The 69,942-nt window shown below is 40.1% G+C and overlaps 7 protein-coding genes and 1 long non-coding RNA gene across 9 annotated transcripts in view; 7 read left to right on the top strand and 1 right to left on the bottom strand.

Moving 5' to 3' along the window:
• Positions 1-1,017, top strand: part of LOC148200018 (uncharacterized) — a 4,191-nt gene extending 3,174 nt beyond the window's left edge. Inside the window, exons 4-5 of the mRNA XM_088112820.1 lie at positions 1-342; positions 697-1,017. The exon at positions 1-342 is cut by the window's left edge and continues 628 nt beyond it. Coding sequence (XP_087968946.1) covers positions 1-342; positions 697-1,017 — 663 coding nt within the window. The remainder of the gene's footprint in view (positions 343-696) is intronic.
• A 10,603-nt stretch (positions 1,018-11,620) lies between these two features.
• On the top strand, positions 11,621-21,628 carry SNL2 (SIN3-like 2). Its single transcript, XM_047294730.2, has 23 exons — positions 11,621-11,962; positions 12,088-12,172; positions 12,715-12,918; positions 13,028-13,208; positions 13,283-13,381; positions 13,489-13,665; positions 13,747-14,029; positions 14,762-14,898; positions 15,645-15,720; positions 15,821-15,850; positions 16,092-16,285; positions 16,377-16,531; positions 16,743-16,870; positions 17,045-17,299; positions 17,979-18,647; positions 18,750-18,832; positions 19,009-19,629; positions 19,712-19,809; positions 19,893-20,031; positions 20,108-20,260; positions 20,376-20,539; positions 20,709-20,820; positions 21,163-21,628. The coding sequence occupies exons 2-23, from the start codon at positions 12,090-12,092 to the stop codon at positions 21,295-21,297; spliced, it is 4,176 nt and encodes a 1,391-aa protein (XP_047150686.1). The 5' UTR covers positions 11,621-11,962; positions 12,088-12,089; the 3' UTR covers positions 21,298-21,628.
• A 3,603-nt stretch (positions 21,629-25,231) lies between these two features.
• Positions 25,232-28,520, top strand: LOC124824700 (uncharacterized). 2 transcript variants are annotated; one of them, XM_088111704.1, is made up of 2 exons: positions 25,232-27,034; positions 27,893-28,520. In XM_088111704.1, the coding sequence occupies exon 1, from the start codon at positions 25,284-25,286 to the stop codon at positions 26,973-26,975; it is 1,692 nt and encodes a 563-aa protein (XP_087967830.1). In that variant the 5' UTR covers positions 25,232-25,283; the 3' UTR covers positions 26,976-27,034; positions 27,893-28,520. The 2 variants fall into 2 exon arrangements, with proteins under 2 accessions (XP_087967830.1, XP_087967829.1); XM_088111703.1 differs by having other exon boundaries at positions 25,232-27,421.
• A 1,016-nt stretch (positions 28,521-29,536) lies between these two features.
• LOC148200017 (uncharacterized) lies at positions 29,537-30,954 on the top strand. The gene is made up of 4 exons (XR_015786281.1): positions 29,537-29,560; positions 29,709-29,775; positions 30,451-30,645; positions 30,722-30,954. It is a non-coding gene; the product is annotated as an uncharacterized LOC148200017 (long non-coding RNA).
• A 759-nt stretch (positions 30,955-31,713) lies between these two features.
• Positions 31,714-40,960, top strand: LOC148200016 (uncharacterized; the record flags this gene model as incomplete). Its single annotated transcript, XM_088112819.1, has 4 exons — positions 31,714-31,945; positions 32,029-32,071; positions 40,390-40,460; positions 40,683-40,960. Coding segments are annotated over 4 exons (624 nt in total), but the record flags the coding sequence as incomplete, so codon positions are not given.
• A 634-nt stretch (positions 40,961-41,594) lies between these two features.
• LOC148200015 (uncharacterized) lies at positions 41,595-44,217 on the bottom strand. The gene is made up of 5 exons (XM_088112818.1): positions 44,174-44,217; positions 42,906-43,092; positions 42,661-42,855; positions 42,242-42,581; positions 41,595-41,803 (listed from the first exon to the last, which is right to left on the bottom strand). Exons 1-5 carry the CDS (start codon positions 44,215-44,217, stop codon positions 41,595-41,597), a joined length of 975 nt encoding a protein of 324 aa, XP_087968944.1.
• Positions 44,218-48,086: 3,869 nt separating this feature from the next.
• On the top strand, positions 48,087-51,163 carry LOC124846223 (uncharacterized). Its single transcript, XM_088112014.1, has 3 exons — positions 48,087-48,601; positions 49,023-49,089; positions 50,071-51,163. Exons 1-3 carry the CDS (start codon positions 48,551-48,553, stop codon positions 50,892-50,894), a joined length of 942 nt encoding a protein of 313 aa, XP_087968140.1. The 5' UTR covers positions 48,087-48,550; the 3' UTR covers positions 50,895-51,163.
• Positions 51,164-51,525: 362 nt separating this feature from the next.
• On the top strand, positions 51,526-62,306 carry LOC148200014 (uncharacterized). The gene is made up of 4 exons (XM_088111173.1): positions 51,526-51,966; positions 52,109-52,374; positions 54,211-55,886; positions 62,046-62,306. The coding sequence occupies exons 3-4, from the start codon at positions 54,728-54,730 to the stop codon at positions 62,132-62,134; spliced, it is 1,248 nt and encodes a 415-aa protein (XP_087967299.1). The 5' UTR covers positions 51,526-51,966; positions 52,109-52,374; positions 54,211-54,727; the 3' UTR covers positions 62,135-62,306.
• The last annotated feature ends 7,636 nt before the right edge of the window (positions 62,307-69,942 follow it).

The raw sequence follows: 69,942 nt of genomic DNA, 5'->3' as shown, positions 1-69,942 counted from the left end.
CGCACAGTCAGAAACCATGACTCGATTTGGGTGATCATAGATAGGTTAACTAAGAGCGCTCACTTCCTAGCAGTTAACTTGAAAATGTCAATGACGAATCTGGCAAAGTTGTACGTGAAGGAGATCGTTCGCTTGCATGGAGTTCCTTCGAGTATCATTTCAGACCGAGACACGAGATTCACGTCTCGTTTTTGGCAATCGTTGCAAGGCGAGTTGGGAAGTCAACTACGAATGAGTTCTGCATATCACCCACAGACGGATGGCCAATCTGAGCGAACCATCCAGACACTTGAGGATTTATTGAGGACGTGCGTCCTAGATCATGTGGGAGTTTGGGATGAAGTTCTGCCGCTCGTTGAATTCACGTACAACAACAGCTTTCAAGCAAGCATAGGGATGGCTCCGTTTGAAGCTCTTTATGGAAGGAAGTGTCGAACACCTTTGTGTTGGTTCCAAGAAGGCGAGAACGTTTTCACTGGACCAGAGTTAATTCAGCAAACAACCGAGAAGGTGAAACTAATTCAAGAACGACTGAAGACGTCTCAAAGCAGGCAGAAATCCTATGCTGATAAGAGGAGAAGACCCTTGGAGTTCGCTGCTGGAGATCACGTGTTTCTCAGATTAAATCCAATCACTGGAGTGGGAAGAGTTCTCCGTCCAAAGAAGCTTTCACCCAAGTTCGTAGGGCCTTATCAGATTCTGAAGAAGATTGGATCAGTTGCGTATGAACTAGCCCTACCACCTCAACTGTCCAACCTGCATCCAGTCTTTCACGTTTCTCAGCTCCGCAGATACATATCTGATCCATCACACGTACTGGAGTTGGAAGACGTTCAGCTTCGTCCAAACCGAACCCTGGAAATGCAACCAGTCCGAGTGGAAGATAGTCGTATCCAGCTCTACAAGGGAAAACAAGTTAATCTGGTGAAGGTGGTGTGGGATGCGAGGACTGGAGACTCAACATGGGAGGTTGAAGAGGCCATGAAGGAGCTGTACCCTCAATTGTTTAACTGGTAAGTTTTAGAATTTTCGAGGACGAAAATTTTTGTAGTTAGGGAGATTGTGAAGCCCTAAATAATTAACGCACCAAAATCCACTCTTTAATCACCATTAAACACGTTTTGACACGTCAAAACCAATCTGCATGCGCCTGCCATGTGTCACTGAGGGAGCGTTCCGGAAAGCTTGGTGGGAAACAAGTGGCATGCAGTGGATTGGACGTTGGTTCTGCGTAGAGGAAGGAAATTTTTACCCTCTGCATGCGCTGTCACTCTACTGTCACGACAGAAGCTTCTAAAACGTTAGTGGAAAACCATGTGGCAGTGCGTGAATGCATGGCTGGCTGGCGAGGAAGAGAAAATAATTTCTCTGATACGCTTCACTTCAATTCAAGCTTTCATCTTCTTCCTCACGAAACCCTAACCATTTTTTTCTCCAACTTCTCTCTAAACCCTTTCCATCTTCTCTCTACGATCACTCACCACCAGCACCTCTGTTTCCATTTCAGAAACCGTAGGATCATTCTCGGAGCTGTAAGCTTTCAGTTGAACCGATCAAGTTTGCATTCTGTGACTGGTGAGTTCTCTTCCCTGGAACGTTCTTCTCTTCTGTTCCTGCAAACCAAAATTCTGGTTGCATGCGTGGGTTAGGGGTCTGATCTGTCTATGGTTTCGTGATATTAGGTTAAGTGGATTTGGTTGTGTAAGTTGCTAGGATAGAAATCTGTGAGAGCAAGAGCGAAACCTTAGCATTTGGAAGTCACTGCTGAACCAGGTAAGGGAAGCTTGAGTAATTTGATTTAATACTTGGTTGATGTTTATGACAGTAAGGAAGTGTGTTGGATGTGAATTGTATGAAATATATGAATTTTGAAGTATGCATGTACGTGTATGTTGTACTGGTTGTATATGATGGTAAATGCTTTGAACTGTATGTTTATGATGTTATTGGTTGAACTGTACGCAGAGAAGTAGAAGCATGATTTAGGATATGATTAAATTTTCTGTATGATTTGGAATGTTAATGTTTTGAACTGGATGTTGATGATGATATGTTAGAACTGGAAAATTTTATATTGATGAGATGATAATATGAATTCTGGAATGTATGAGAATTATGGTGGAGAGAAATCGTAAGTTATGAAAATCTGTAAAGTCATTGTAAAACGAGAAGTCTGGAAAAATATTCTGTCTCTGATTGATCAATTACGCTCGTCCTTGTGCGGTCATTTACCGTTCGTCTTCTCTAAATTTGAATTAGAGTTAAATTCTTTCGTTTTGGAAAGGATGCTGTCTTAGAACGAGCGTCCCCATTTGAAATCCTAAATTTAGTGTCAGTACTAAGTGGCGTTCGGTCTTAGACCGAACGTTCGTTCACAAGAATAAATGATTTGCTAGCGTTCGACCTTATGTCGAGCGTGCGTCTTTGCTAGCGTTCGACCTTATGTCGAGCGTACGTCTTTGCTAGCGTTCGACCTTTTGTCGAGCGTTCGTTGTTGATAGCGTTCGACTTTATAATGAGCGTACGTTCTAAATCACGCAAGGTCTCCTATTCAGCACGCGTATAAATAGCGTTCGTCCTGCTTTCTAAATAGCTTTCGTCCTGCTTTCTAAATAGCGTTCGTCCTGCTTTCTAAATAGCTTTCATCCTGCTTTCTAAATAGCGTTCGTCCTGCTTTCTAAATAGCTTTCGTCCTACTTTCGAAATAGCGTTCGTCCTGTTATCCAAATAGCGTCCGTCTATACAGTGAATTAACGTTCGTATTTTAAAGAAGTGTAACTAAGAATGAAAGTATGATGTTGAGGGAATTGTGAAGTATGCGAACCATATTTGAGATGAAGTTGTGAAATTGGAATTTGAACGAGCGTTCCAAGGAGGAACGTCTCTATGAATGATTATGTTGAATGGTAAAGTGTGACCAAGGAAAAATCGCTGATGGCTGATCATCCTGATATTCCGTGAGTGCTCTCCTCATGTAGAGGGAGTAGGTCATGCGTGGGAATGGCAGGAGGCCATTAGGGTTAACCTCGGTTGGCAGCTGATGGGAATGCCAGTTACTACACCAACCGGGTGCATGAACGCCTGCGGTTACTTGGATTCACACAGTCCGGACGGTCTGTCTTAGGGTAGTTGGATGATTTATATTTTGCTTATACGTATTGGTGCATGTCTTGTGTGTTAAATGCTTGTGTTAAAAATTGTATGTGATATGTATGAATTAAATTACCTAAGCTTACCCTTGCACTCTCCTTGTGTTGTCTACTGTTGATGTATGTCCGTCTTGTCAATGCAATGATCATCCGTTGTGGATGTGAGCAGATGGGGAGGCGCCACTTGATGCTATGTTGGAAGAAGAAAATTTGGAGGACGCCAACCTGGTCGAAGTGGAAGTTAAAGCCGAGCAGTAGCTCGCTCGTTCTTAGTAGCTGTTAGTAGTTTTATTAGCGTTTTGGACGTTCGGTTATTGTATTGTAAAACCGTTCGTTTTTAGCTTTCGTTGTTTACTTTGGGGCTCGACTTTGTAATCGCTGGAACTTATAGCCGTTCGGTTTCTGTCTCTTGTTTAGTTGTAAAGACTGATGACTGATTACTGTTAATTGTAATTAATTCTAATTAATGGTAGTTACTATTTATTGGGATGTTACATTTATTGGTATCAGAGCAGTTTTGTTCTATCAAAGGACATGTAGGGTTATGAGCATACTTTGCTTTCGTTGTGTGCTTGTTATGTACTGGATGAGTTATTGCTCATTTAACTTTTGAACAATTCTGACGCTAGTTTTCTGATGAATCAGAGGACGAATGGCGCCTAGACTCCCTCCACCTCCCCAACCGAGTGAGTCCGATACGTCCAGCAGCACTAGGTTGTTGGAAACCGTAGTTGAACGGCTGCATCAACAGAACACCACGTTGCTGGAACAGAACGCCACCCTGATGCAGCAAAACCAAGCTGCTATGCAAGGTTTGGAGGCCTCGCGTGTCAACTCTGAAAACACGCAAAGGCAGTTGATGGAGATCTTGGCTGCAACTAGAGGTGCGCCTGGAGCATCCTCTTCAAACGTTGCCCAACCGAATGCTGAATGGAGTTTGGAGAGTTTCCTTCAGCATCACCCTGCCAAGTTTAGTGGAAAGTGTCTTCCGGACGAAGCTGACCAGTGGCTGAGGGATATGGAAAGGATATTCAATGCCAAGAGGTGTCCAGATGAGAACCGCTTGGCCTACACTGAATACTTGTTAACTGGAGAGGCGAGCCATTGGTGGGCGAGTGCCAGAGCCATTCTGATGGACGCTCAACAGCAGATTACTTGGGAAGTATTTAGAAACAAGTTCTATGAGGAATATTTCCCTGACAGTGTCCGTTTTGCCAAGGAGGTTGAGTTTCTACAGCTCGTCCAAGGAGGAATGTCAGTTTCGGAATATACGAACAAGTTTAAACACTTGATTCCGCTTCAATACAATGGCCACTAGTGAGGAGTGGCAGTGCAGAAAATTTGAGAACGGTCTACGCAGTGACCTGAAGGTGGTAATTTCCAGTTTGTGTATCCGAACATTCCCTGCCATGGTTGAGAGGGCTAAGGTGTTGGAGAAGAATTTGGCAGAGGCGGAACGTTTGAAGAAACAACAAACAGTAAGGGGGCCGATTGTCTCGAAGGGGAATGTAAATCAGAGAGGATCCCCTTACGCTCGTCCAGCAGGCAACGCGAGTGGATCCCAAGCCTTGACTACTGTCGGACAGTCTGGACAGTCAAGGAATGTAGCATGTTTTCAGTGTGGAGGACCACATCTTCGGTGGGCTTGTCCTCAACTGAATGGGGGAAAATACTGTACTAAGTGCAGAAGGAATGGGCACTTGGAGAACGAGTGCAGTGTGGGAGGACGTGCGGCAATGAGACCGCCGAACGCTGGGAGAGCTCAACAAGGCAGAGGTGGACGTGCACAAGCTACGGGGAGAGTGTATGCGATTACTGGTGCTGAGGCCGCTCGTTCAGGTACGCTCATCACCAGCACTTGCTTGTTGTTTGGAAAGCCTTGTGGTGTGTTGTATGATTCGGGTGCAACTCATTCCTTCATCTCGAAGGCATGTGTTGAGAAGCTTGGGTTAGTGGAGAGTGAATTACAGTTCGACCTGGTGGTGTCAACCCCAGCGGCTGGTGGGATTAAGACGTCCACAGTTTGTGTGAGATGTCCAATAGAAGTTGAGGGGCGTAGATATAAGGTCAACCTCATTTGCTTACCCCTTCAAGACTTAGAAGTAATTCTGGGGATGGATTGGTTGGCCACCAATCGGATCATCATTGATTGTGGAAATAAGGAGTTGGTCTTTCCAGGAGAGGAGGAGGAAGAATTATCTGTTGATCGTGGTCAGTTGAAGGAGGACATCATGGAAGGAGCGAGCTGTTTTCTGATCCTGACGTATGAAGACAGCGAAATTGAGCGTTCGTCCAATAACGAGAGCAGTGGAGGACGAACGGTAGTAGATGAATTCCCGGATGTCTTTCCGGATGAAGTTCCTGGTCTACCTCCTATCCGTGAGGTCGAGTTCACGATCGACTTGGTGACCACTGCTGCACCCATCTCGGTTCAACCTTATAGGATGGCACCAGCAGAATTGGCTGAGTTAAAAATGCAGATTGAAGAATTGATGGATAAGAAGTTCATCAGGCCAAGTGCTTCACCATGGGGAGCGCCTGTGTTGTTAGTTAAGAAGAAGGATGGCAGCTCTCGACTCTGCATTGATTATAGGCAACTGAATAAGCTGACCATCAAGAACAAGTATCCCCTTCCAAGGATAGACGACCTGCTGGATCAGTTGCAAGGTGCGTGCATATTTTCGAAGATTGATCTACGTTCGGGCTACCACCAGATTAGAGTGAAGGAGGGAGATATTCATAAGACAGCGTTTCGGTCTCGTTATGGTCATTATGAATATGTGGTGATGCCCTTTGGAGTGACGAACGCACCTGCAATCTTCATGGACTACATGAACAGGATTTTCAGACCGTATCTGGACAAATTTGTAGTGGTGTTTATTGATGACATCCTGATCTATTCTAAGAACGTTGAGGAGCATGAAGACCACTTGAGAATTGTCTTGGGCGTGTTGAGGGAGAAAGAATTGTATGCCAAGCGTTCAAAGTGTGAATTCTGGATGAAGGAAATCCAGTTCTTGGGGCACGTCGTTTCTGCAGGAGGGATTGCAGTGGATCCAGCCAAGGTGAAAGCAGTGCTGGATTGGGAGCGCCCACGTTCGGTCACAGAGGTTAGAAGCTTCGTGGGGCTCGCGGGCTACTATAGACGGTTCATTGAGGGATTTTCTAAGATAGCAGCCCCTCTGACTTATCTCACCAGGAAAGATCAGCCGTTTGCATGGACTGATCGTTGTGAGGAGAGTTTCCAGGAATTGAAGAGGAGATTAACGAGCGCCCCAGTGTTGGTCATTCCAGACACGACCAAACCTTTTGAAGTATATTGTGATGCGTCGTTTCAAGGTTTGGGCTGTGTACTGATGCAGGAAAGGAAGGTAGTAGCGTACGCTTCTAGGCAGTTGAAGATCCACGAGAAGAATTACCCCACCCACGACTTGGAGCTGGCAGCAGTCGTGTTTGCATTGAAAATATGGAGACATCATCTGTATGGAGCAACGTTTCAAGTATTTAGTGATCACAAGAGTCTCAAGTATCTCTTTGATCAAAAGGAATTGAATATGAGGCAAAGGAGGTGGCTGGAGTTCTTGAAAGATTATGAGTTCGAGCTGTTATATCATCCTGGAAAAGCAAACGTGGTGGCTGATGCCTTGAGTAGGAAGGCTGTGAGAGTCTCGGCAATGATGGTGAAGGAGCTGAGTTTGGTAGAAAGTTTTAGAGATCTAAGGTTACGGTTCGATTTGGGAGCGAACGTGATTAGATGCTGTAACCTGGTACTTTCCAGTGATGTGTTTGAGCAGATCAGAGTGAAGCAGCGTGAAGATGAGGAATTGACTAAGATATTGAGTGCGCTCGGCACAGATCAGGCTAAAGAATTCAATATTGGTACGGATGGCTTACTGCGCTATATGGATAGAACTTGCGTTCCAAACGATGGTGAGCTGAAGAGGATTATAATGGAGGAAGGACATCATAGCCGTCTTAGCATGCATCCAGGCATGACTAAGATGTATCAGGATCTCCGTTCATCATTCTGGTGGCCTGGAATGAAAAGTGACATTGCACGTTTTGTAGCTTCTTGTTTAACCTGTCAACGTGCAAAGGCGGAACACCAAAGACCAGGTGGATTGCTGCAGCCATTGGAGATTCCAGAATGGAAGTGGGACAGTATTTCTATGGATTTTGTGACCCATCTACCGCGCACAGTCAGAAACCATGACTCGATTTGGGTGATCATAGATAGGTTAACTAAGAGCGCTCACTTCCTAGCAGTTAACTTGAAAATGTCAATGACGAATCTGGCAAAGTTGTACGTGAAGGAGATCGTTCGCTTGCATGGAGTTCCTTCGAGTATCATTTCAGACCGAGACACGAGATTCACGTCTCGTTTTTGGCAATCGTTGCAAGGCGAGTTGGGAAGTCAACTACGAATGAGTTCTGCATATCACCCACAGACGGATGGCCAATCTGAGCGAACCATCCAGACACTTGAGGATTTATTGAGGACGTGCGTCCTAGATCATGTGGGAGTTTGGGATGAAGTTCTGCCGCTCGTTGAATTCACGTACAACAACAGCTTTCAAGCAAGCATAGGGATGGCTCCGTTTGAAGCTCTTTATGGAAGGAAGTGTCGAACACCTTTGTGTTGGTTCCAAGAAGGCGAGAACGTTTTCACTGGACCAGAGTTAATTCAGCAAACAACCGAGAAGGTGAAACTAATTCAAGAACGACTGAAGACGTCTCAAAGCAGGCAGAAATCCTATGCTGATAAGAGGAGAAGACCCTTGGAGTTCGCTGCTGGAGATCACGTGTTTCTCAGATTAAATCCAATCACTGGAGTGGGAAGAGTTCTCCGTCCAAAGAAGCTTTCACCCAAGTTCGTAGGGCCTTATCAGATTCTGAAGAAGATTGGATCAGTTGCGTATGAACTAGCCCTACCACCTCAACTGTCCAACCTGCATCCAGTCTTTCACGTTTCTCAGCTCCGCAGATACATATCTGATCCATCACACGTACTGGAGTTGGAAGACGTTCAGCTTCGTCCAAACCGAACCCTGGAAATGCAACCAGTCCGAGTGGAAGATAGTCGTATCCAGCTCTACAAGGGAAAACAAGTTAATCTGGTGAAGGTGGTGTGGGATGCGAGGACTGGAGACTCAACATGGGAGGTTGAAGAGGCCATGAAGGAGCTGTACCCTCAATTGTTTAACTGGTAAGTTTTAGAATTTTCGAGGACGAAAATTTTTGTAGTTAGGGAGATTGTGAAGCCCTAAATAATTAACGCACCAAAATCCACTCTTTAATCACCATTAAACACGTTTTGACACGTCAAAACCAATCTGCATGCGCCTGCCATGTGTCACTGAGGGAGCGTTCCGGAAAGCTTGGTGGGAAACAAGTGGCATGCAGTGGATTGGACGTTGGTTCTGCGTAGAGGAAGGAAATTTTTACCCTCTGCATGCGCTGTCACTCTACTGTCACGACAGAAGCTTCTAAAACGTTAGTGGAAAACCATGTGGCAGTGCGTGAATGCATGGCTGGCTGGCGAGGAAGAGAAAATAATTTCTCTGATACGCTTCACTTCAATTCAAGCTTTCATCTTCTTCCTCACGAAACCCTAACCATTTTTTTCTCCAACTTCTCTCTAAACCCTTTCCATCTTCTCTCTACGATCACTCACCACCAGCACCTCTGTTTCCATTTCAGAAACCGTAGGATCATTCTCGGAGCTGTAAGCTTTCAGTTGAACCGATCAAGTTTGCATTCTGTGACTGGTGAGTTCTCTTCCCTGGAACGTTCTTCTCTTCTGTTCCTGCAAACCAAAATTCTGGTTGCATGCGTGGGTTAGGGGTCTGATCTGTCTATGGTTTCGTGATATTAGGTTAAGTGGATTTGGTTGTGTAAGTTGCTAGATAGAAATCTGTGAGAGCAAGAGCGAAACCTTAGCATTTGGAAGTCACTGCTGAACCAGGTAAGGGAAGCTTGAGTAATTTGATTTAATACTTGGTTGATGTTTATGACAGTAAGGAAGTGTGTTGGATGTGAATTGTATGAAATATATGAATTTTGAAGTATGCATGTACGTGTATGTTGTACTGGTTGTATATGATGGTAAATGCTTTGAACTGTATGTTTATGATGTTATTGGTTGAACTGTACGCAGAGAAGTAGAAGCATGATTTAGGATATGATTAAATTTTCTGTATGATTTGGAATGTTAATGTTTTGAACTGGATGTTGATGATGATATGTTAGAACTGGAAAATTTTATATTGATGAGATGATAATATGAATTCTGGAATGTATGAGAATTATGGTGGAGAGAAATCGTAAGTTATGAAAATCTGTAAAGTCATTGTAAAACGAGAAGTCTGGAAAAATATTCTGTCTCTGATTGATCAATTACGCTCGTCCTTGTGCGGTCATTTACCGTTCGTCTTCTCTAAATTTGAATTAGAGTTAAATTCTTTCGTTTTGGAAAGGATGCTGTCTTAGAACGAGCGTCCCCATTTGAAATCCTAAATTTAGTGTCAGTACTAAGTGGCGTTCGGTCTTAGACCGAACGTTCGTTCACAAGAATAAATGATTTGCTAGCGTTCGACCTTATGTCGAGCGTGCGTCTTTGCTAGCGTTCGACCTTATGTCGAGCGTACGTCTTTGCTAGCGTTCGACCTTTTGTCGAGCGTTCGTTGTTGATAGCGTTCGACTTTATAATGAGCGTACGTTCTAAATCACGCAAGGTCTCCTATTCAGCACGCGTATAAATAGCGTTCGTCCTGCTTTCTAAATAGCTTTCGTCCTGCTTTCTAAATAGCGTTCGTCCTGCTTTCTAAATAGCTTTCATCCTGCTTTCTAAATAGCGTTCGTCCTGCTTTCTAAATAGCTTTCGTCCTACTTTCGAAATAGCGTTCGTCCTGTTATCCAAATAGCGTCCGTCTATACAGTGAATTAACGTTCGTATTTTAAAGAAGTGTAACTAAGAATGAAAGTATGATGTTGAGGGAATTGTGAAGTATGCGAACCATATTTGAGATGAAGTTGTGAAATTGGAATTTGAACGAGCGTTCCAAGGAGGAACGTCTCTATGAATGATTATGTTGAATGGTAAAGTGTGACCAAGGAAAAATCGCTGATGGCTGATCATCCTGATATTCCGTGAGTGCTCTCCTCATGTAGAGGGAGTAGGTCATGCGTGGGAATGGCAGGAGGCCATTAGGGTTAACCTCGGTTGGCAGCTGATGGGAATGCCAGTTACTACACCAACCGGGTGCATGAACGCCTGCGGTTACTTGGATTCACACAGTCCGGACGGTCTGTCTTAGGGTAGTTGGATGATTTATATTTTGCTTATACGTATTGGTGCATGTCTTGTGTGTTAAATGCTTGTGTTAAAAATTGTATGTGATATGTATGAATTAAATTACCTAAGCTTACCCTTGCACTCTCCTTGTGTTGTCTACTGTTGATGTATGTCCGTCTTGTCAATGCAATGATCATCCGTTGTGGATGTGAGCAGATGGGGAGGCGCCACTTGATGCTATGTTGGAAGAAGAAAATTTGGAGGACGCCAACCTGGTCGAAGTGGAAGTTAAAGCCGAGCAGTAGCTCGCTCGTTCTTAGTAGCTGTTAGTAGTTTTATTAGCGTTTTGGACGTTCGGTTATTGTATTGTAAAACCGTTCGTTTTTAGCTTTCGTTGTTTACTTTGGGGCTCGACTTTGTAATCGCTGGAACTTATAGCCGTTCGGTTTCTGTCTCTTGTTTAGTTGTAAAGACTGATGACTGATTACTGTTAATTGTAATTAATTCTAATTAATGGTAGTTACTATTTATTGGGATGTTACAATATACATAAGTGACTGTGCATATAGAATAATGAAATTATAATTATAAAGATAAAAATAAATAATTTTTACCATTTAAATTTAAATGTAGGAACTTTTATTTATTTTGTAAATGATTTTTTGAAAATATATTAAATTTAGAAAGAACAATTGAATAAACAAAGTCTTGAAAGATAAAATTGAACAAAAATGTGAATATAAATTTAGTGAAAAGACGTTTTCAAATTTTTATATGATAAAAATAATAAAATTATTATTAAAATTATAAAAACAAATATAAAATAATAAAAATATAAATAAATTTTATAATTTTATTGTAAATATTTTTTATTTTTCAGATAATTTTTTATCATAGATAGTTATTTTAATTTAAAAAATATTAAATTTAGTAATATAAATTTGTATATTGATTTATGAATAAATTACAATAAAAATATTTCACAGACTAAAATATAAAAACTTTAAAACCAAAAAGTAAAACCCATAAACTAGAGAACCAAAAAGATGAAGAAGAAAAAACTATGGGCTTGGATCAACCCACAATAAAGTCCAAAAAAAAAAAAACTTAAACACTGAAGGAGCCTCCAACAATTGGAATAATAACATAAAAACACGAACACTTCCCTGGGTCTTAACATAAATCACCATTTTCTTTCATATATTTTCTCTTCAGCATGTTATTTTAATTTTTGCCTTCTGACTCACAAATTTTGAGTTTGAGTTTTGAGTATTCAGAGTCTGCTTCTTCTCTTTACCCAAATTCTCTCTTTCTCATTCTCTATGTGTATTTTTGTTTCAATTCTTGTTCCAACTTAACTCAAGAGAGGAGCACAAACACACCCAACCGAACCTATTGTTTTGTTTTGTTTTGTCTGATCAAACTCCTTCAGTGGTTTTCTTTCTCCTGGTCCTCGGAGATCTAGTCAACTTGTTTTCCAGCAACTTTCAGAGGAAAACAATCTGGGAAACTCCGTAAGGTTCAATTTTTTTCCCTTTTCACTTTCTGGGTCATCTTTGTTTTTGCTCAATTCAAATGGTTTTATGCCAAGAACCATGCTTTATTTCTGTTCTTCTTTTAATTGGATTGGTTTTGATTTTGCAGGGATGAAGAGGGCAAGGGATGATATGTACTCTGCCTCTGCCTCTCAATTCAAACGCCCCCCTTTTTCTTCCTCGCGTGCTGATTCGTATGTTTGTTTTTTCTTTTTCCAAGTTTTTGCCCTACTTTTTGTGTGTGTCAATTTTGTGTTTATCCATCTGTAATTGATAGTTTGCCCTATTTTGTGCTGCCCAAATGGACCCTGGACTTGTTGTTAAGTTTGTGTTTCACTTGTTGGGTTGAATTGTTGCAGAATTTACTTAGGGTTGTGTTCAATTTAACCTGAATTGACTTTGGAATGGGTTATCTTGTGGGATCATGGGTTACAAGAAATGGGTGTGGTAGTTAGGTTATTTCTGAAACAAATTGATTTGTTAAAGCTGGATGCGAGAATCTTATCAGACAAGAAGTATGAGTAGTGTTGCAATTGTAAATTACCTCATTTTTAATTTAGAAGAGGGATAGATATGTGGGTTCTCTTGTTTCAACATGAGGACTGAGATATAATAACTCTGGTTAGATAGTTTGTATGTTGAATATGTGGAATGCTTGATATCTTGTAGAGATTAGCATGCCGTGATTATTAGCATTATGGGTATCTGAAAGTGAGTTTGTGTTCTGTGCATGAAGCTATGCACAAGTCCCTGGAAGTGGAGGGGGAGGGGGTGGAGGAGGTAGCAATGGAGGTGGTGTTGGTGGGGGAGCAACTACATCCCAGAAGCTGACTACCAATGATGCCTTATCCTATTTGAAGGAAGTCAAAGACATGTTTCAGGACCAAAGAGAGAAGTATGACATGTTCCTTGAGGTCATGAAAGATTTCAAGGCTCAAAGGTAGATTCTTGCCCCCCTCTTTGGCCTTTGCACTGTATGATGATTTTGAATTGCAGAGTTTTACAGATAAAAAACTATTTATCTCAATCTTTCTTTTGGTTATTTCCAGGACTGACACAGCTGGTGTCATAGCAAGGGTGAAAGAATTGTTTAAAGGGCACAACAATTTGATTTTTGGATTTAACACATTCCTGCCTAAAGGTTATGAGATAACACTGGATGAGGATGAGGCTCCTCCCAAGAAAACAGTTGAATTTGAAGAAGCAATCAGTTTTGTGAACAAGATAAAGGTGAATGAGTTTTTCTGGTGGTTTTGCTGATATAGTTTATTCCTATCTATAATCAATATGTTTTTCTTTTACAGAAACGGTTCCAAAGTGATGAGCATGTTTACAAATCATTCTTGGACATTTTAAACATGTATCGCAAAGAGCACAAGGACATTGGCGAGGTTTATAGTGAGGTAATACGTTTTATCTTTATTCAGGGGCACATTGATGTTTTCTGTGTTCTCTTTAATAGAATATTTGGTTGGAAATTTACACTCTTTCTTTTAAACAAAATTTCTAGGTTGCTACCCTCTTCAAGGACCATCGAGATTTGCTTGAGGAGTTCACTAGATTCTTACCGGATACTTCTGCTGCACCTTCCACACAGCATGCTCCATATAGTCGAAATTCATTGCAGCGCTTTAATGAGCGGAGTTCTACGGCCCCAATGATGCGCCAAATGCCACCAGACAAGGCAGTAAGATTGTTCCTATCCCACTATATATGAATCTTGTATACTGTCTTTTTTAATGATTGGGTTGTGAACATTTTTGTACAGCAACGTTATCGAAGAGAAAGACTTCCTTCTCATGATCATGATATGAGTGCTGAACGCCCTGAGATGGATGATGACAAAACAATGTTGAACATACACAAGGAGAGGAAGCGAGACAATAGGGATAGGAGAATGCGTGATCAGGATGAGAGAGAACAAGATCTTGATAATAGCAGGGATTTGAACTTGCAACGCTTTCCTGACAAAAAGAAAGCTGTCAAGAAGGCTGAAGGTTTTGGAATGGCTTCCGAATTTCCTTCTTATGAAGACAAAGATACCTTAAAGAGTAAGTAAGCTTCTGCCTTTCCTACTTAGGGTGACAAAGATACCTTAAAGAGTAAGCAATAATGTTATGCTTTGCGCAAATGCATACGTTTCTTGGTTTTAGATTCATATCTTATTTTAACTTGGCAGTAAGATATGGGTTTCAATATGGTGCAGACTTTTATCTATTTAACTAGTGTGATAATATGCACAATATTGAAGCAAACTTCCACTTAAGAAAACCAAAGCGGATAGGAAACTGTAATAACTTTTCTCTGGTGCCAAACATTCAACTGTAAATACAGAGTAAATCAGTGTAATTATTTAAAATTGGTTGTATAAGCATCACTAAAAAAATTGGAATTTAGAGTTGACCAGTGTGTGCAGTGTTGTAATATAACATTTAGTGCTTATTTGGAAACCAGTCTGGGAAAATAACTGCTTATTTTTCAAAAGTTCTCGCAGGAAGCTAACGAAAAATAAGTGATTGTTTCTTCAAATCAGGCTAAACCTATCATACACACAGTTCAAAAAATTCTTAAGCATGTTAAATTTGATCTTCAGGAATTGGTTGGGGTTCATATAGTTCCTTTCTTAGAATTTATATGTCCTGATGGCATCTTTCTTGCTTACAAGTTCTTCTTCCCTCTGATTTTAAATAGATTTGGGGGGATGAATAGCACTGGGATGATCATATTGACCTGTAGTTTCCTAACCTATTATTATTTATTTGTTTATTTTCTATTCATGCCAGGCATGTATAGTCAAGCATTCAGTTTCTGTGAGAAAGTTAAGGAGAAGCTGAGCAGTTCTGATGATTACCAGACATTCTTGAAATGCCTTCATATTTTCAGCAATGGAATAATTAAAAGGAATGATTTGCAAAATTTGGTATGTGCCTGCTTCTGTGAGTCACATACTTAAAAAGTCATGCAAGAAGGCATCTGTCTGCTTTTACACGTATACTTCAATTTGGGTATTCTTGCTGACATTGAGTTATTTTAGTTGTTACTTTCACTATTTATTTAGGAATTTCATAATGTTCCATTAATTGAAGTATGAAGGTTAGTTGGTGTTAGTTTTACTGAGAATTCTAGAAGATGGTTTAAAACATGCATATCAATTCTCATGATAAACTGTTCAATGCTTTGACTGATGGTATATGGTGTTTCAGACAGTTAGTTGTTATTCATATTTTGACTGATGTATATGCTTATTCTTCGGACCATGTTGGTATTTTTTTGTTGCCAGTATTGACATGAAGGATTTAGCTGAAAATTAAATGAAAGGGCTTTACTAGGAAGGCTTTTGGTCCCAGAAAAATGCAGGTTTCATGATAAACATTTAGAGATGACAGAATACAAAATGATTGTATCCAAAACTGTTAGGACAATGGAAAAAACGGGGATTAGTTGATACATTTAGGATATTGATTATTTAGTCACACAATATGCAGAAATCATTTTCATATTCTAAGCTTTTGACCCTTTCACACCTTCCTTAGTTTTTGTTCACTTAACTAAAAGATGAGGAGATCTAGGTGGCAAAATTTTTTCACAGGCTCTCAAATGCTTTCTTATAAGTTTTTGTTGCCTCTTCTTGTCTTAATGTATATCATTTCAAAATTTACATTTTAGGTAACTGATTTACTTGGAAAGCATTCAGATCTTATGGACGAATTCAATGATTTCCTGGAGCGTTGTGAAAATATTGGTAGTTGTTTTTTAAATTTTTTTCTTTTCTTTTTCTTCTCTTAATATTATTATTTTTTATTTATTTTCTCAACCCTTGAGATAATATTTTTTTTTTGCAGATGGATTCCTTGCTGGTGTCATGAGTAAAAGTATGTTTATATACAATATATATATATATATATATATCTTATCCTCCTTGTGTTTATGCATTTTTTTCATTTCTTGTTTTGAGGAGGACGGAATTACCATTATCTTCTTTTAAGAAACCTTTCAAATTTGAAACCTAATGCTGAATCATGCTGAGTATTTTAAAGAGTTGGGGGAGGGGGAGTGTTGTTTCTTCCTATATATTACTGGTCAATGTTGATGTTGCGAGTATGTTGATTTCAGAATCACTATCTACTGATGCTCATTTGGCAAGACCGTCAAAGTTGGAGGACAAAGACAGAGAGCACAAGCGTGATATGGATGGAGCCAAAGAGAAGGAAAGATACAAGGAGAAATACATGGGAAAATCCATTCAAGAACTTGACCTTAGTGACTGCAAACGTTGTACTCCCAGCTACCGGCTTTTGCCTGCAGATGTATGTAACTTCTATTTGATTCCTTTACTTGTTGGCTTTGTCAATAATGTATAATGTTCTATAACTTGGTTTCTTCCCTCGCATTTTGCAGTATCCAATTCCTACAGCTAGTCAGAGATCTGAGCTTGGTGCTCAAGTATTGAATGACCACTGGGTATCTGTGACTTCTGGAAGTGAGGATTACTCTTTCAAACATATGCGGAGAAATCAGTATGAAGAAAGCTTGTTCAGATGTGAAGATGACAGGTAAAACTTATGCAGGTTTTTTGTGTGTTTATCTCTTACTTTGGTTACCGCATTAACTTTTTATCTTCCTTTTCTGGGATCCAACTAATTTTATTTGTTTCTGTCATCTCTCCTGCCTCCTGGTTTCAGTGTTCCTTTTGGAGTTATTACTATGTCAAAGATTTGTGTATTGAATCATAGGATGATGATATATTTTTTATTTCTGATGCAGATATGAGCTGGACATGTTACTAGAGTCTGTGAGTTCAGCTGCTAAACGAGCAGAGGAATTGTATAATAACATTAATGAAAATAAAATCAGTGTGGAGACTCTGAACCGTATTGAAGAGCACTTTACTGGTATGTGTGAGAATAGTGTCAATCTAAAGTATTATAGAATTTTAATATATATATATATATATATATATATATATATATATATATATATGTATGTATGTATGTATGTATGTAAATAATTACTGGTATGTTATTAGATCTTTATGAATTGATTTTGTGTGAGGTTACCAATTGCAGTTCTAAATTTAAGGTGCATTGAACGTCTCTATGGTGATCATGGTCTTGACGTAATAGACATACTGCGGAAAAACCCAACCCATGCCCTTCCTGTAATATTGACTCGACTGAAGCAGAAGCAAGAGGAGTGGAGTAGGTGTCGTTCAGATTTCAATAAAGTATGGGCTGAAATTTATGCTAAAAATCACTACAAATCACTGGATCATCGCAGCTTCTATTTCAAACAACAAGATTCTAAGAATTTGAGCACAAAATGTAAGTTTATTTGCTTTTCTTTCTGTTTATATTTCATGTTGAAAAAGTGCTTATGAAATAGTACGTGCTTATAGCTATGGCATATGCGTGTCAGAAAGTGCATGTACTTCTTAAATCATAATTACCTACACATACTTCAACAATTTCCAATATTGTGACACTGGCTGCTTTAAATAAATGATAAATATTTTGAAGCTAACCATTGGCATTGGCATAAGCATGAATTAAGTGTTTATGCGCACGAAGTGCAAAATTGATTCTAAAATGGTCATTTATATCATCTACTCTTCAACTTTGGCTTAGTCTTACCCAAGTGTTATTTAGAAAGTTTGAGATTGGAATATCCTTAGCGCCTTCTGCTTAATGTTCTTTGAAACTGTGTTAAATTAGAAATACTAAATCATAGGCTGGGTTTGAAAAAGTAAGAGATAGATAGAGAGTGCATATACCTGTGACTCATGGTTGTATTAGGCGGCAAACATTCTTCATGAAAAACGTCTAATTACCTCCAGGTATATCTAGCAGTTGCTATTTTTGTTGCAGATCTCACAGGATTTTTAAATAAACGAGTTATAAATTGTTCTTGTCAGGCAGCTTTTTTTAAATACTCACACATCATTTCATGTTTCAGTGTTATCTTTTTAGTCAGTTCTAAGATTCTGTGTTTGACATTATACAGCTTTGGTTGCTGAGATTAAAGAAATTAAAGAAAAACAGCAGAAAGAAGATGATATTATTCAGTCTATCGCTGCTGGAAATAAACAGCCTCTAATTCCTCATTTGGAATTTGAATATCCTGATGCTGCTGGGATTCATGAAGACCTGTATAAACTTGTTCGATATTCATGTGAGGAGTTATTCTCAAGTAAAGAGTTGTTAAATAAAATTATGAGGCTGTGGAGTACCTTTTTGGAGCCAATGCTTGGTGTTCCTACCCAGTCTCATGCAACAGAAAGGACAGAGGATAGAAAAACTGGGCATAATGTTCGAAATTTTGGTGTACCAAGCATAGGGGATGACAGAAGCCCTCACGGAGACTCTCTTTCAATGAATTCAAGGTTACCAAAATCTGATAAGAATGAAGCTGATGGTAGACTAACTGACGCAAAAAATGTTCACCGGGCTAATATGGCAACCGACGATAAAGAAAATGGATCTGTTGGTGGTGAACATGGTTGTAGGGATGATCCATTGATGGAGAAAGGACTGAAAAATGTAGAATGCAATGACAAAGCCTCCGGGTTTAGCAAACCATTTACCTCTGATGATCAAGGAGCTAAAAACAGTGTGTCAATTGCAATTAGAGGAGAAAACAGCCTGAACAGGACCAACTTAGCTGCATCACCAGGTAATAAACTTGTTAAATCAATGCACTCAATTCAATTCTTTGACATTTCTGTTTTAATTAATGTTATTATTGTAAGAATCCTAAACTTGTTTATTTTTCTAGCGCGTGCCCTTACTCCATCACAACCAACTGATGTTGATGATTCTGTAGCCAAGTCTCAGGTTGCTAATGTACCATTGGTGGAGGTATGGGTTCTCAATTGAGGCAGATTTAACATGCTTTAGATGAAACGCGCTTAGACAGTTTTTGATCTATTTGCTTTCTATTTATTTTTTTCTTCTTCTTTCTACCTTTTCTGAACCCAAGGTTTTTTTTTTTCTCTAATTGATAATTCATGTCTCTGTTTATCTTCGTATTTCAGGGATGTGACATGGCAACTCCAGTACCTGTGGCCAATGGTGTTTTAAGTGAAAGCAGTAAAGTTAAAAATCACGATGAATCTGCTGGGCCTTGCAAAATTGAAAAGGAAGAGGGAGAATTATCACCAAATGGTGACTCGGAGGAGGATAACTTTGTTGCCTACAGAGATTCAAATGTGCAGTCAATGGCTAAAGCAAAACACAACACTGAAAGAAGAAAGTATCAGTCTAGAAACGGAGAGGATGAATGTTGTCCTGAGGCTGGAGGTGACAATGATGCAGATGCTGACGATGAGGACAGTGAAAATGTTTCTGAAGCTGGTGAAGATGTCTCAGGCAGTGAATCTGCTGGTGATGAATGCTTTCGGGAAGATCATGAAGAGGAGGAAGATATCGAACAAGATGATGTTGATGGTAAGGCTGAGAGTGAAGGTGAAGCTGAGGGGATCTGTGATGCACAAGCTGGAGGAGACGGCACATCTTTGCCATTGTCAGAAAGGTTCCTTTCATCTGTGAAACCTCTCACAAAGCATGTATCAGCAGTTTCATTTGTTGAAGAAATGAAGGACTCAAGGGTGTTCTATGGAAATGATGACTTCTATGTGCTTTTTAGACTTCATCAAGTAAGGATAATGTTTTTTCCTGGTGTTTGCTATTGAAATATCTTCCTTGGTTCATGTCATAAGCTCTTTTTGAACTTGGCAGACTCTTTATGAGAGGATCTTATCAGCAAAAAAAAATTCAATGAACGCGGAATTAAAATGGAAAGCAAAAGATGCTAGCTTACCGGATCCTTATTCAAGGTAAATTTTAACAACTTATTGGAAGTTCTCCCACCAAATCAGTGTTCATTGCCCGTTTGGATTAATTGTTCGTACTCTTTTAGATTTATGAACGCATTGTACAATTTGTTGGATGGATCTGCTGAAAATGCAAAGTTTGAGGATGAATGCCGAGCAATTATAGGGAACCAATCATACGTGTTATTCACCTTGGACAAGTTAATATACAAATTGGTTAGACAGGTATATTGCCTTATCTTATTTTCTACTTGCTTTTTACTTGTTTTCCTTTGAAGGTTCTAATTTACCTTTTCTGCAGCTTCAAACTGTTGCAACTGACGAGGTCGACAGTAAGCTTCTCCAATTATATGAATATGAAAGGTCTCGGAAGCCTGGAAAGTTAAATGATTCTGTATATCATGCAAATGCTCATGTCATCCTTCACGAGGATAATATATATCGGATACAATGTGTAGGTCCTTTGTGCCAAGTCTGAAACCAAAAAAAGATAAAACGAAAAGTCAGCTTTCTTAACAGGAGCTTGAGTTCTCGAGGTTATTATTAATTTTCTTGTCATCTTATTGCAGTCCTCTAGCCCCTCACGACTATCCATCCAGTTTATGGACAATATGAATGAAAAGCCTGAATTGTTTGCCGTTTCTATTGATCCAAATTTCTCCTTTTATCTGCACAATGATTTTCTATCTGTCTTTCCCGGCAAAAAGGAACCCCATGGCATCATACTGCACAGGTACAGATTCACCAAGATTAATCTTTTTGGTTTATAACTTCTCTTTTCTGTAATGATAATTGGGGTATTTGTTATAGTAAGCATGAGTAATCTTTAGCCACATGAAAATATTGCCTACCTTTTCAATTAGGTAACACTGACTTTCTGCTTCTAATTTTGTTATGTTCAGAAACAAACGCAAATATGGAAACTTAGATGAGCTTTCTGCAATATGCTCTGCCATGGAAGGTGTTAAAGTAATTAATGGATTGGAATGCAAGATATCTTGCAACTCATCCAAGGTATGCTGTCTTTTAATACTTTTTGGTTTTCCCTTTTTGGCAAATTACTGCTATATTTACAATATCATGGACATAATCTTTCCTCCTTTATGCTCATCTCTCTCTTGATAATGATATAGTCCCACCAAGGGTTTAAGTTGTAGTTAGTGGTGCAGTGTGGTTGTGCTGCAATCAGAAAAACAATGGTGTGGATTTAAGAATTTTGTCTGTCTATCTAGTGTGCCATTCAAAGCACCAAACATTGACAAGGCTATTGAATTTATTCTTCTGCTTTGTAATTTCTGTGAAACCAATGGTTAGAACAATGTTTTGTTTTTGCTTATTGGCAAGTTTCATCTGCAGATTTCTTATGTTCTTGACACACAAGACTTCTTCTTCCGGCCGAGAAAGAGGAGACGAACGCCGGCAGGGACAACAACCTCCCAGTTTCGTAGGGACAGAGAGGAAAGATTCCGCAAATTGTTGGCATGCTCGTAATTTATATCTTCATGAATATTTGGTCTCTAACATCACTATTGAAAACCAGCAGAAGGGACTCACATAATTTGATGTTTATAAGAGTCTTGGTGAAGCAAGATAGGAACCCTTTGGGTTACAATTTTATCTGTTGTTATAGGAACTTGAATTTTCACATGTAAGTTAAGGAGGGGAATATAGATGGGATGTGTAATATGTTTATGAGATCTCATGTCATGTGCCCTCTTTTGTAAATAGTTTGCTATATATCTGTAGAATATTTGTTTACCAAATTGTTCATTAGTTGTAACAGTTACTTGGCCCTAGTTTTATACTTGATACTGTTCTTTCACTTTTCATGTTTTCTTCTTTTCTGTTTTGCTATGTTAGCCTCAAAATGTGTTTGCACTTTTATTTTTTACCATTTTGTTTGTAACACCATTTCTTCAATTGTTGGACAATAAATTGTGACATTTTTGGCTTGGACAAAGACTACACAATGGTGACATTTTTGTAGTTAGCTTTTAACAGAACAATGTTTTAAGTGTCTTTGAAAAAGATTAATCCTGAACCATTGAATATCACCTCGTTTTTAAAATTTGGAGTTGATAACAAGATTTAAGATATCTATAAAAAATTACTGAACATAGAAAGGTTATTTTCTTTTCAATAAACTAAATATGTTGATCTTTTTTTTTTCTAAGACAAATCAAACCCCGATTATTTGTTATTACCAAAAGTAAAATGTAATTATTCTGTCCTAATAATCCCTTGAGTTAATGTTTATAATTTTTTTTATTTTAATAATATTTAAAGTTTCTTTTTTATTTCTCATTATATTTTATTTATTATATCAAATAAATAGTTTTTTTTATGAGTACGATCAGGAAATCGACATAAACGGTAGGGTTGATGTAGATAATAACAAATAATTAAATTAAAATATTTAATTTATTGGGTACTCAAGTTTATAAAAGAATATTAAATATTGATAATAAAAGTTAATAGAAAAAATAAATTATTCATTTAAAATTTTTCACCTTTAATAGCAAATGAAACAAGTCACTACTTTTTACAGTGACAAAACTGACATTCTCTGTACCGTAATTTGTGAATCAGAATTTGACAGTACATACTTTAAAAATATAAGTTAATCCTACTTTAAAATATAATTTATAAAAAATTGGTTTTCTATATGATATTTTATTACTTCTTTCAAACGTTAATTTTTTTTATTTATTTGCCCTTACCAAATATTATGAATATGTGTGTTTTTATCAGTAAATAATGATTTTTAAACCTTAATAATCGGGATAACTTTGACAAACTGAAAATATTACTTAAAAATTAATAGATATTATTGGTCTTTGAGAGCTCCTTAATTTTGAAGGCTCTCCAAGATTCTTTTCGTAAAGATAATTCTCTATTGGAACTTAAATAGATATTTCTTTTAGCTGAAAACAGAATATCCCAATTACGCAAAATGTGTTAGACACTTATAAAAATAAAATGGTTACTGATAGGTTTTAAATTATTATAATTATTATAATTATTATACTTGGTTATTGATTGATTAAACTAGACTAGTCTTGGATGAAAAAAATATTTAATTAATTATAATATTTCTAAATTTCAGTCAGCTAATTTACCAACTATAAATTTATAGTTATAAGATGAACTTCTATCAAGAGTATATTATCTGTTCATCAACTGAATTATCTGTCCTCTGAGAGTACCTATTGTCAAATAGGAACTTAGTTGCTAAATTTTGCTCAAAAGAACCTTAAACAACACAAAATCAAAGTTGTACTGTTTTTTTAACAGGAACAAAGTTTTAATGTTTGGAAAATGATACTTGAACAACCTCTTTTGACAACATTTAGACACGGGACACGTGTTTAAATGGGAGTGGTCCACGTGGAAAATTAAAATGAAAATGAAATATGACGTGGAAAGGGAGTGGTCAGGGGTTTTTGTTTGGCGTTTGAAATTTGAATTTCATTTTTGAACAATTGTAGAGAGAGAAGCAAGGTTGAGAGAGAGTCTAACTTAGAGAGAGAGCCCGAGAGAGTTGGAGAAAGGGAGTTCGCGCTCCGTCGGACCTTTCTCTCTCTCTCGAACTCCCTTTCTCCAACTCTCTCGGCCTCTCTCTCTAGGTCACAGTCTCCCTCTCAACGTTCGCACTTCTCTCTCTACAATCTTCCAAATGAATTTGAAATTTGAAACGCCAACTTGAAAACCCTGCCCGCCCCCTTTCCACGTCATATTTCATTTCGTTTTTCATTTTCCACGTGGACCACTCCCATTTAGACACGTGTCCTGTGTCTAAATGTTGTCAAAAGAGATTGTTCAAGTATCATTTTCCTTTTCAGAAAGTCAGTTTTGTTTAAAAACCAACGTCCGTTCTCTTGCTGACACTTGTCTTCCACTACTGATTTCAGAACATTCCATTCTCGACACATGGCAGAAGTGATCAAAGTTTGTGAGTGGGTTTTAAATGCACTGCAGAAGGGTTTTGGGAGTAATTAAAGGGGATGTGACAGGTGATTAATGGTGTTCATTTTCCAAGGTCTTACACAATGCATATTCTCCATTTCTTCCGTAATCAAGCTCAAAAATATGGTTTCTATTTAAATACATAAAAATCCTAAATTTATGAAAATATAATATAACTCAACATACCTTTTTCTTGTCTTAATAAACTTCATCCTCGTGATCAACTTCCTCCATTGCAACAATACCTACACTACCAAATAAGATCCAAAAATATTAGAATAACAACGTATCATACATAACCAAAATCATCCACAAACAACATCATACATATATTATACATTCATTCCACTCAAATAAAAAAACGAACCTTGAGTGAACACAACGTGTGCCGGTTGGAATACACACGAAGAAAAATGTGTGGGTGGGACTAACAACCCGGAAAACCCCTCTTTTTCGTCCACCGAACAGTCCACACTCCGGCGACACTCCTGCCAAGCTCCCGCGGCACTCCGGGACAGGGACGGAACCACCTGGGACGAAGCGACACCTTCAACGCCTCCCTAAGTCGCTGGGCCGGAACGGACGGAACACGATGCCGTGTTCGCTTCGACCGGTCGACGTCGGACCTGCGGCGCCCCTGAAACGGAACGGGTTGGAGGCGTTCGATCTCTCCGACACGGCCTTCAACAGTGAACGGCGGCACTCCGGCAAGCATTCCGTCTCTCTCTCTCGCTCGTGAACCCTTTCTCCAACTCTCTCGTCTCTCTGTCTAGGTCACAGCATCCGTCCCCAATGTTCGCGTCGCTTATCTCTCTACGAAGTTCGAAAATGAATTTCAAATTTGAAACGCAATTTCTACTCTGCCCGTGCCCGTCCCTCGCCACGTCACAATTGAAGCAGGTTTTCTCAGATTTCAGCAGCTTTTTCCCATCAAAACGTGGATCGCTCACATGCTGACACGTAGGCTGTGTCGAAATGTTGTCAAATTAAGTTGTTTGAGTATCATTTTCCTTTAAAAAATGAAGAGTAGTATCACGAGTGCATTGAACAATTTGGGTCTGGGACATATGTTCGTTATAGATCAACCCTGCCCATTTTTTTGACAAAATAATCTCATTCGATCTCAAATACAAAACTAAAGCGGCTTTTCTTCTTGCACCCCCAAAATTTCTAATCGCATTCCCATACTTTTACTTGTTATGAAAGTCTTATAGAATAAGCTCTCAATAATTTTTTAAACATGTATTTTAAAATTGGATTTTCAGAACATAATTTCTGGAAAAATAATTCTAAAATATGATTTTGAAATAAGTTTTTCAAAGCATATAAAATATATTTTGGAAAAAGCATTCTAGAATAAAATTATCGGAACAAGCTTTCTTGAACATATATTTACATACCTTTAGGTAAAATGGGTTAGATTAGATTGGTCTCTGAATTTAAAACAGGTTGAACTTTATAATTTAGCTTAGTTCAGTGATGTTTTGAGACGTAGGAAGGGTTGGAGAAAGATGTCTCAGTCTCATGAAAAAACTCTAATACTGATCCAAAAAATGGTGAAAGTGCCCCCACCAAAAGCACTTTTGTTGTTCAATTCCTCAACCTATGAGGGCCTTCATCACACTCCTCACTCTATCTCTTTCATCTTAAACCATCTCCTATCCCATGACATGCTACCCCAAGCTCAATCTCTTATCTTGCGTCTAATCTCTGGTCGAATCCCCTTCTACACATTCTCTCCCTCCTCCTTAATACCTCAACTAACACAAGCCCATTTCACCTCTTCTTCAACTTATGCTCCTCTCTGTGAAACAATTGTCAATGCTTATGTTCATTCTCACTCCCCTGATCAGGCCCTCACTTTTCTACACCAGATGATTCACAAGGGTCATCTTCCTACATCAAACACCTTCAACAATCTTCTGTGCTCGCTCATTAGGTCAAACTGTTTCGATAAAGCTTGGTGGGTTTTTAACCAATTCAAGATTAAAGTTGTTATGGATGTCTACACATTTGGGATTATGATCAAGGGTTGTTGTGAGGTTGGTGACTTAATGAAAGGGTTTCGGCTTGTGACCATGTTGGAGGAGTTTGGTTTGTCTCCTAATGTTGTTATATACACTACGTTGATTGACGGGTGCTGCAAGAATGGAGATGTCATGCTGGCGAAGAAGTTGTTTTGCAAGATGGATAGGTTGGGTGTAGTTGCTAATCAACATACTTATAGTGTCTTAATGAACGGGTTTTTCAAACAAGGACTTCAAAGGGAAGGGTTTCAAATGTATGAGAATATGAAGCAAAGTGGAATAGTGCCAAATGTTTATTCCTACAGCTGTGTGATTGGAGAATATTGTAATGGTGGGATGGTGGATAAAGCTTTTAAGGTGTTTGGTGAAATGCGTGAGAAAGGTGTTATGTGTGGGGTTATGACATATAACATTTTAATAGGTGGGCTGTGTCGAGGGAAGAAGTTCGGTGAAGCAATAAAGTTAGTTCATCGATTGAGCAAAGTTGGCCTCAGTCCTAACATTGTTACATACAATATACTGATCAACGGTTTTTGTGGTGTTGGAAAAATAGACACTGCTGTTAGATTATTCAGTCAATTGAAGTCAAATGGACTTTCACCAACTTTAGTAACCTATAATACTCTGATTGCAGGGTATTGTAAGGTTGAGAATTTAACTGGAGCTCTTAGCTTGGTCAAGGAAATGGAAGAGAGATGTTTTGCTCCTTCCAAAGTGACATATACCATTCTGATTGATGCTTTTGCAAGACTAAATCATATGGAAAAAGCACGCAAAATGCATGCTTTAATGGAGAAGTCTGGTTTGGTTCCAGACGTACACACATACAGTGTCTTAATACATGGGTTATGTAAAACTGGTAACATGAAAGAAGCCTCAAAACTATTCAAATCATTGGGGGAGCTGCATTTCGAACCAAACAATGTTATATATAACACGATGATTCATGGTTACTGCAAAGAAGGAAGCTCTTACAGGGCTTTTAGGCTACTCAATGAAATGGTTCACAATGGAATGGTCCCTAATGTGGCCAGTTTTTGCTCAACCATAGGGCTTCTTTGCAATGATGGAAAGTGGAAGGAAGCAGAGTTTCTCTTAGAAAAGATGATAAATTCAGGACTAAAGCCAACGGTTTCTTTATACAATATGGTTTACAAAGAAAAGATCAACGTTTAGAATGCCGAACATGGTTTAGATCGTCAGGGCCTGTCCCCGAAGGCCACTACTTTAACTGGGTTAGTAATGACATAGTGCTGTGTACTCTTTTATAGCAGGCTAAACTTTCTACATCCCGCAAATGTATTCATTCATCTTGGAATGCATCTTTTACATTTAAAAGAAGTTCATTTCAAAATAACTGAAAATACTCAAAAAATTGATAGAGCTCTGGAAAAAACACCCTTTATAGCATGTCAGCCATATGTTCTACACCACAATTGGCCTAGGAACTCCCCAAAACAACACGGATCTAGCCATTGATCTTGGAGGAGAGAACCTCTGGCACGACTGCAGCACAAAATGCTATAATTCTTCCTCCAACCGTAAAGTTGTTTGTGAGTCAAAGAAATGCCCCAAAAACGCTTCATCCATTGCCACTGGCTGCATTGACACTTATAAACCAGGTTGTGCAATCAACGATTTTGTTATGACAATGAGCAACTCATAGTGAAATGTTGTATTCTTTACTGTTTTTAGTGTTTGGATTTGTTTTTAGATTTCTCTTAGCATTTCAAATTTGCTTAGATAGTTGTTTTTCCTTTTTAGTTTACTAATGATATTTTGTTGATTCCTAGTTGATTATAGTTTCTATGTGCGTTTTTATATTACCTGCTGCTTTAGTTATCCTTGATTTTAGTTTTCTCGTTTTTAAAAGTTGTAGAGCTGTTTTTAGGATCCATTTTCTATTTTAAGAGTAGTTTAAAGTCCTCATTCTATTTTAGCAATATAGTTTAAGTAGTAGTAGAGCTTACGTTACTTTCAGTTTAGTCTTGTTATTTGTAGCTTTAATTCTAGACAATATGTAGAATATTTTGTTAATAAACTTTGATGTGCAAGTTCATGGTAGTGATTTGGTGCTGTTTTGAGTTGTGCAGTGCACTTGAGAGAGCAATTGGCTTCAATATGAGCTGGATGAGATGATTGGCAGAATTGGAGAAAGTGCAGCTGCTGTGAAGGCTTGCAAGCCTGCTGCCACGCTGGATAACTGAAGTCAAAGCTGTCTATTTGTATTGTGCTTAGCTGTCAAGCTTACCTGGACAAGCGGTCAAAGAACTCTAAGAGGCAAATTTAAGAAGCTGGCTGACTTGTTACCTGGAAAAACTGAAGCAGAAGCATGCGGTGAGGACTGATTGCACGGGAAGCTAACTTGTTCTTGACACTAAGCTGACCTGCTATAGACAGTATCTTGGTAGTTGATTAGTTACTTAGGTAGTTAGCTATATAAGGACTGTAATAGAGGTATTAGAAACGTGACACTACATATTTAGACACTCTTACATTCTTTATTTGTCAATGCTGTCAGACAATTGCTCTTTGTGTTATGATGTTTATGAAACATGTATCCAGACAACGAGTGAGTTGTAAAATTCTGTGCATCCACACATGTACTTGGACTAACAGAGTAGTAAAAACGCATCTGTTAGTTTTCACTCGAGTCTGTGTAATATGTAAAAGCAGTATATAATCCTTCTGATTGATTTTGCTAAAAGAAAATTAATATCTTTTAACAATGAAGGGAGTTAGATAATAGCGTAATGCTTAAATAGTTTGCTTTGATCCCCAATGTGTAGTTATTTCTCACTATTATCTATGTTGTGATTCAATGCTCCACTTTATTTACAATTATGGAGTGTTGTTAATGAACAGGATTGGCGGTGGTACTATCCTAAGGAAAGGAAATTCTGATCTTGTAAGTGATGGTGACACAGGTAGTTCTTTCACCAATATAAGTCTTATTTTGTTCTTTATTTTGGAGGAGGGGGATCAAAGATTTTGCTTGAATAACAATATTCTGCAATGGCAACTGTTACGTGCCTGACCACGTAACCTAGCTTTACACAATGAACGTAACAGTAAACAAGTGAATAAAACCTCTTTATTAATGAAATTCTGGAAATATCGAACAAAACCAATGACTGGGAGCAGGTTCTCCTTCAGCCACACGAGAGCATAACCCCTCTTACAATAAACTCAATAATCAAAACGATATCCTAACCCTAGGTGCCTCTCCTAATTAATACTAATTACGCCTTCCATAAAAGGTAAGGAATAATCATAATTGCCAATTTATTATAATTAAACTTAATTGCCTATTTAATGTAATTATCTGGAAAGAATAAATCTGTCCTTATTAACTCTATTTATTACTGTCTTAATTACAGTAATAATCTGCCTATCCCTCCGCTAGCCAGCTATTCATTATGGACGCTCGTCCTCGCCCCTCGCAGGGACGCTCGTCCTCTCGTCCATGTTAGGACGTTCGTCCACATTCTGTTCGTCCTCGCTCGCCCTCGCCCCTTGCCATAAACGTTCGTCCATGTTAGGACGTCCGTCCCCATTCTGCTCGTCCTCGCTCGCCCTCGCCCCTTGCTCTGGGCGTTCGTCCATGTTGGGGCGTCCGTCCTCGCCCCTCATCACCCTCCTGTATCTCTTCCTTTCATACACGCGCCAGGCCCTAACAGCAACAAAGAAGTCTTTCATTTTAAATTAGTCTGTTTCGGTGCACGTGTTGGGTGTCTCCTATGGCTATATTAATTTAGCAGGTTTTGGAACTCAAAAATTTTCTATCCATGATTAGTCATGGTACAAACGACTCCAGTGGATAAATTGTATCCGCATAAAGAATATTAATAGAGATTTGCAAATGCTAAGAAGTCGTTTGTGATTGTGGTATTATTTTCACTTATGCAGTCAAATCAGTGAGCATATATGGTTCTCCTAGACGTTGCGGTGGCCAAGGTGATATCCTTTCTGGAAGGCAAGTCCTCTGTTCTTGTTTCAAAATTCTCGTGTGCTATATTATGTTTGGGTGGTTCTTCTCTGTGAGATGGAAATTTCTTTATTTTCCGTAGTTGATTTTTCTAGTGCCAAATTTGCTGATGAACTTTCAAGTAGAATATTGATTTCCTGTTTAAATGAATAAATCATATCCTCATCTTTTTGGCTGGAACACAACTATATCTAATACTTAAAAGTACTTCTGGAAGGAGATTATTTCGGTAATGCTGTTTAGACATTCTTCATTAGTTCTTCTGAGAATTGAAGTAAAGTGACTCAATTACTGATTGGCAGGAAGTATTTACTTATATGCTGTTGGCTAATCTTTTTATTGATGGGAAGAAAATGGAATGACATTACTATCCTCATTACTTGAGTTTTTCAAAATTAAGATAAAATAAAATAAAACATGGTAGAATCCATTCCATCCGACGCTTCTGACCTCCCAAATGTTTTTGGGGATTATGGAACCCACTTACACTTTATTTAATATGATTTAAAATCTTTACTCCAGTCCTCGTTGGATATCGAGTGATATCTTTAACCCATTTCTTGACATCCTACTCCATTGCAGACGTTTTTTTAGCTCCATTGATATCATTAATTGTGCAGTTGGAACATGAAGTTTTTTTTATGCTTATCTTAAGTGGTGCAGTGTGGCTGTCTTCTTATCATGGGCACGTCAACATATCTTGGCTGCTGATTCAAACTCGAATCTCAGTTGTAAAAATCCAACAGTTTTGGGATGCATTGCTGGGTCTGCTATATTGAGGAAGGCTGCATCACTTGCTTTTCTAAAGAAGAAAAGATCCACAGTCACTGGTGACATCATTGAATGCTTGGGACAAAGGTAGTGTATTATAGGACGAAATTGTTTGTGGGATTGTGACCAAATATTTTTTAAGCTTTTGCATTCTTTGTTGCAGTTTGGAAGACATTTCTCCTGCCAGTTAATTCACTCTAGATGCTCACCGTTGGCAACCAAGTTTACTTATCCTGCAATAATATTTTCTTTCTTTGTTGAGTTTTCTTCTTTCTTGTCTTTATTTCTCCCATTTTGGTCTGCTTTTTTTATTTTGAATATTTAAAACATGTCTGCCTGTTTTGCAATGATAGCCAAAGTGTGTGGAACAGAGTTTGGCTAAAACTTAACGTTAAACGTGCACATGTGAAACTTAAGTTTACTACGTTTTCTGAGCTGCCAAACATTTATTGCACATTTAGCACAGAAATAAATGTTACAGGTTGCGTGTGAACTGAAATGTTAAATGTATATGTTGATGTATGAATTAAATTATATAAGCTTACCTTTTCGTTTTCCTTGTGTTGTCCATTGTCTATGTACGTTCGTCCTGTCTTTGCAATGATCATCCGTGTGGATGTGAGCAGAAGGCGATGCCACCTTGGAGGACGTTATCGAAGAAGAAAACTTAGTTGAAGTGGAGGTTAAAGCAGAACCGTAGAACGTCCGTCTTTTAGTTCTAGGTGTTTACTTTTGAAATGGACGTTCGGTTATTTTCTTGTGTAAAACCGTCCGTCCTAAACTTCTGATATTTATGTTTTGTTGTATAGAATTCTGTATTTAAGCCCTTTTGGGGTTTTGGATCTTAATCATATTGTAAAGACTGCATTGTTTTACTGTTAAATGTAATTAATTCTAAATTATGGTGATTACTGTATTTTGGGATGTTACACATTGAGTGATGAACTTGAAAAAATGAGATTGAAAATCTCTTATAAACTTCCTTTGAGTATTAAGTTTGATCCGGATTTTGGGCCTCCATATTAGTTAAGTGTTGGATTTTGGGGCAGGTTATTAATTGTCAATTTTTCCTTGGCTCTTCTTTGTTCTTTCTATGATGTTGTCGATATTTAGGTTTATGAGAAGGAGTGAAGGGTGCCTGTTTTGTGGTATTAACTGCTTAATGCTTATGCCTTCTACATTCTCCCCTTTTCAGAAGGATATGAGAAGTTAGCCCGGGCAAAAGAAGGCCCATCAAATCAACATTTGGCTAGTGGAGAAGCCTCTAGCACTGGTGAAGGTGATTATGATATGTTTGCTGACGAGGATGATAACAGTAAGCCATCTACAGATGAAAATAATACAGTTAGTCAATCTTCATTGGACGCCATAAATTCTGGCACTGAAGGTAGGTAAATTGGCCTCCAAAGTCTTTGTTACTGATTTTTATTTGATTAGTATTTACTTAACATTGTTCTACTTTTCTTTCAGGTGGAGCATTGCAAAATGATTATGTGTATGATGAATCTTCTGGGTATGGCTCTTCTCTTCCATGTAAATTTTGGGAAATAGTCTGATATACATGACATTATTTATCTTTGTTGTAAATTTCAAAACCAAAAAAAAAATCATTATGGTATTAAGGAGGTGGCAAAAGTTGAGGGTTTGTACCCACTTCTTCTTCTAATGAATTCTGTTACCAAAAAGAGCTGTTATAAGCTTGTTCTGACATCAATATTTGATGGTCCAGGTACTATTATAGCAGCAGTTTGGGCTATTATTATGATCCAAATACCGGGCTTTATTGCTCTGCAGTGTCAGGCCTCAGAAAATAACGTGCGTAGTGGAGTCCACGTGGCAGCAGGAGGACGCGCCACACCAGCAGGGCACATGGGCGACAGCAGCGCCTGACAGCCACTAACGGAACGCCTGGTGCTGCACATGGAGGTGAGTCAGGAATGTTGGTGGAAAGCTGACTAGCGGAGTGCGGACGTGCGCTGGCGAGTGCGGACGTGCGCTGGCGGAGAAGAAAGCAAATCTGAGATTTTGAACTTATTCTCCACTTCTCCCTTCACGCATCTCTTTGCTTCATTTCTGAGAATTCCTTCTTTTCCCTTGCTCTCTGCATTCTCTCTCTCTCTAAGAAACCACTGTTTCATCCCCTCCAATTCTGAATTCCGGCAACGTGGAAGGACGCTCGGCGACAAGAGCTTCCAGAGGAGAACGTTCGGTTAGTGAATCTCGTAAGTCTTTTCTTCCTCTCTGAACGTTCGTTTTCTTTGCATGCAAACTCAATTCTGAGTTGTGCGTTCGTCTTTTCTTAGAGTAGCGTGATTCTGAGTTTGGTGTTGGGGTTCGTTCGCTCGTATAGTGAATTAACGAGCGTTGGCGAGTTGAGTCTCTGTGGAGAGCGTCTGTGTGTGCGTCTGTGAACGTTCGTCCATTTCCGGGTAAGGGAAGCTTATTTAATTTAACTGGTTTGATGTATGCTATGTGAACGTTCGTTATTTGGCTGCATGAAAGTAATGCATGATGTATGAAATGATGGTATGAACGTTCGTTATTTTGATTATATGAAGCTGTTATGTTTGATTTATGTTGAACGTTCGTTTTTATGGAATGAGAATGATATATGACTGAGAGTGGTTAAAAGAAAAGGGTCTGGTAATCGTTTACAGCACCCCTGTAAACGATTACCCGAGAGAGTTAGCCAATATGTACAGAAAGTCCAACACAGGTACTCAGTCAGATGAACAGGAGTCACCATTTGAAAAAAAAAATGAGTTTTAGGCACTTCTGCACCTTCCCTGAGATGTTGTGCGTTCGTTCTGAACGGTCATTGACCGTTCGGTTTTGTTGGCAAAAATCATTGAAATGGGATTCTGTCATCTGGGTAGAATCCTGGTCGAGGACGAACGTCCTCACTGTTTGAGCGTTCGGTTTAGTCCTGTTGAATCTTGTACGTTTGATAAATTCTCTCTTTTTGTACTTGTATATGTATATGTAACAGTGCATTTTCCCGTTCGTATTACTTCTCCAAAAATTCTCTTAGTTTATTTTCAAGATTCATCAAATCTGAGTTACTGGACGTTCGGTCTTACACCTGACGTTCGCCCAGAATAGCGTTCGGTCTTACACCGGACGATCGTACTGGAAGGCGTTCGGTCTTACACTGAACGTACGCTCAAAGTGTCGTTCGGTTTCATACCGAGCGTTCGTTATAAATGAGGCTCGGTCTCCAACTGAGCGTTCGTCCCAATAGTGCTCGGCCTCGAGCGTTCGTCCTAATAGTGCTCGGACTCCAACTGAGCGTTCGTCCAAATAGTGCTCGGCCTCGAGCGTTCGTCCAAATAGTGCTCGGCCTCGAGCGTTCGTCCAAATAGTGCTCGGCCTCAAGCGTTCGTCCAAATAGTGCTCGGCCTCGAGCGTTCGTCCTAATAGTGCTCGGTCTCCAACTGAGCGTTCGTCCGAATAGTGCTCGGTATCATTTTGAGCGCTCGTTCTCTTTTCCCATAAAATAGCGTTCGTCCAAATGAACAGCATCATACTTGGCCATTTCCCGAACTTAGTTGTTTTTCTGCCGTTCGTACTTTAATACGAACGAGCGTTCTATTGGTCTCGTTCACTGCGTTCGTTCTCGGTCTCCTTGGGTTGGGACGTTCGGTACATGATATTAATGAACAGTACATGATGAATAGTAATTGATGATGAATAGTAAATGATGAAGAGATGAATGGAAATGTTGTGACTTTTGAAAGAGCGTTCCAAGGAAGAACGACTCAAGAATTGATTATTGAGATTTGTAAAGTATGAATGTGGTAAGCTTATCCGGTAGTTCATCCTGATGTTCCGTGAGTACTCGTCCTCACGTAGAGGGGGTATGTCATGTGTGGGAACGGCAGGAGGTCCTAGTCCTGGTGATTATTTGGACAGATAGGACTAACCTCGGGTGGCAGCTGATGAGAGTTCCAGTTACTACATCACCCGGGTGCACGAACACCGAAGCTACACAGATTTCATACAGTCCGGACAGTCAGTCGTGTTGAGTTTTATTTAGTGAGTACGTTGAAGTGGGTTGTTATGTAATGAATGTGTATGTTGAGATATGCATGTATGTTGAATTGTTTACCTGAAATTGTATGTTGATGCATGAGTTAAATTACGTAAGCTTACCCTTTCGTTTTCCTTGTGTTGTCCATTGTCCTTGTACGTTCGTCTTGTCATTGCGATGATCATCCGTGTGGATGTGAGCAGAGGGAGACGAGCGTTTAGAAGAGTTGCTGGAAGAAGAGAATCTGATAGATGTGGAAGTGAAGACTGAGCAATGAGACCGCTCGGCCAGTAGTGTATTTTGTTGAACTGAGTGGTCGTTCGATCACCTCTTGCTTTCGTTGAAGTTTAAATTCGACCATTCGGTAATTGTTTCTGTAAACCGTTCGGTCAGCTTTCTTGTACGTTCGGTTTATTCAATTGTAACTCTTGTGGAGACGTGCGGTTTTAAGCGCTCGTCATTATTGTTGAAGTTGCACTCAAGGACGTTCGTCCTTGAGCGTTCGTTTGTTTCAAAATTTTAAATTTTTAGTGGAAAAACTGTTTGAGATTATTATGAAATGTGATTTTTCTGAATTTATAGTTATGACTGTATTTTTGGGATGTCACATTAGTGGTATCAGAGCAGTTTTGTTCCTTGAGGAACACTGTAGGTTATGAGCATACTATGCTTGTGCTGTGTGCTCAATAATTGTTTGATGGGTTATTCTAAACTCTTTAAGCTTGGCTAACGTTCGTTTTCTCTATTTATCAGAGAGAACTAATGGCATCAAGACCACACCCTCAACCTATCGAGCGCGATTCGTCTGACCATATCAGACTATTGGGATCCGTAATAGAGGCACTCCAGCAACAGAACACTGCTTTGGTACAACAGAATATGGCCGCCCTGCAGAGTTTAGAGGCTATAAGAGCACACTCTGAAGCTACCCAAAGACAGCTGATGGAGATCATAGAAATCACTAGGAACATTATCGGAGCATTCACATCCTTTGGGGATCACAGGACCGAGTTGAGTTTGGAGTGTTACCGCCAACATCATCCAGCTAAGTTCACTGAGAAGTGTCTCCCTGATGAGGTGGATAGGACTCAAGTATTAGAGAAGAGTGTGACGGAATTGGAACAGCACAAGGAGCAACAACAACAGACAATAAGAGGAGCCATATCTTCAAGGAACAATGATAATCTAAGGAGGACACCTTACGATCGTTCAGTATTACCAAATGCCTCTGGTGGGTTGCTGTCACGATCTTTGGTGACTGCCGGTCGGTCTGGACAGAAAAAGGTCGTAAAATGTTTTCAATGTGGAGGACCCCATTTCAAGTCAGTTTGTCCTCAGTTAACTGGAGGGAAGTATTGCGACTGCTGTAGAAGAAGAGGTCACTGGGAAAGCGAGTGTTATATGGGCGGACAAGCAGACAATAAGACCACCAAATGCTGGGAGGATGCAACAAGGAAGGGGTGGACGAACGCAGACTGTTAGTAGAATGTATGCGATCAAGAGCACCGAAGCTATCACCTCAGGTACGTTCGCCACCAATATCTGTTTTTATTATTTGGAAAGCCATGTTTGTGTGTTGTATGATTCGGGGGCAATACACTCCTTCATTTCGAAGGCGTGCGTTGGGGAATTGGGTATAGTCGAACGCGAGATGCAGTTCGACTTGGTAGTGTCAACCCCAGCGGCTGGTGAGGTTAGGACGTCTACAGTATGCTTCAAATGTCCTATCGAGAGTGAAGGGTGTAGTTATAAGGTGAATCTCATCTGCCTACCCCTAAAGGATTTGGAAGTGATCCTAGGAATGGATTTGGTTGGCTGCCAATCGCATTCTCATTGATTGTGGTACTAAGGAATTGGTGTTTCCGGACACGGCCAAACCATTCGTTGTGTATTGCGACGCGTCTCATCAGGGCTTGGGTTGTGTACTCATGCAAGAAAAGAGGGTGGTTGAGTATGCTTCTCGGCAATTGAAGATTCACGAGAAGAACTACCCAACTCACGACTTGGAATTAGCAGCAGTCGTCTTTGCTTTGAAGATTTGGAGACACTACTTGTATGGATCGACATTCCAAGTGTTCAGTGATCACAAGAGTCTCAAGTACCTGTTTGATCAGAAGGAGCTGAATATGAGACAGAGACGTTGGTTGGAGTTCTTGAAGGACTACGACTTTGAACTACTCTACCATCCGGGAAAAGCAAATGTAGTAGCAGATGCTTTAAGCAGAAAGGTAGTTCACGTCTCCTCCATGATGGTCCGAGAGTTGAGTTTGGTAGAAAGTTTTAGAGATCTAAGGTTACAGTTTGACTTACAACCAAATGTTATTAAATGCTGTACTCTTAGAATCTCCAGTAACGTATTCGACCGGATCAGAGTGAAGCAACGAGAAGATGAAGAGTTAGTGAAGATCTTAAGCGCACTCGGTACAGAGCAAGCAAAACATTTTAACACTGGAACTGATGGTATGCTATGGTACATGGATAGAACGTACATTCCGAATGATGGTGAGTTGAAAAGAATCATTCTTGAGGAAGGACATCACAACCGTCTTAGTATACACCCTGGTATGACTAAGATGTATCAAGACCTCAGGAGCTCATTCTGGTGGCCAGGAATGAAGAGTGATGTTGCACGTTTTGTGGCATCTTTTTTAACGTGCCAACGAGCCAAGGCTGAACGTCAGAGACCTGGCGGTCTACTTCAGCAGTTAGAAATTCCAGAATGGAAGTGGGACAGCATTGCGATGGACTTCGTGACTCACTTGCCTCGAACGGTCAGGAATCATGATTCTGTATGGGTAATTGTGGATCGACTGACGAAGAGTGCTCATTTCCTAGCAGTCAATCTGAAGATGTCAATGGCAAACCTAGCTAAGCTTTATATCCAAGAAATTGTTCGCCTACATGGAGTTCCATCCAGCATTGTTTCAGACCGAGACACGAGGTTTACTTCTCGGTTCTGGCGATCATTACAAAGTGAGCTCGGTAGTAAACTTCAAATGAGTTCGGCCTATCATCCTCAGACAGACGGTCAGTCCGAGAGAACCATTCAGACGCTTGAAGACTTATTGAGGGCGTGTGTCCTAGATCACATGGGCGTCTGGGATGAAGTCTTGCCTTTAGTGGAGTTCACATACAACAACAGTTTTCAAGCCAGTATAGGAATGGCTCCTTTTGAAGCTCTATATGGAAGGAAATGTCGAACACCTTTGTGTTGGTTTCAGGAAGGGGAAAAGGTGTTAACAGGACCAGAGCTCATTCAGCAGACGACTGAGAAGGTGAAGCTGATTCAAGAGAGGTTAAAGACGTCCAGGAGTCGACAGAAATCTTATGCTGACAAGAGGAGAAGACCCTTGGAGTTCGATGCAGGAGATCATGTCTTCCTTAGACTACATCCGACCACTGGTGTAGGGAGAGCCATCCGACCAAAGAAGTTGTCTCCCAAGTTCATTGGACCTTATCAAATCTTGAGGAAGATTGGGCCTGTTGCGTACGAGTTGTCTTTGCCGCCTCAGTTATCAAACTTGCATCCAGTCTTTCACGTTTCTCAACTCCGTAAGTACGTATCCGACCCTTCTCATGTATTGGAGTTGGAAAATATTCGTCTTCGTCAAGATCGTACGTTGGAAATGCAGCCGGTACGCATTGAAGATAGCGACACCAAGTACTACAAGAGGAAAGCAGTCAGACTGGTGAAAGTCGTCTGGGACGAGAAGACGGGCGACTCTACGTGGGAAGTGGAAGATGCCATTAAGGATTTGTATCCCCATCTGTTCGAGACTCAGTCATAATTTTCGAGGACGAAAATTTTTGTAGTTGGGGGGAATGTCAGGCCTCAGAAAATAACGTGCGTAGTGGAGTCCACGTGGCAGCAGGAGGACGCGCCACACCAGCAGGGCACATGGGCGACAGCAGCGCCTGACAGCCACTAACGGAACGCCTGGTGCTGCACATGGAGGTGAGTCAGGAATGTTGGTGGAAAGCTGACTAGCGGAGTGCGGACGTGCGCTGGCGGAGAAGAAAGCAAATCTGAGATTTTGAACTTATTCTCCACTTCTCCCTTCACGCATCTCTTTGCTTCATTTCTGAGAATTCCTTCTTTTCCCTTGCTCTCTGCATTCTCTCTCTCTCTAAGAAACCACTGTTTCATCCCCTCCAATTCTGAATTCCGGCAACGTGGAAGGACGCTCGGCGACAAGAGCTTCCAGAGGAGAACGTTCGGTTAGTGAATCTCGTAAGTCTTTTCTTCCTCTCTGAACGTTCGTTTTCTTTGCATGCAAACTCAATTCTGAGTTGTGCGTTCGTCTTTTCTTAGAGTAGCGTGATTCTGAGTTTGGTGTTGGGGTTCGTTCGCTCGTATAGTGAATTAACGAGCGTTGGCGAGTTGAGTCTCTGTGGAGAGCGTCTGTGTGTGCGTCTGTGAACGTTCGTCCATTTCCGGGTAAGGGAAGCTTATTTAATTTAACTGGTTTGATGTATGCTATGTGAACGTTCGTTATTTGGCTGCATGAAAGTAATGCATGATGTATGAAATGATGGTATGAACGTTCGTTATTTTGATTATATGAAGCTGTTATGTTTGATTTATGTTGAACGTTCGTTTTTATGGAATGAGAATGATATATGACTGAGAGTGGTTAAAAGAAAAGGGTCTGGTAATCGTTTACAGCACCCCTGTAAACGATTACCCGAGAGAGTTAGCCAATATGTACAGAAAGTCCAACACAGGTACTCAGTCAGATGAACAGGGGTCACCATTTGAAAAAAAAAATGAGTTTTAGGCACTTCTGCACCTTCCCTGAGATGTTGTGCGTTCGTTCTGAACGGTCATTGACCGTTCGGTTTTGTTGGCAAAAATCATTGAAATGGGATTCTGTCATCTGGGTAGAATCCTGGTCGAGGACGAACGTCCTCACTGTTTGAGCGTTCGGTTTAGTCCTGTTGAATCTTGTACGTTTGATAAATTCTCTCTTTTTGTACTTGTATATGTATATGTAACAGTGCATTTTCCCGTTCGTATTACTTCTCCAAAAATTCTCTTAGTTTATTTTCAAGATTCATCAAATCTGAGTTACTGGACGTTCGGTCTTACACCTGACGTTCGCCCAGAATAGCGTTCGGTCTTACACCGACCGATCGTACTGGAAGGCGTTCGGTCTTACACTGAACGTACGCTCAAAGTGTCGTTCGAGCGTTCGTCCTAATAGTGCTCGGACTCCAACTGAGCGTTCGTCCAAATAGTGCTCGGCCTCGAGCGTTCGTCCAAATAGTGCTCGGCCTCGAGCGTTCGTCCAAATAGTGCTCGGCCTCAAGCGTTCGTCCAAATAGTGCTCGGCCTCGAGCGTTCGTCCTAATAGTGCTCGGTCTCCAACTGAGCGTTCGTCCGAATAGTGCTCGGTATCATTTTGAGCGCTCGTTCTCTTTTCCCATAAAATAGCGTTCGTCCAAATGAACAGCATCATACTTGGCCATTTCCCGAACTTAGTTGTTTTTCTGCCGTTCGTTAAAATTTAATCTTGATTTGTGATATTTTTTTTTGGAAACTATATCAAGAGATGTGATATGTGTACGTCAATTTATAGATCTTTGGTGGCATAAAAACATGCAGGGTGATTAGTTGTATAATTAACACCTTTGGCTGAGAGGAGTGATAGGTGTAAATTTTACTTGTTTTTGTTGCTTAAATTGTTGTGTTTTTGAGTAAGTTTTAGTGTTAATTGTCATGAAAAGTATGTAATTGTTGATATAAGTATAATTTTGACTGTTTAAATGTTTTTTGATGCTTTTGTTTGTTGATTTCGAAGTAGAATAAGGATTGGATACTATCAAAGACTTGGAGCGCATCATTTGGCTGTCGGCATGGAGAAGAGGACGCTGTTGTTCTGAGAGTTTCACGCCCAAGCGAAAGAGAAGGCGCCGAGCGCGATTTTACAGAGAGTCTAGCGCCCGGGCGCGAGAGAAGGGGCGCCGGGCGCGACTTAGAAGGATGAAATAAGCCTGCGCGGACGCTCGTCGCCCAGCGAGTGGACGCCCGTCGCCCAACAAGTGGACGCCCGTCGCCCAGCGAGTGGACGATCGTTAACCAGAGAACGAACGTCCATCGAACAGCAAGCAAGGACGCTCGTCCAGCGCGCAGCGGAGACGACGCTCGTCCAGCGCGCAGAGGAGGCTCGTCCAGCGCCCAGAGGACGCTCGTCCAGAAAGTGGACGCTCGTCCAGAGAGCGGAGAACGCTCGCCCAGCTGGCAGAGGACGCTCGTCCAGACACTTGTCGCCGAGAGGGGACCCTCGTCCAGCGCGCAGAGGAGGCTCGTCCAGAAAGGAGACGCTCGCCCAGCGAGAAGTGGACGCTCGCCCAGCGAGCGCACGCCCGTGACTCAACAGTGGACGCTCGGCCAGCGAATAGATGCTGCTCGCCAAACGGTTGAATATTGGGTAAAAACAGATTCCATTGGGCACATGATCCAAACAAAGTTGATGAATGGAATCACAAATATAAGCATGATAATGTGAAATATTAGGCAAAGATTATGATATTTATATCGAAGTTTATCCCAAGGAACCATTTTTTGCATAACTCTTCATGCAAAATTGCATTGGTACCAATGGCTAAATAACTGGGGACTTAAGGCAAAGGTTTTGCACAGTCAGGTCAGCATCCACTCATCAATTTTTTTAACGCCGTCCAGCCAACTTAACGGAAAGGACTCAATTGATATCAATTTTCAAAATTAAGGACCATTTTGATACACTTTAAAAAACGAGGACCCATGAGACATTCGTACATAAATAGGGATGTCGAAAAGGATTAAACCTTGATTTTTTAATGAATTTTTTTTAACACTTATTGGACATGCAAATGATCTTCAACCATTGATTATGTCATTTATTGAACATTTCTTTGATGATTTGTAACAAAAAAATATGTACATTCAAACCTAATCATCACAATTTCAAATAGTGATAAGAAATCCATAAATGACATTCGTACTATCCATTTTGTAACAACCCTAAATGTTGCAACACTTCATTCCTCCACACAATATGGCGTCCGATGAAGATTGACTAACTGTATTATTTTCATCTGTAGATGGCTTACTATTATCATCCTCGTCAGCAAACATATCATAATCACCTTCACCCGTGCTAGAGGCTTCTCCACTAGCCAAATGTTGATTTGATGGGCCTTCTTTTGCCCGGGCTAACTTCTCATATCCTTCTGAAAAGGGAAGAATGTAGAAGGCATAAGCATTAAGCAGTTAATACCACGAAACAGGCACCCTTCACTCCTTCTCATAAACCTAAATATCGACAACATCATAGAAAGAAGAAAGAAGAGCCAAGGAAAAATTGAAAATTAATAACCTGCCCCAAAATCCAACACTTAACTAATATGGAGGCCCAAAGATAGTTTCTCCAAACACTAAGAATAAACAAACACCATGTATGATATTAATAATAGAACAATAAGTTCTATCTTGCATCATGACCATAATAACAACATAAGTTGAACAGTATTATAATAGTAAAACCAAGTAGTTAAATCAAATAAATTATAAAATCAAACAGCATATTACATGATGTTGTTAACAATGTAAACATAATGAAACAACAAAACATAATATAAGTAGAATAAAGCATAGTGTATAACACTAACCCGCTTCACGATCAAAAACCTCTCGCTTTTCATGATAAAAAACCAGTGATTGCCTAAAACAAATGGATGATCTACAACTACTCTGGAGTGAATTGGAAAATAAATATTGTATTTTACAATGATACTTCGGTAGAACAAAGAAATAAAAAATCAGAAAATTAAGAATGATAAAATACATACATACCGTTTCCCCAGATTCAAGAACATTTGCAATCCGCCTCTTCATGACGGCAATATCTTTAGAAGAAAGGTCAGGCATGCCCTCATCCACATCATTAGTTGGTACAGATTTTAATGAAGAATATTTTGGATCAAATTCAATATTATCAAGCCATGCATCCTGCAAGGATCCCTAATTTATTAACAGAATTCAAATGAAATATCACAAATAAAGAAAGAAAACAACATAAATCCCTCACCTTAATCTCATTCTCTCTTACATATTCAACAAAATTGGCTGCTGCATGAAAATAACCTTCTTCCCTTTCTTTATCTAGGTTGAAAGGCTCAATTTCAATCCCGGAAAACCCCTCTTTCTCGTCCACCGAACAGTCCACACTCCGGCCAAGCTCCCGCGGCACTCCGGCGGCACTCCGGGACAGGGACGGAACCACCTGGGACGAAGCGACACCTTCAACGCCTCCCTAAGTCGCTGGGCTGGAACGGACGGAACACGATGCCGTGTTCGCTTCGACCGGTCGACGTCGGACCTGCGGCGCCCCTGAAACGGAACGGGCTGGAGGCGTTCGATCTCTCCGACACGGCCTTCAACAGTGAACGGCGGCACTCCGGCAATCACTCCGTCTCTCTCTCGCTCGTGAACCCTTTCTCCAACTCTCTCGTCTCTCTGTCTAGGTCACAGCATCCGTCCCCAATGTTCGCGTCGCTTCTCTCTCTACGAAGTTCGAAAATGAATTTCAAATTTGAAACGCAATTTCTACTCTGCCCGTGCCCGTCCCTCGCCACGTCACAATTGAAGCAGGTTTTCTCAGATTTCAGCAGCTTTTTCCCATCAAAACGTGGACCGCTCACATGCTAACACGTAGGCTGTGTCGAAATGTGGCTTTTGCACCAAAGTAGGCAAATATGCCTTCTTTATTACCAAAATAGGCAAAATTTGACCGAAAGTGAAGTCGTGGGGGGCCAAAACGACTTCAAAAGAAGAAGTCGTGCCCCCGCACGACTTCACACTGTTCATAGGTACAGTGTTGAAGTCGTGCATCCCAAAAACGACTTCTGGATCCTGTAATCGATTACATTGATTTGGTAATCGATTACAGAGTGTTGAAACTTTCTGAAAAAATCGCGCGCCCGGGCGCGGACGATCTGTATGTGGACGAGCGTTCACTGAAAATGGACGAGCGTCCACTTCTCCTGCCGAGCGTCCACTGAGCGCATCTCGACGAGCGTCCTCTTAGCTAGATGGACGAACGTCCTCTTAGCTTTCTGGACGAGCGTTCTCTCTGCCTGGCTGGACGAGCGTCCTCTTCTGCCTGGCTGGACGAGCGTCCTATTCTGCCTGGACGAGCGTCCGCTTCTGCCTGGACGAGCGTCTCTTCCGCCTTGCACCAAAACAACCTGGTAATCGATTACACATGTTTTGTAATCGATTACCAGTGCTTTTGGTGGCATACAAATTTGAAGTCGTGCAGGGTGGTCATGATTTCAACACTCTGTAATCGATTACCATTACATTGTAATCGATTACAAAGTCTTGAAGTCGTTTTTGGGGTGCACGACTTCAACACTGTTGCTATGAACAGTGTGAAGTTGTTACGTGCCTGAATCTGGAATGTAACTAGAACGCTCTCTTCACCCACTCTCAGAAGCCAGGGACAATGAAAACAATAGCTGAATGAACCTCTTTTATTAAATAAGAATACTGGATCAAGAAAACAAACAATAACTGGGAGCAGGATCTCCGTCAGTTACCTGAGAGCATAACCCCTCCTAGAAAATTCACAAATCAAAAGCATAACCTTTACCCTAGGTTCCTCCTCTATTAATACTAATTACTCCTTCCCCAAAAGGGCCGAGAATAATAATAACTATTATTTATTATAATTATCTGGTAAGAATATATCTATTCTTATTTATTATATTTATGCGTATTTATTATAATTATCTGGTAAGAATATATCTATCCTTATTTATTATATTTATGCGTATTTATTATATTTCCTTCTATAATATCCTTCTGTTGTCAGTTCGACGCTCGTCCTCGCTCAGGCCGCTCGTCCCTTGCTCGTTCAGCCCTTGTTGCTTCCACTCGCTTAGGACGCTCGTCCTCGCCCCTCGTTGCTTCCACTCGCTCAGGACGCTCGTCCTCTCCCCTCGTTGCTTCCACTCGCTCAGGACGCTCGTCCCCTCCCCTCGTTGCTTCCACTCGCTCAGGACGCTCGTCCTCGTCCCGCTCGCTCAGCTCTCTTCCTCTTCCCCTTGTCGTTCGGCCATCAAGGTCCTCCCTTTCAACCGTTCGGTCATTGTCTTCTTCCGTACGGTCCCCTTCTCTCTCCCTCCTATATCTTCGTCTCTCGTAAACTCGCCAGGTCCTAACATTACCCACCTCCTGAAGATCAACCTTGCCCTCAAGGTTGAAGTCTGGATATTGGTCTCGGATGGTTATGGCATCTTCCCATGTTGCCCCGTCCGGTCCTCCCTCTTGCCACTCGATCAACAATTCCTGTCGCTCGTCCTCTCCCTGTTGCACCTGCCTTTTATCCAGAACTCTGACCGGCCTGGGAGACGGTCCCTCCATTTCCAGGTCTTTGGGTAACTCTTTCTCCACCCTGTTCTCCCCCACGGCCTTCTTTAACTGCGACACATGGAACACCGGATGGATTCGCGCAGCCTCTGGTAGTTGCAACTTAAAGGCCACTTCACCTATCTGCTGTATGACCGGGAAAGGTCCAAAATACCGAGCGGCTAGTTTAGAATGTAGTGGGGACGGCATCGATGTCTGTCGGTGGGGTCTGATCTTGAGATACACCCAATCTCCCACCTCTACATGGGATGGTCTCCTTGCCTTGTCGGCCTGTCTTACCATTAATTCCTGAGCTCGGGCGAGGTGGAACTTCAACTGGTTGAGCGCCTCATCTCTTGTCTGTAACTCCTGGCCGACAGCTTCCACTAGGGTTTCTCCCGGAACGAATCGGTGCAGGGAGGGAGGAGACCTTCCATATACTGTTTCAAATGGGGTGCATTTGGCCGACTCTTGATAGGTGGTGTTATACCAATATTCCGCCCAGGGTAGTACTACGCTCCATCCCTTTGGTTGTTCTGAGCAGAAGCATCGCAGATAACCCTTCAACACCCTATTTACGACCTCAGTCTGCCCATCGGATTCAGGATGATAGGCGGTGCTCATCTTTAGTTGAGTTCCTTGTAATTTAAACAACTCCTTCCAGAAATTACTCAGGAACAGTGGATCTCGGTCACTTACGATTGATATTGGCACTCCATGCAACCGTACGACCTCCTTTACAAACACAGCAGCTACTGTTCGAGCAGAATAGGGATGTTTAAGTGGTATGAAATGTCCATATTTGCTGAGACGGTCTACCACCACTAGCACCGCATCATACCCTTGGGACTTAGGTAGCTTAACAATGAAATCCATGCTTATCTCTTCCCAAATGGCGTTGGGAATGGGTAAAGGTTGCAGCAACCCTTGCGGAGATGATGTCAGATATTTATGTTGTTGACATACTAAGCAGCTGGCCACGAAGTCGGTCACGTCTTTCTTCATTCCTATCCAATAGAGAGATTGCGCCACCTTGCGATACGTCCGATATACCCCTGAGTGTCCTCCTGTTTGCGTGGTATGAAACTCGGCTATTAACTTGGGTACCCAAGCCGAACGGGCAGACAGCACAAGCCTCCCCTTATAGTGTAACCTCTCGTGTTCAAGCGTGAACGAGGGATGGGAGTTGGGGTCTCGCCTCAAATCTTCTATCACTTTCTTTAATTCTTCATCTGCCTCGACTTCTTCCAGAACCTCCCCAAAGTCTTGCCAGTAAGGTCGGGCTATCACCCTCAATTCCTTTTCTTCTTGCGGATCATCCTCGTCCTTCCGTGATAGGGCGTCTGCTACCTTGTTGGTGACACCCGACTTGTACACGATCTCAAAGTCATACCCAGAAGCTTTGCAATCCAATTCTGCTGATTCTGAGTAGTGATGCGTTGCTCCAAAAGATACTTCAGGCTCCTTTGATCGGTGTGAACCACAAACCTTTGCCCCAAGAGGTAGGGCCTCCAGTGTTGTATGGCCAAAACTAGCGCCATTAATTCCTTCTCATATATAGATTTACTCAGTGACCCCTCGGACAACGCTTTACTAAAGAAAGCTATGGGTTGCTTTCCTTGCATGAGTACCGCTCCTATCCCTCTTCCCGATGCGTCACACTCAATGTGGAAAGATTGGTCAAAATCAGGTAGAGCCAGCACTGGGGCCGTAGTGATTGCTTTTTTTAACCTTGACATAGCGTCCTTGGCTTGTGCTGTCCATGCAAACTGCCCCTTTTTAAGGAGGTCGGTCAAAGGTTTGGCAATCTTCCCGTAGTCCTTCACGAACCTCCTATAGTATCCTGTCAGTCCCAGAAATCCCCTCAAAGCCTTCACTGTCTTAGGTTTCTCCCAGTCCATCACGGCTCTTACCTTGTCTTCGTCCATTTCTACGCCCCTCGCTGAAATTCGATGACCCAAATAGCCTATTTGCGTTTTGCCGAACTCACATTTCTTTTGGTTGGCCACCCACCTGTTGGTCACGAGTTTCCCCAGCACCGTCCCCACATGCTCTAAGTGCTCCTCCCAGGTTCGGCTATACACCAATATATCATCAAAAAACACCAGTACGAATTTCCGCAGGTAAGGCTGCATCAGGTTGTTCATTGCGCTCTGGAATGTGGCTGGTGCGTTAGTGAGGCCGAACGGCATCACCATGAACTCGTAGTGACCCTGGTGCGTCCGGAAAGCCGTTTTCTCTATGTCTCCTCATTCCTTCTCCCGTTGACCGAGCCCTGACTTCCTTCAAAGCTCCCCTCATTTCGTCGACCTCGCTCTCCCATCACCTTCACCAGTTCCTGGACGGCTGCCTCCAGTCCCCCCATGGATATTTCTATGACCTCCAATCTTCCCTCAATGACGTTCACTCTTCCCTCCATGATGATCCGGCAGGTCGGACCAATTGTTACGTGCCTGAATCTGGAATGTAACTAGAACGCTCTCTTCACCCACTCTCAGAAGCCAGGGACAATGAAAACAATAGCTGAATGAACCTCTTTTATTAAATAAGAATACTGGATCAAGAAAACAAACTATAACTGGGAGCAGGATCTCCGTCAGTTACCTGAGAGCATAACCCCTCTTAGAAAATTCACAAATCAAAAGCATAACCTTTACCCTAGGTTCCTCCTCTATTAATACTAATTACTCCTTCCCCAAAAGGGCAGAGAATAATAATAACTATTATTTATTATAATTATCTGGTAAGAATATATCTATTCTTATTTATTATATTTATGCGTATTTATTATAATTATCTGATAAGAATATATCTATCCTTATTTATTATATTTATGCGTATTTATTATATTTCCTTCTATAATATCCTTCTGTTGTCAGTTCGACGCTCGTCCTCGCTCAGGCCGCTCGTCCCTTGCTCGTTCAGCCCTTATTGCTTCCACTCGCTCAGGACGCTCGTCCTCTCCCCTCGTTGCTTCCACTCGCTCAGGACGCTCGTCCCCTCCCCTCGTTGCTTCCACTCGCTCAGGACGCTCGTCCTCGTCCCGCTCGCTCAGCTCTCTTCCTCTTCCCCTTGTCGTTCGGCCATCAAGGTCCTCCCTTTCAACCGTTCGGTCATTGTCTTCTTCCGTACGGTCCCCTTCTCTCTCCCTCCTATATCTTCGTCTCTCGTAAACTCGCCAGGTCCTAACAGAAGTCGTGCAGGAGGGGCACGACTTCTTCATTTGAAGTCGTTTGGGCCCCCCACGACTTCCCCATTTTCGTAAATTTGGTTGAATTTGCCCATTTTGGTAATATTATAGGCAAATATGCCTAGTTTGGTGCAAAAACCGTCGAAATGTTATCAAATTAAGTTGTTTGAGTATCATTTTCCTTAATGTTTTTGTTCCAATCAAATTCCTAATGTCATATGGAGGTTATGGTGATTACTAAGCCACGTTGATGCAAACACAGAAATAGAAGAGAATCAAACCATCTTTTTGTAACTTCCACTCCCTCCCTATCTTCCTCACCTCTCTCTTTCTCTCTCTGTCCTTCCTTTTATCACAATCTATCTCATTCATTTCAATGGCTTCTGCTTCCATATCTGATCCTTCACTCTCCACGAAGAAGAAAAGGGTAACCTTTATTCCTCTCTGACTATCCCATTTCTCTGTATTTCTTCAAACCATTTTCTCACCTAATATTTGTAACCTGTTGGATTAAAGATGTGATTTTTTGTTAACCCGTGAAGGCATTGATACATTGCATTGCTTACTCTTTTGTTGGGCATCAAAGGGTAGCAATTTATTCATTCATCTTTTTTTCTAGTTTTTTGGGGAAAAAATCTTTTTTTTTTCTTTTTCATGGTTTGGAAAATTTTGATTTTCCCATTTAACTGGCTTTTGGCGTTGTGAATGTTCAGACAAATGGTATCAAGGGTATAGCAATTTTAGTTTCTGGCATTTTCTGCTTTTGAAATTTTCATTTTTTTTTATGGTGGTTGTGATTTTCGTTTTGTTTCAATTTTTTGTTGGTTTATGGCATTGTGGTTGTTCAGACAAATGGGTCTGCGAAACTGAAGCAAATCAAGCTTGATGTTCGGCGTGAACAATGGCTTTCTCGAGGTACCTCTATGATCTTCATTTCCACCTGCAAATTGTTCATCTAATGGATGCTGTTTTCATGTTCATTAATCCATCATTGACATTGAATTTACTGTATTGATTTTCTCCCTTTTCTAATGCTGAATGTATGAACAATTTTATACAGATAGAATCAATTTGCAGATTCTTTTTTTTCTGTTAATTCTCTACAAATGACATCGTTTGTCTCTTTTTCTTGCTGCTGCTTTTGTCTTTACTTTATTGGTTTCATCTATGGTTTCTTAACCTGGGATTTGTTTGGATTAAAGTTTGCAAAGTACCTTTTTGGCCTATTCAAACTTTAATAAAAACATGCAATCGATCTGATACAAAAAGAAAAATCACGTAGTTGTGTGCAAATGTCCTGAATTGTTTAAAAATATCACCAAAGTACTTTTAATAAGACTTTGACATGTTCTATTTTTTATAGAGTAAATTACACTAATCACTTCAGAGGTTTCATGAAATTATACAAACTTTTCCTTCTTTTTGCTACCATGTAGCTTAAGTTGTGAGGTGAAGATACGTGGATAGTGTTGTATTTCATTTCCAACAACTTTTTTGCTCTATCAATCTTCAAGGTTACAATTTTTTTAATGTAATTGCACACATATAATATAGATAGATCTTCTTTGTATGAACTTTTAAAATGTAGCCTTAAAACTGAGTGGATCTTCATAGCTTGGCATGGTTAGGTTTGGCAGGGCTGGTGCATCTTATCTGACATATTTGATGCATCATGTGACCATGTTTCGTATTTCACTATGAATATGAGTACGTGAAATCTAAAACAAAGTAAAGCTAGACTGAATTTTATTCATTAAAGGAGTGTAAGAATGTTCATATTATTATATCTTAACTTAAAAGAAGGTATAAACAATAACTAATGAATTGTTTCAAAATCCTTTGGAAGATACTAAATTTTGTTCATCTGTCTGTCACTGTTACATTGTTCTGTGTTAGTCAAAAAGGGAAGTGAAGTTGACTCAAATGGAAGGCTTGATCATTGTCCTTCATCAAAGAACATTGTCATTGAGGAGAATAAATCATCAATCAAGGAAAATAGAAGGAAAAGAGGAGAGGATATTGAAGGCTCTTGCATCCAGGGTAATGATTCAGGATCCATTATAAATAGTTCCGTTCAAAATAGTGTTGATCTTGATGAGTCAGGGAGTGATTTCTCTGGGAGTAGCAGCAGCAGCAGCATGAGTGCTTGTTTATCAGGGAATGTCAGTGACAAAGAAATGGATGGAAGCCTAGATGACTGGGAGGTTGTAGCTGATGCTTTATATGCAAATGATAATCTATGTTCTGTGGTTTCAGAATCTTCTCCAGTTCAAGAGGCTGCCAAGAAGACAGCAGATTTCACAAAACCAGAGTTCAAATCAGCAGTTCATCAATCACATCCAAACCGTCGAGCGTGGAAACCTGACGATGTTCTTCGGCCTCAGGGTTTGCCAAACCTCTCAAAGCAACATGGTTCTCAGTTAAACACAAACTGGCATGGTAACCACAAAACTGTACCTTTTTCATGGCAAACAATAATGTCACAACCTCCTCAATGTCCCATCTGTTATGAAGATTTAGACATGACAGACTCAAGTTTTCTTCCTTGTTCATGTGGGTTCCATCTCTGCCTATTTTGTCACAAAAAGATTGTTGAAGCAGACAGCCGATGTCCGGGCTGCAGAAAACCGTATGATCATGCAGATGGAAATGTTGAATTCGACATGGGAGTCAAGGCTTTCCCCTTTGCACAATCTTTCAGTATGAGTACAGGGTGCTAGGTTCTAGATGACAGATTTTGTTTCTGGAAAACATCATGTAAATGTTATGTTTCTCCTTTCGCTTGATTTATAAGATCAAATTTAGGAGACAAGTTTCATCAATCAAGAATATGAGTATAATAGTGAATAGGTAGAGGTTTAAACCAAGCAGATAAACTAGTTAGATCTTTGGGAAGTTTGATTTGCATTACCATTGTTTTAGTCATATGCTAATGCAGAAAAGATAGTTAACTTTGAAGATTGAAATTTGAATGATTCTTGCTTTCTTATTTGGTTGTAGAATTGCAGTGCACTATATATCCAACTTCAACTTATATGAAAAATAAAACTTGTTTTCTTTATGAATGTTTTGTGAAGACTGTGCTTAGTTGCTTACATAGTAAACATGGTTGTATCATATGACCGTTCGAGATGCTAAAACCGAACAGTCCCACATGTCAAGAATCCGGTCGGTTAAGCATCATGAATCGAGCGGTCTCATCAGTTAGAACTTAAACATGACTTAGAGCTAAAGACGATTATATTAAACCAAAATATGATTATTACAAGTTAGATCGTGTAAGACCCTATATAATTAAGCAATGATAATTCTGTGTTAAACCAGATTAGTGCACTCTAATTCTGAGTTGATTTAATCCTACTTCAAATCTGCTAAATCTCTTCCTGCAATGCACTGAAATCAAGCTCCACCATTCTCTGGAAACTGCACCACGTCACACACACTCAGTGCATTAAAAACGCACCAATCTGTGCATGCACACACGCCAAGTGTCACGGGAGAGAATTCCAAGCAGGGTTTGGTGTGCAAGTGGCAGACTGTGAAACGCTCTCTTGTTTGATGTGGAATCCACTCAAAATTCTGAGTTTTGAGAAAACTCTTTCACTCACACTCACACTTCGTCTTCCTCAAGGATCACACCTTTCATCTTCTCCAAACTTTTCTCTACGAACCTTCATCTTCCTTCTGCCATTACTCACTTCCTTCAACTCCAATCCGTTTTCTGAAACCATAGGAACATTCACGGGCCAGCAAGCTCCATTTTGATCCGAACCTCTTTTGATTCTGTAACTGGTAAGCTCCAAACCACAATCTAATCTTAAAATTTCTAGGAACACTGTATCAGTTGCATGCAAGGATAAAAATCTGAGTTTCTGAGAACTCTCATCTTCTCTCTAAAATTACTCATTCATCATCTCCTCAAATTCTGTTTCAGATACTGTAAACACTGTCACTGCACCGTGAACATCAACTTGATTAGAACAGAATTGAGAACTGAACTGGTAAGTTCTCATTCTGCATAATTGTCCATTGAGTTCATGCTAATCAAAATTCTGGTTGCATGAATGAGTTATAGGTTCGATCTTTATGTTATTTTGGTATTTTAGATTTAGTGAAAGTCGTGGAGTGAATTCATTTGGGTAGAGAACTGTGAGTGATCAAGATAAACCTTAAACAATTGGAATTTCACTGCAGTAACAGGTAAGGGAAGCTTATAATTTTAATTTATACTGTATGTGTTATGATCTGATGTGCATGTATTAAATGTATGATGTTCGAGCTGTGAAAATGACCACAGTTATGAAATCTGGTTTTCTGATAATGTGATTGATCTGCATGTTGGTTTGGAATGTATGAAAATTATGAGGTTGAGCTGTTAAGAATGGTTTATGATATCTGATATGAATTCTAGTTTGGATGGATCTGTCATGAACTGATACGGCTTGGATGAATGATATTTGATGTTGGATTTGATTTAATTACATGTTGAATTGATGATGCATGAACTGAGTATGGTTATTGGATACTTGGAATGAATTAGATGTTGAAAACTGTATGATAACATGTTGGAAGTGAATTAAATCTGAAATGAAAGTATAAAGTTAGAAAAATTGAAATCTGGGAAAAATTCTACTAAGTGTGAAAAATCTGAATTTCTGATCATTCTCTGTTGCTAAAAGGACGTTCGTCACTGGACGGTCTTAGACCGTTCGGTGTTTGGTTAGCATGACTTAGATTGGAATTCATTCATTTGGAATGAATTCTGCTCAAGAACGAGCGTCCCCCAATTGAGTGAATGAGCTTTCGTTCTGCTCAGTACAGCTAAGTATTTAAAACTTTATAAAGAAGTGACGTTCGGCCTTAAGTCGAGCGTCCGTCCTTATTGACGTTCGTCCTCATGATTGAGCGTTCGTTCTTATTGTTGTTCGACCTTATGTCGAACGTGCATTCTAAGAGAGCGTTCGTCCTTATATTGAACGTTCGTCCAAGTTGACGTTCGGTCTTATATCGAAACGTTCGTCCTAGATAACGCTTGGGTTTTACCAGCGTTCGTTCTGATTGTGCTCGGTCATTTACCTGGCGTTCGTTCAAAGCAGGGTTCGGTTTTATAATTGAACGCTCGTCCTTACCATTGAACTCTGAGCGAACGTAACTGGCGTTCGTCCAAATTGCTAATTAACGTTCGTTTTTCTGGCAGTGCTGTTTTCTGAAATCAAATTATATTGACTGTTTATCTAAACAATGTCTTACTGGTGTTATCCTTTGGATTCTACCTGGACTCGTTACATTCAAAATCTTTCTAAGTATCATTCATGTCTTTTAAAGATCAGTATTTTCAAATTATAAATTTTAAAGAGTATTAGGTGAGTTCCTTGGTTCTTTTCTCTTGTTCAGAAACAAGGATGCAGAGTACTGTAACATGTAAATTTCTATTTATTAAATGATGAACTTTCGTGAAATTAAGAGAGTGGAATACAGAATGGAAATATGGATTCAGTGAACTGTTTAATATGGTGAATTATATGTGGAACTGAATTATTGGAAATGAATTATGATGAGCGTTCCAAGGAGGAACGTCTCTAATATGATTGATTGTTGATTTTTGTAAAGTATGACTGTGGGCATGCTAAGCTGGCTTGGTCCATCCTGATATTCCGTGATACTCATCTTCACGTAGAAGGGAGTAGTCATGTGTGGGAATGGCAGGAGGCTCTATTCCTTAGGGGTACTTTGGATAGAGTTAACCTCGAGTGGCAGCTGTCGAGTTTAATACAGTTACCACACCACTCGGGTGCAAGGACGCCTGTAGCTACACGGTTCATACAGTCCGGACAGTCTGTCTATTATATAAGTATCTGTATGATTGTTAATTGATGAGCTTGCATGATGTATGTGTGGATTTAAATATAAATGTATGTGTTGATTGTATAAATTAAATATTATAAGCTTACCCTTGCGTTTCCATTGTGTTGTCTATTGTCCATGTATAATCCGTGTTGTCAAAATGCAATGATCATCCGTTGTGGATGTGAGCAGATGGTGGTGCATCCCTTGAGCAAGTGTTGGACGAAGAAAAGGTGGAGGATGCTAACCTTGTGGAGGTTGAAGTAAAATCGGAGCAGTAGGATTAGATTAGTAGTAGAGGTTATGTTTTCTGTACTGAGTTTTGGAAGTTCTGTATATAATTCTGCAGAATTTTGTATGCAGATCTGTTTTATGTATTTTGGTGGATTTCTGAACACTGTAAACTCTGCTGTAAATCATTGTACAGTAATGTTTATATATATTCGTGCTGTATTCTTTTGGAGCAGCGGTTATTTGTGTAAAGACTGTTTACTGTTGCTGTTAATTGTGATTAATTCTGAATTATAGTGATTACTGTATTTTGGGATGTTACATTAGTGGTATCAGAGCAGTTTTGTTCTTTTAAGGACAAGTAGGGTTATGAGTGCACTATGTTTTCGTTGTGTGCTTGTTATATGTTTAATGAGTTATTGAAGTATTTAACTCTTGAACAATTCTAACGTTCGTTTTCTGATGGACCAGAGAACGAATGGCTCCTAGACTTCCTCCCCCACCTCAGCCTAACGAGCCTGACGCCCCCAACAATACTAGGATGTTGGAGGCAGTCATTGAGAGACTGCATCAGCAGAACACCACCTTAATGGAGCAGAACGCAGCTGCTTTGCAAAGCTTAGAAGCCGCACGCGTAAATTCTGAGGCCACACAACGCCAATTAATGGAGATTATTGCAGCTACAAGAGGCACACCAGGAGCCTCTTCTTCTAACGCTGCCCCGCCTACTGCAGAATGGAGCTTGGAGAGCTTTCTTCAACATCATCCCTCCAAATTTAATGGAAAATGCCTTCCTGATGAGGCAGATCATTGGCTGCGGGACATTGAGAAGATTTATAATGCAAAGAGGTGCCCTGACGACAACAGATTGGCGTTCACTGAGTACTTGTTGACTGGTGAGGCCAGCCACTGGTGGACGAGTGTGAGGGCTATCCTGGCCGACACTCATGCTCCTATCACCTGGGAGGTTTTTAGAAACAAATTTTATGAAGAATATTTCCCAGACAGCGTTCGCTATGCCAAGGAAGTAGAATTTCTTCAGCTGGTGCAAGGGGGAAAATCTGTATCCGAGTACACAAATTCTTTCAAACAGTTGTTGAGGTTTAATACGATGGCCACTAGTGAAGAGTGGCAGTGTAGGAAATTTGAGAATGGATTAAGAAGCGACCTGAAGGTGTTGATATCAAGTTTATGCATTCGGTCATTTCCTGCAATGGTGGAAAGAGCCAAAGTATTGGAGAAGAATATGGCAGAAGTGGAACGACAAAAGAAGCAGACACAGGTGACTAGAGGGTCGATTGTATCCAGGGGTACTGCCAACACGAGAAGTACTCCTTACGCTCGCCCAGGTCAGTCAAATGCAAGTGGATCACGAGCATTAATCACTGCCGGACAACCCGGAAACGTCACTTGTTTCCAGTGTGGAGGGCCACACTATCGTTCATCTTGCCCTCAACTCACGGGAGGAAAATTCTGCACGAAATGTAGAAGAAGTGGGCACTTGGAGAATGAGTGCAACATGGGTGGACGAGCTGTGTTGAGGCCACCGAATGCTGGCAGAAATCAGGCTAGAGGAGGACGAGCCCAAGCAGCTGGACGTGTTTATGCAATCACTGGTGCAGAAGCAGCGAGCTCAGGTACGCTCGTTACTGGCACATGCTTGCTGTATGGAATAAATTGTTGTGTGTTGTTTGACTCGGGGGCGACACACTCCTTCATATCGAAGGCGTGCGTTGATAAGTTGGGAATAGCTGTGAGTGAGATGAATTTTGATTTGGTGGTGTCAACACCAGCTGCGGGTGAAGTTAGGACATCTACCATGTGTGTTAGATGCCCTATTGAGGTAGAAGGACGTAGGTACAAGGTGAATCTTATCTGTTTGCCACTCAAAGATTTAGAAATAATTTTGGGAATGGATTGGCTCAATACCAATCGCATTCTCATAGACTGTGGCAAGAAGGAGTTGATTTTTCCAGAAGAAGAAGAGGAATGCCTTGGTGTGACTCTCGGTCAGTTAAAGGAAGATATTATGGAGGGCGCGGCTTGTTTTCTCATCATGACACATGAGGACCAAGAGCTGGGAGGTTTGAAGCAGGAACGAGCGTCTGTTGTGGAGGAGTTTCTGGATATTTTTCCAGATGAAATACCAGGGTTGCCTCCTGTTAGAGAAGTCGAATTCACCATAGACTTGGTGACCACGGCAGCCCCTATATCAGTCCAACCATACCGTATGGCGCCTGCAGAATTGGTTGAACTTAAGAAACAGATTGAAGAACTCATGGAGAAACAATTTATCAGACCAAGTGTGTCACCTTGGGGAGCACCTGTACTGTTAGTGAAGAAAAAGGATGGCAGCTCTCGGTTATGCATTGACTATCGTCAGTTAAACAAGCTGACCATCAAGAACAAATACCCGTTGCCTAGGATTGATGACTTGTTGGATCAACTGCATGGGGCAACGGTATTTTCTAAGATTGATCTGCGTTCAGGATATCACCAAATCAGGGTGAAGGAGGATGACATCCAGAAAACAGCCTTCAGGTCTCGTTATGGACACTACGAGTATGTAGTGATGCCATTTGGGGTAACAAACGCTCCTGCTGTGTTCATGGATTATATGAACCGTATATTCAGACCTTACTTGGACAAGTTTGTGGTTGTCTTCATAGATGACATCCTCATCTACTCTAAGACACAAGCCGAGCATGAAGAACACTTGAGGGCAGTGCTGAGTGTGTTGAGGAAGAAGGAGTTGTATGCCAAACTGTCCAAGTGTGAATTCTGGATGAAGGAGGTGCAGTTTTTGGGACATGTGGTCTCGGCTGGAGGTATTTCAGTGGATCCAGCTAAGGTGCGTGCAGTGTTGGAATGGAAAAGTCCTCGTTCAATCACGGAAGTGAGGAGTTTTGTTGGTCTTGCGGGCTACTATAGGCGTTTCATTGAAGGGTTTTCCAAGATAGTAGCACCGTTGACGCAGCTTACAAGGAAAGATCACCCTTTTGCTTGGACGGATTTGTGTGAAGAACGCTTCCAAGAGCTGAAGAATAAGTTGACAAGCGCTCCAGTTTTAGTGATTCCGGACACTGCCAAACCGTTTGAAGTTTACTGTGATGCATCTCACCAAGGTTTGGGGTGCGTTCTCATGCAAGAGAAGAAGGCAGTGGCGTATGCTTCTCGGCAATTGAAGATACATGAGAAGAATTATCCAACGCATGATTTGGAGCTGGCAGCAGTTGTGTTTGCATTGAAGATTTGGAGGCATTATCTATACGGATCCACTTTCCAAGTCTTCAGTGATCACAAGAGCCTCAAATATTTATTTGACCAGAAGGAGTTGAACATGAGGCAGAGGCGTTGGCTGGAATTCCTAAAAGATTATGATTTTGAGTTGCTTTATCATCCTGGTAAAGCAAACGTAGTGGCAGACGCATTAAGCAGGAAGGCAGTGCATGTCTCGTTAATGATGGTGAAGGAGCTGCACTTAGTGGAGAGTTTCAGAGATCTAAGGTTGCAGTATGAGTTAGAACCGAACAGCATCAAGTGCTGCAACCTTAGGATATCAAGCAATGTGTTTGATCGTATATGGACGAAGCAACGTGAAGATGAAGACTTGGTGAAAATCTTTGATGCACTCGGTACAGACAAGGCTAAAGAATTTAATGCTGGAACGGATGGTATGTTACGTTACCTTGGTAGAACGTGCATTCCCAATAATGGAGAGCTGAAGCGGATTATACTGGAGGAAGCACATCATAGCCGTCTTAGCATACATCCCGGTATGACTAAGATGTACCAAGATCTTAGGCGTTCGTTCTGGTGGCCTGGAATGAAGAGTGATGTTGCACGATTTGTAGCATCTTGCTTGACTTGCCAACGTGCCAAGGCTGAACACCAACGTCCAGGAGGTCTGCTTCAACCACTGGAAATTCCTGAATGGAAGTGGGACAGCATTTCCATGGATTTTGTGACCCATCTACCACGGACAGTTAGGAACCATGACTCAATTTGGGTGATTGTGGATAGGTTGACAAAGAGCGCACACTTCTTGGCAGTGAATCTGAAGATGTCCATGACAAACTTGGCCAAGTTGTATATTAATGAGATAGTTCGTTTACATGGAGTGCCCTCAAGCATCATTTCTGACCGAGACACGAGATTCACATCTCGGTTTTGGCAATCACTGCAAGGCGAGTTGGGGAGCAGATTGCAGATGAGTTCAGCATATCATCCGCAAACGGATGGCCAATCTGAACGTACAATCCAGACGCTAGAAGACCTACTGAGGACGTGCGTCCTAGATCACTTAGGCGCATGGGATGAGGTGCTGCCTCTTGTGGAATTCACATATAACAACAGCTTTCAAGCTAGCATTGGGATGGCGCCGTTTGAAGCTCTCTATGGGAGGAAGTGCAGAACGCCACTTTGTTGGTTTCAAGAGGGAGAGAACGTGCTAACTGGACCTGAGCTCATCCAGCAAACAACAGAGAAAGTCAAATTGATCCAAGACAGATTGAAAACGTCTTTGAGCAGGCAGAAATCCTATGCTGATAGGAGGAGAAGACCACTGGAGTTCGCTGCAGGTGATCATGTGTTTTTGAGACTGAATCCAATCACTGGAGTGGGAAGAGTAGTACGTCCAAAGAAGTTGTCTCCCAAGTTCATAGGGCCGTATCAAATATTGAAGAAGATTGGACCAGTAGCCTATGAACTTGCGTTGCCTCCTCAATTATCAAATCTACATCCAGTTTTCCATGTGTCTCAGCTTAGGAAATACATATCTAGTCCTTCTCATATCTTGGAGCTGGAAAACATCCAACTGCGTCAAGACAGAACATTGGAGCTGCAACCAGTCCGCATTGAAGATGAACGCACCAAGCTGCATAAAGGAAAAGACCTTCGTCTAGTGAAGGTGGTGTGGGATGCTAAGACTGGAGATTCAACGTGGGAAGTAGAGAGTGCAATGAAGGAATTATATCCACACTTATTTGCTTGTAATTTATAAATTTTCGAGGACGAAAATTTTTGTAGTTAGGGAGAATGTAAGACCCTATATAATTAAGCAATGATAATTCTGTGTTAAACCAGATTAGTGCACTCTAATTCTGAGTTGATTTAATCCTACTTCAAATCTGCTAAATCTCTTCCTGCAATGCACTGAAATCAAGCTCCACCATTCTCTGGAAACTGCACCACGTCACACACACTCAGTGCATTAAAAACGCACCAATCTGTGCATGCACACACGCCAAGTGTCACGGGAGAGAATTCCAAGCAGGGTTTGGTGTGCAAGTGGCAGACTGTGAAACGCTCTCTTGTTTGATGTGGAATCCACTCAAAATTCTGAGTTTTGAGAAAACTCTTTCACTCACACTCACACTTCGTCTTCCTCAAGGATCACACCTTTCATCTTCTCCAAACTTTTCTCTACGAACCTTCATCTTCCTTCTGCCATTACTCACTTCCTTCAACTCCAATCCGTTTTCTGAAACCATAGGAACATTCACGGGCCAGCAAGCTCCATTTTGATCCGAACCTCTTTTGATTCTGTAACTGGTAAGCTCCAAACCACAATCTAATCTTAAAATTTCTAGGAACACTGTATCAGTTGCATGCAAGGATAAAAATCTGAGTTTCTGAGAACTCTCATCTTCTCTCTAAAATTACTCATTCATCATCTCCTCAAATTCTGTTTCAGATACTGTAAACACTGTCACTGCACCGTGAACATCAACTTGATTAGAACAGAATTGAGAACTGAACTGGTAAGTTCTCATTCTGCATAATTGTCCATTGAGTTCATGCTAATCAAAATTCTGGTTGCATGAATGAGTTATAGGTTCGATCTTTATGTTATTTTGGTATTTTAGATTTAGTGAAAGTCGTGGAGTGAATTCATTTGGGTAGAGAACTGTGAGTGATCAAGATAAACCTTAAACAATTGGAATTTCACTGCAGTAACAGGTAAGGGAAGCTTATAATTTTAATTTATACTGTATGTGTTATGATCTGATGTGCATGTATTAAATGTATGATGTTCGAGCTGTGAAAATGACCACAGTTATGAAATCTGGTTTTCTGATAATGTGATTGATCTGCATGTTGGTTTGGAATGTATGAAAATTATGAGGTTGAGCTGTTAAGAATGGTTTATGATATCTGATATGAATTCTAGTTTGGATGGATCTGTCATGAACTGATACGGCTTGGATGAATGATATTTGATGTTGGATTTGATTTAATTACATGTTGAATTGATGATGCATGAACTGAGTATGGTTATTGGATACTTGGAATGAATTAGATGTTGAAAACTGTATGATAACATGTTGGAAGTGAATTAAATCTGAAATGAAAGTATAAAGTTAGAAAAATTGAAATCTGGGAAAAATTCTACTAAGTGTGAAAAATCTGAATTTCTGATCATTCTCTGTTGCTAAAAGGACGTTCGTCACTGGACGGTCTTAGACCGTTCGGTGTTTGGTTAGCATGACTTAGATTGGAATTCATTCATTTGGAATGAATTCTGCTCAAGAACGAGCGTCCCCCAATTGAGTGAATGAGCTTTCGTTCTGCTCAGTACAGCTAAGTATTTAAAACTTTATAAAGAAGTGACGTTCGGCCTTAAGTCGAGCGTCCGTCCTTATTGACGTTCGTCCTCATGATTGAGCGTTCGTTCTTATTGTTGTTCGACCTTATGTCGAACGTGCATTCTAAGAGAGCGTTCGTCCTTATATTGAACGTTCGTCCAAGTTGACGTTCGGTCTTATATCGAAACGTTCGTCCTAGATAACGCTTGGGTTTTACCAGCGTTCGTTCTGATTGTGCTCGGTCATTTACCTGGCGTTCGTTCAAAGCAGGGTTCGGTTTTATAATTGAACGCTCGTCCTTACCATTGAACTCTGAGCGAACGTAACTGGCGTTCGTCCAAATTGCTAATTAACGTTCGTTTTTCTGGCAGTGCTGTTTTCTGAAATCAAATTATATTGACTGTTTATCTAAACAATGTCTTACTGGTGTTATCCTTTGGATTCTACCTGGACTCGTTACATTCAAAATCTTTCTAAGTATCATTCATGTCTTTTAAAGATCAGTATTTTCAAATTATAAATTTTAAAGAGTATTAGGTGAGTTCCTTGGTTCTTTTCTCTTGTTCAGAAACAAGGATGCAGAGTACTGTAACATGTAAATTTCTATTTATTAAATGATGAACTTTCGTGAAATTAAGAGAGTGGAATACAGAATGGAAATATGGATTCAGTGAACTGTTTAATATGGTGAATTATATGTGGAACGAATTATTGGAAATGAATTATGATGAGCGTTCCAAGGAGGAACGTCTCTAATATGATTGATTGTTGATTTTTGTAAAGTATGACTGTGGGCATGCTAAGCTGGCTTGGTCCATCCTGATATTCCGTGATACTCATCTTCACGTAGAAGGGAGTAGTCATGTGTGGGAATGGCAGGAGGCTCTATTCCTTAGGGGTACTTTGGATAGAGTTAACCTCGAGTGGCAGCTGTCGAGTTTAATACAGTTACCACACCACTCGGGTGCAAGGACGCCTGTAGCTACACGGTTCATACAGTCCGGACAGTCTGTCTATTATATAAGTATCTGTATGATTGTTAATTGATGAGCTTGCATGATGTATGTGTGGATTTAAATATAAATGTATGTGTTGATTGTATAAATTAAATATTATAAGCTTACCCTTGCGTTTCCATTGTGTTGTCTATTGTCCATGTATAATCCGTGTTGTCAAAATGCAATGATCATCCGTTGTGGATGTGAGCAGATGGTGGTGCATCCCTTGAGCAAGTGTTGGACGAAGAAAAGGTGGAGGATGCTAACCTTGTGGAGGTTGAAGTAAAATCGGAGCAGTAGGATTAGATTAGTAGTAGAGGTTATGTTTTCTGTACTGAGTTTTGGAAGTTCTGTATATAATTCTGCAGAATTTTGTATGCAGATCTGTTTTATGTATTTTGGTGGATTTCTGAACACTGTAAACTCTGCTGTAAATCATTGTACAGTAATGTTTATATATATTCGTGCTGTATTCTTTTGGAGCAGCGGTTATTTGTGTAAAGACTGTTTACTGTTGCTGTTAATTGTGATTAATTCTGAATTATAGTGATTACTGTATTTGGGATGTTACAGATCGTAACTAAATCGGCCTTAATTTGAAGTCTACTCTGAAATTTACATATATAGGTTGAGGTATTATGGTATATTCATTACCGAAACAATTTGTATTAAATTAACATTGGCTAATAGCAAGAACTTTTTGTGGGCAAAACAATCTTGATGGAGAAAGCTACAATAGAACCAAGATTTTGTTCAATTCAAGAAAGTGGGGTTGTTAGTCTTTTTGGGGTCTTATAAAATTAAAAAAAAAAAACTTCATTCCAAGTCCAACACAGATTAGTCTATTCTATCACTTGATTAAATTTCTGAAATCATATAGTTAAAATATTTAATCATGGTTTAACACCAAACATGATAGTTAATATTTCTACTACCATAGTTTTAGACAGAAATTTCATGTTTCAACTGCAATTTTGTCAAACATTAGTTAAAGAATAAACTATATTTTCACCCTCTTTATTTCGACATTCAACAAACATTCTTAGTGAAATTACACTTTTAGTTTTCTTTTCATTTTTATCTAGGGCTTTCATTTACTAATTTTTTTTCTCACAATTTTAGTTTTTACATTTAGAAATTTCAGAGTTTTTGACAAATCAAGATTTGTGTTTGTATTTAGTTTTTATTTTACATTTTAATCCATTAAATACTTCTTCATAGTGCCTTAAATGGGTATATTAAGTCTAATTTTCTCAAAATAAAAAAATAAAAAAATAGTGATTTACTAAAACTAAACAACTAAAATCGAGAAAAAAAATTAAGAATAAAAATCACGAATTGGAAATTAATGAGGAGACAAAATTGCAATTTAGATTTTTTTAATACCAGTTAAATACTTTTATTACGCATAAATATTGACTTTACAATTTGGAAGTATATACTTTAAATAATTTGTACATTACATTTCAATTTTTCATAAATATATGTTAATAGAAATATTCTTTTTAATATATACAATGGATATTAACAAACATTCGAACTATATATTCACAAATATGATTTAAACATGATAGCTTCATAAATACATTTTTCACATGCAAATAACTTAAATATATACACAGTTTTAATAATAATAATAATAAATATTTAAATTATATTTTTATTACAAAGAACATGTTTCTATAGTGAATAAGATAAAATTAACAACAATTTTATATATATATATATATATATATATATATATATATATATATATATATATGGGGTTTGCTAACGCGCGTACGCCTGTTTTTCAGTTGGTACATTTTAGCAATGTGTATTGGGTTTTAGTAGACAAAAATACCCTTATATATTATGGATTCCAAGTTTTAAGGTTAAGGGTATTTTAATAATTTTCATTCTCAAAACTTAAAAAAAAAAAGAAACCCCCCAAACCCTTACTCACCTCTCTCATTCCTCTCAATCCTTTCTCTTTCATCTCTCTCACTCCAACCTTTTCTCTGTCATCCCTACTGTAGCCCCAATTGAAAAAATCAGAAACACTTGCCTTTAAAAAATTTGCCTTTGTAAAGAAAGAGTTGAGTCATTAACATATTCACCTTCAAGACAAAGGTTCATTCAAGATCTCTTCAATTTCACCATCTTCACTAACCTCTCTAATTTCATCATTTGTATTTGTTGAATCATCATCTCTAAAAAAAACCCTCGAGGCCAATTACCAATTCTTTCGGATGTCATTATACTTGTGAAAATTAGATTAAATTATATACGACAAAAATTATAAAATGAAAACTCATTATAAAGTCATTTTTTGTAAGAAATTGTTTAACAACTGAGTGTTTCTAATTTTTTTCCAGGCCAATTACAAATTCCTTTGATGTCATTATGCTTGTGAAAATTAGATAAAATTAGATAAGACAAAAATTATAAAATAAAAACTCATTATAAAATCATTTTTTGTAAGAAATTGTTTAACCGTGAGTATTTCTGATTTTTTCCAAGTCAATTGCCAATTCCTTTATTCTTGTGAAAATTAGATAAAATTAGATAAAACAAAAATTATAAGATGAAAACTCATTATAAAATCATTTTTTTGTAAGGTTGTTTAACGACGAGTGTTTCTGAATTTTTCAATTGGGGCTACAGTAGGGGATGACAGAGAAAAGATTGGAGTGAGAAAGAGGAAAGAGAAAGGGTTGAGAGGAATGAGAGAGGTGAGTAAGGGTTTGGGGGGTTTCTTTTTTTTTTTTTTTAGTTTTGAGAATGAAAATTATTAAAATACACTTAACCTTAAAACTTAGAATCCATGATATATAAAGATATTTTTGTCTACTAAAACCCGATACACATTGCTAAAATGTACCAACTGAAAAACAGGCGGACGCTCGAATGTTGATTGCCAAATCTGGCTAACTTTGAGGTCGGACGGCCGAGACTTGAGGCTTCATAGCCAGACTTGAGGTCGGATGGCCGACAGCTAAGGCCCAATGCCCGAGAGCTTGTTAAGGCCGGACGGGCGATAGTTGAGGCCGAATGGCCGAAAGCATGTGGAGGCTGGATGGCCAATTGTTGAGGCCGAAATGCTGAGAGTCTGAGGCCGGATGGCCAAATGCTGAATGCCCGATTTGGCTAAGGTTGAGGTCGGACGGCCGAGACTTGAGGCTTCATAGCCGAGAGTTGAGGCCGGATGGCCGAGAGTTGAGGCCGGATGGCCGAGAGTTGAGGCCGGATGGCCGAGAGTCTGTTGAGGCCGGACGACCTAATGCTGAATGCCAGATTTGGCTAAGTACCTAAGGTCGAACGGCCGAATGGTAGAGGTCGAATACGTACCTTTGGGAGCCGTCCGGCTGAGTCGAACGATAGAAAGGGCGACTGTTCGGCTCAGACCCTGTTCATTGCAGATCAAAAACTGAGGCAGTGGTTCATCAGCTTGGACTTTGGGCGCAGACGGCAGTGGTTCTCGGTGGAACTCGCCGTTCACCGTGCGGCCAAGTTTACAGGAGTGGCTCCGTTCATCATCTTGGACTTTTGGCACGGACGGCAGTGGTTCTCGGTGGAACTCTCCGTTCACCGTCCGGCCAAGTTGACAGGAGTGGCTCCGTTCATCAACTTGGACTTTTGGCACGGACGGCAGTGGTTCTCGGTGGAACTCTCTGTTCACCGTCTGGCCAAGTTGACAGGAGTGGCTCCGTTCATCAACTTGGACTTTTGGCACGGACGGCAGTGGTTCTCGGTGGAACTCTCCGTTCACCGTCCGGCCAAGTTGAGAGTGGTTCTCGTGGAACACTTTGTTCATCAACTTGGTCTTTTTCTATGTTTGATGCGGGATGATTGAGGAGAGCCCTTTTTGCGAATATGCACTTGTGCAATTATTGCGGGTTACCTGCATTACGAAGGGAATATAATCGAATTTCAAGTTTAAAGAAAGTAAATGGTTATACCGTGTAAGGTAGACCGGTGGGTTTAACATGCTCGGATGAGAATGGTTGTTCCCAGAGAGCACTTATGAGAACACTTATGAGAAGGGTGTTGCTCCCTCCACCACCACACCTTTCTCCCTCCACCTCCCATTTACTATTTTGCCCCTAAGTAAAAATTTTTTTTAGGGTTATTTTTTAATTTTACTCATTCACAACCTATTCCACTAATAACTTATTTCAGTCCTTCGTATATGAGTAAAATATTTTTCTTTTATTTTAACATTATATTTCTTCCTTTCTTTCTTTTGTCGATGTGAAATACTACAAATTATAAAGGTGAATGGTGGTGGAAAGAATTATCAAGCAGTCTCCCTCTCGGGTGCAGTGTCGCTCTCGTGGTGCAATGTGTGGAGTGGTGCAGTGCATGTGTTACTTCCTCAAGGTGCGTATTCGAATAAACCTTCAAATAAAACCCTAAAATAAAAAACGTGATGTCAACATCCGTTTAAGGAAAAAACGGATGTCAACATCCGTTTATGGAAAAAACAGATGTCAACGCTGTTGGACGGACGCTATCAGATCCTATACTATCACGCCGAACGCTAAAACCGAGTACCATATTAAATTGCACACAATTTGGCCGAACGTCATGAGATTAAGTACTTAGGCCGAACGCTAAACCATTGAACACCATACTGAATTCATCACTGTTTGGACGAGCGCTCAAAGATCAAACATCATGAAGACTGAACGCTGCCTAAGGCGTGTACTACAAACGTCATCAAGAACGACCGTTCGATATGAACGATCACCAACCAGAAAACATCACCAAGATTGGACGCTCACTATGGACGATCACTAATTGCAAACACTAACACGACCGAACGTTCACTAACACAATATGACTGAACACATTAAATTCAAGCCTTAGACTATCGGATCAAGATCGAACGCTAAAAATCACTGATACACCAAGGCCGAACGTTTACAATATAAACCTCAGAATACCTGATCCAGGTCGAACGCTATCAATCACTAATCACATAATAATACCGAACGCTCATGATTCAAACTTAAGACTATCAAATTAAAACCGAACGCTCAAGATCACTTCCTGAGAATACCAATTTAGGACGAACGCTTATAATCACTAGTTCACCATGACCGAACGATTAAGATTCAAACCTAAGATTTCAATTTAAGGGGAACACCTACAATCACTAATACATCAACACCGAACGATTTAAGATTCAAACCTAAGAATCGAAATTAAGACCGAACGATCACAAGCTAAATCTGAGAATAGCTCAATAAATTCGAACGCTTATAATTTCTAATACAGAACCAAGACCGAACGCTAAATAGCACTTTCTGAGAATATCAATTGAAAGACGAACGCCTATGATCACTATTTCACGAAGACTGAAAGCTCAAGATTGAAGCCTATCAATTTAAGACCGAACGCTTAGAATCACCAGTTGAGACCACCAACTCAAAACCGAACGCTTATTATATCAAATACATCAAAACCGACCATTTAAGATCCAAACTTAAGAATTTCAGATTAATATCGAACGCTCAAGATTGATGTACTTTTGTCTTGTTAAACGGATGTTGACATCCGTTGAAGGATGTCACCTACGTTTTTAATTTTAGGGTTTGTTTTATTAGTTTATTCTTTATTTTAGAAATATATTATCATCACTGTATATAAAAAAAAGGCTACTGACATTTTTATAATATTTGATAAAAGCAAGCACGCAGCACATCGAAATGTACATGTACATAAAATTAGTCAGACAAGTACTAAGGTTTTCTGTTTGTACATAGTTGACTTTTATGCTTTGACATTTGACGAAAGCCATGAAATTTAACTTAAATTCTAGAAAGGGATCTAGAAAACTGTAATATAAAATAGGATCGCGATATTCTAACAACAAAATTTTAACACATTTTTAACAACGGCAGGTGTAGTGCATTGGTCCAATTTTTTTTCTTTTATTTCTGAAATTGTGACATTGAAATTGACGAGAGTTTCATAAAATTTGGGATTCCAAATATACCCCTTGCCCTAATTCATTAGAAATCATCGTTCTCTTTCTTCCTTCTCGTTCACCATCTTCGTTCTAGCTCTTCCTTTTGGTTTTCGGTCTTCCTTTTCCTTGTGGTTGTCGCTCTTCCTTGTTGTTATCCTTGTACGTTTTCATTACATCTCTTCGTTTTGGTCAATGTCGTCTTCTTTGTTGAGTGTATTGTGTAAAATGGCAAGTTCCGGTAACCATGTTCCTTCGACGAGCAAGGTAAATGCATTCTTCCTTCATTTTGTACATTGCGTTTTCGGTTTGGATTTTGGGTTTTGGGTTTTCCCTGTTAAATTTTTTGTTGTTTTTGTTTTAGGGCTTTTATGTTTTGGTTATTTTGTTTGTTGTTGATGCAGTTCAGGGTTAGTCACTCCTTTTTAACAAAGTATATTTCTACTTTGAACGAGCATTTGACATAGGAGCACCGGTCACTGATTGCGGAGATGGTGGACAGAGTGTTTTATGTAAAGAACCGTCCATGAACACTGGATTTTTTTTTTCCCGGGAGGCATGTCCACCAATCCACCTCCAATGAAGACTTATGTGAAGAGGGGTCACGAAGGCGTTACAAGAGCAGAGTGCTTAGGACTCCTTACACTCAATTCCTTAGAATAAAATAGGTTTAATCCTTTTTGACGTCCCTATTTGTGTAGGAATGTCTCAGATAGGTCCTGGTTTTCTAAAGTGTATCAAAATGGTCCTTAATTTTGAAAATTTATATCAATTGAGTCCTTTCCGTTAAGTTGGTTGGACGGCGTTAAAAAAATTGATGAGTGAGATGCTGAGATGACGAACGAACGCTCGTCCACCAGCGAACGAACGCTCGTCGACCTCTTACCGCTGGACGACCGTTCGTTCCACACTGGACGACCGTTCGTTCGGTGGTCGTCGAGCGTTCGTTCGCTGGTGGACGAGCGTTCGTTCGGTGGTGGACGAGCGTTCGTTCGTCATCTCAGCATCCCACTCATTAATTTTTTTAACGCCGTCCAGCCAACTTAACGGAAAGGACTCAATTGATATCAATTTTCAAAATTAAGGACCATTTTGATACACTTTAGAAAACGAGGACCTATCTGAGACATTCCTACACAAATAGGGACGTCAAAAAGGATTAAACCAATAAAATATGAGTGATATTTGTATAGATTTCTTAAGAGAAAGTAATACAAAATTGTACATAGATGAACAAATGTTTGTAATTTGGAATATATTTTTGTTCAATGTTAAGAGAAAGTAATACAAAATTGTACATATTATTAATGTTAATTGAATTTCCTTTGTTATTGCCATTGTTAAATGAGGTTTTGTTTGAATTGTTAATGAATAAAGTGGCCACTTTGATCAGTAATGATGTATTTGATGGAGGAATGAAACAATGCTTGTGACATGATGAAGTTAGGTGAAGTCCTGGAACTTCTGCACCAAAAAACACAGTTACAACTAATTGGTAAACGATTACACGAACAAAATCCAGGATTTGTACAGAAATTTGTACTACAGGAGTCTGCTAACCTAGGTAACCATAGTCAAAATTTTTAATTTTTTGGCATAAATCCACTGGTTTTCCCTTGATTTTGGTGTTTAAGTGTGAGTAAAGGCTGGAAAGTCATGTTTGGACACCCCATGATTGAGGAAAAGAACAATATTTATGAGATGAACAACTTAGATGAAGTCTTGAAACTTTTGCACCAAAAAATACACTTGTAATCGTTTACAAGGAACAAAATCCAGGATTTGTATAGAAACTTGTACTGGAGGAGTCATAACCTAGGTGACCATAGTCAATGTTTCGACCGGATCTGGTAGGACCTATTAAAACACTCACGAACGGTAAAGACTGGCGGACGAATAATATCGCATGCTACGGATCGGACGGACCCTTGGTGACGGACGGACGCTCTCACGAGCTGAAGCAGACCGAGTGGCTCTGTCTCTAGGGGGCACTAGAGGCTGGTGAAAACCGGACGGTTACCTCTTGGCTGAGGGCTGGACGCACTGGGAAGGGCCGAACGGGCTCTCTCGTCTTCAAGTCCTGGTTGTAGTATTCGTCCTCTCTCTCCAAGCCGGCGGTCGTCTACCTGTCAAAGGCACTCCGACACTTAAGTCA

Source organism: Vigna umbellata, chromosome 4 (genome assembly GCF_029865625.1).
Source record: "Vigna umbellata cultivar VRB3 chromosome 4, Vumbellata_1.0, whole genome shotgun sequence".
In the NCBI taxonomy this organism is placed as follows: domain Eukaryota; kingdom Viridiplantae; phylum Streptophyta; class Magnoliopsida; order Fabales; family Fabaceae; genus Vigna; species Vigna umbellata.
Note: the sequence above shows the minus strand (reverse complement) of the source record. Positions and strands in the feature narration are given on the sequence as shown.

What these genes read in the sequence shown, in the direction of transcription:
- LOC148200014 (XM_088111173.1), top strand. Translation starts at nt 54,728, where the DNA reads ATGGCTCCTAGACTTCCTCCCCCACCTCAGCCTAACGAGCCTGACGCC. An exon ending in TGCAGAAGCAGCGAGCTCAG is followed by an intron (nt 55,887 to 62,045) that starts GTACGCTCGTTA and finishes GGATGTGAGCAG; the next exon opens with ATGGTGGTGCATCCCTTGAG.
- LOC148200015 (XM_088112818.1), bottom strand. Translation starts at nt 44,217, where the DNA reads ATGCTTTTGATTTGTGAATTTTCTAGGAGGGGTTATGCTCTCAG. An exon ending in AGGAGGGGTTATGCTCTCAG is followed by an intron (nt 43,093 to 44,173) that starts GTAACTGACGGA and finishes GCTGTGACCTAG; the next exon opens with ACAGAGAGACGAGAGAGTTG. An exon ending in TAAGAGAGAATGAGATTAAG is followed by an intron (nt 42,582 to 42,660) that starts GTGAGGGATTTA and finishes GGATCCTTGCAG; the next exon opens with GATGCATGGCTTGATAATAT.
- LOC124824700 (XM_088111704.1), top strand. Translation starts at nt 25,284, where the DNA reads ATGTCTCAGTCTCATGAAAAAACTCTAATACTGATCCAAAAAATGGTG.
- LOC124846223 (XM_088112014.1), top strand. Translation starts at nt 48,551, where the DNA reads ATGGCTTCTGCTTCCATATCTGATCCTTCACTCTCCACGAAGAAGAAA. An exon ending in TCTCCACGAAGAAGAAAAGG is followed by an intron (nt 48,602 to 49,022) that starts GTAACCTTTATT and finishes GTGGTTGTTCAG; the next exon opens with ACAAATGGGTCTGCGAAACT. An exon ending in TGAACAATGGCTTTCTCGAG is followed by an intron (nt 49,090 to 50,070) that starts GTACCTCTATGA and finishes GTTCTGTGTTAG; the next exon opens with TCAAAAAGGGAAGTGAAGTT.
- SNL2 (XM_047294730.2), top strand. Translation starts at nt 12,090, where the DNA reads ATGAAGAGGGCAAGGGATGATATGTACTCTGCCTCTGCCTCTCAATTC. An exon ending in AAAGATTTCAAGGCTCAAAG is followed by an intron (nt 12,919 to 13,027) that starts GTAGATTCTTGC and finishes GGTTATTTCCAG; the next exon opens with GACTGACACAGCTGGTGTCA. An exon ending in GGAGCGTTGTGAAAATATTG is followed by an intron (nt 15,721 to 15,820) that starts GTAGTTGTTTTT and finishes TTTTTTTTGCAG; the next exon opens with ATGGATTCCTTGCTGGTGTC.